Genomic DNA, 72,089 nt, shown 5'->3' with positions numbered 1-72,089 from the left:
ACTTTATCTCACTGTCTTTTCCAAGTAACAACTAAAACGGTGTGACTTTGTAAACCGCTCACTTCCCGCACCAAAGTAAGAGAGAAAATCCGTGAAATGTGTTACTTTGTGACTTTGGTGTTTGAAATCCTTCCTTTGCATTTAGTTTCACAAACTTATACAGGTCAGCAGTAGACCAGGAGCTCCTGAAAACACTGCTTTTCTCTGTGGACTTTAGTGTGTTAGAGTAAGGTTATCAAACTTCAAAGTTCCCTCCATAAAAGGCTTCATAATGGCACAATATAAAGGCATAACATCACACTTTAAGAGGCCAAAAACAGGTTTGTGAGACTATAGTCTGACCAGAGTGCTTAATCTGTGAGTCCAAGTGAACTCGCACAAATTCAAAGACCAGAATCCATCGTGATGAAATGGAAAAAGACACAAAATTTAGGCGCAAATGAAGAAATAAAAATATTCTTTACATAATGCATTGAAAAGGCTAAAAGTTGTTTAGTTTGTGCCACATTTTAGGCGTTATCTCATGACAGTCTTAAGTCCCAACAGTCGCACAATCTGAATACAAAGTGCCTTCTGAGTGTTTCATAATACAATGTGTATTTTATATTTACAAATACTACATTTAATTTCATTTAATTTCATTTCATTTTAGTGTTTAAAGATGAAGGACTCACAACTTCTTGGCATTAAGACATGGTCTCAGTTTCAGTGCCTTGACTTTGACTCGTCCTCAGTCGGCGCAGTGTTGGCCTCACACTCGATTACACACTGACTCCACATCTATATGTGTGTGTGTGTGTGTGTGGGTTGATAGAGAGAGACAGTCTAACCACATATGTTAAAACCACACAAGATGGATTCTTTTTTTCATATACATATATATACATATAGTGTGATGCTGCTCTGTGACTTCAGCTCCTCCTGAGGGAGCAGAAGCTGTGAAAACAGCGCCGCGTCCCCAGGAGGGCTGTTAGAGCGCGGTTTCAATTAAAGACAAAAGCGGAGCTGGAGAGACTCGGGGCCGGGTAAAGAGTCTGAGCTGATTATGAGCATCCTCTTCTTAATGAGACGCAGGAGCTCTTATTTACAGCAGAGGTCTCAGAGAGAGAGAGAGCAGGGACAGTTTGAGATGATTATTATCAGACAGACAATAATGTGGATGGAGTACTATCAGCCCTGTTTTATAGCTACTGTCATTTCATTTTATTCACTCTTAATTACATTTATTTTTCGCAAGATTGTGTTGGCCTTTGCTGGTTGTATCGTCATTAATTTAGAAAGCACACATATTTATTATTGTGTTGAGACTGTAATTGGATAATAGCGTCAGGATGAAGCCAAACATTGTGTAAAATTAAGTCCAAGACATCAGTTTGTAATTTGTATTTACAGCGTGAGACAAGTGAGACGAGTGAGTGAGTGAGTGAGTGAGTGAGTGCACATTGAGGTATGAGAGCGTTGTGTTTAAAGTGCAGAATCCCTGCATATGATGGGATGTTATTTGGTTGAATTAAATGAATGTAACACTGAATTTGTTTTAGTTTCAGAGAAGGTGGGGCCTGTAACTCACTTCTAACTATCTTCAACACTGCGCTGCATAGGTTTAGGTGTTTTTTGTGGTTGGTGATGTTTTTATAGGGTCACACGGTGACACAGTGGCTATAATTTTTGCCTCACAGCAAGAATGTCACCAGTTCGGATCCCAGTTTTTGCATGTTCTCCTCATATGCACGTGGTTTGACTCAACAGTTACCGTTTTATTAAAATTACGATATATGAAGTGCACTTATTTTTTCATGTTTCACCCAAAACACCGAGAATATTAGTCGTGCATACATGTGGTGTTGTCCAAATGTTCCTATTGCAAATCGAAAAGTTGCTGCATTTATAAAACACGTGTTTTTAGCACATGAACAACATTGCCGATTGGTCTTTAAAATGTGTCCCTGGGCAAGACACCTAATATGAAAAGATGTCCTCATGAGTTACCTGTCAGGTCTGCCCACACCTGAACTGAAGCCCTGAATCACAATAATTATTATAAATAAGTGAAACTGGAGCTAGGTCCAAAAGTATACTAGTCATGATCAATTTTGTATCATAAGGGACCCAGAGTTTAATCTAACTGGATTGTGTGACTTCTTTTTGCGTGTATGATGAGTAAGGAACAGTGCATATCGTTCTCTTGACTCTTTTCTTTTACAATCGTTCCCTTTCTTCTTGTTCCAAACTCTATCTCTTTAGGGTCTGGAAATCCAAACAAACCAAGGCAAGAAAAGAGTTCAGCAACCACCACCTCATAATCGCTCAAAATCATGAGTATAATGTAAAAAAATGAAGGCCCAAAAGTAGATCTGGCACAGCGTGTCTCTGTCACTAACTTGGAAAACCAGGCTGGAATGTAAAGCAAAGCAAGTCCTGAAACTGATGAACCTGAGGTGACCCATTCTCTGCTTCCCCAGCATGAAACAGCCCCTCCTCCCCCCCTCTCTCTCTGGCCGTGGCGACATTCCCAGGAGGCAGTTTTCTGGACGGTTCTCCGCGATCGGGCTGGGATGAACTCCACATCTCTCACCCGTAAAGAGATGGAGCACAAAAGCTGCTGTCTCAGCACCTGCCGTCCCCCCAGTGAAAATCAAAATATCAATAAGCTCTTATAGCATTAAGGAAAATGCCTAAATCTGACACTTTCTCTGCCTCCGTTCCCTCCCCTCTCCCTTTGCCAATATCACTCAACCACTTACACTTGGCATGGACCCACTGGAGAGTTTTACATGTACATTAAGAGAGGCTTTCTGCCTCTATTTGTCCTCCTGCGCCTCCTCCTCCGCTCCACTATATCTATTAAAGTAAATATACACTGGCTGGACGGTGACACATAGTCCATCCTCATTCATTTTTGAGCAGGTGATTGACAGGACTTGAGTTATTGCTGTGGTTGGAGACGACTGCAGAGCACAGCGGCCCCAACAATAATGTTAATGTGTACTGAGATATTGTACTCAAGTAAAAGTACCACTGTCTTGATAACATTTTACTGAAGTGCAAGTATAATTACTGGTTTAAAAATGTACTCACGTTAACGTTAAGAAGTAGCTTGTTTAAAATGCACTCAGAGTAAAAGTTACTACTGGGTTGGGGTTCTTTCTTGTATTCGTGCAAAAGGGACACACGGACACAAATCTCACATTAATTGTTTTTTAATTAAAGGCAAACCTTTACAAATGAAAGTGCTGACAAAATAAAATATGTACACACATAATGTGTCAGTCAAAATGGGTCAAAGGTCGCAAATGTTTTAACTTTCTTACTCACTCAGGGACCATAGTTAAAGACCAATTCACCTGTCCTCATTCACCTGTCCTCGTCATTCACCTGTCCTTGTCATTTACCAGTCCTCATCATTCACCAGTCCTCATCATACACCTGTCCTCATCATTCATCTGTCCTCGTCATTAACCTGTCCTCAACATTCACCTGTCCTCATCATACACCTGTCCTCAACATTCACCTGTCCTCACCAATTACCTGTCCTCATCATTCACCTGACCTCGACATTCACCTGTCTTCACCATTTACCTGTCCTCTGCATTCACCTGTCCTCGACATTTACCTGCCCTCGTCATCCACCTGTCCTCAACATTCACCTGTCCTCATCATTCACCTGTCCTTGTCATTAACCTGTCCTCAACCTTCACCTGTCCTTGTCATTCACCTGTCCTCGTCATTAACCTGTCCTCAACATTCACCTGTCCTCATCATTTACCAGTCCTCATCATACACCTGTCCTCATCATTCACCTGTCCTCATCATTCACCTGTCCTCAACATTCACCTGTCCTCAACATTCACCTGTCCTCATCATTTACCAGTCCTCATCATACACCTGTCCTCATCATTCCCCTGTCCTCATCATTAACCTGTCCTCAACATTTACCTGTCCTCGACATTCACCTGTCCTCATCATTTACTGCCAAATTTTTGTTTAATTCAGGCCAACATTTTTTTGACTCAGTAACGGATGAGATTTCAAATGTAGCAAAGTACAGAACTTCCAAAAAAACATACTTATGTAAAAGTAAAATGACAAAAAAGTGGCACCATTGTTTGATTCCATACGAACGAGGCTGGGATCCGTCATGTTTAGATAATCCATCACTGTGAAAGCACAAACACTGACCCCATGAAAAAGGGCCTTTCCGAGGGAAAAGAGGATCAAGATATTTCACATAAAAAAAAGGGCAGGGGAATTGGGCCAGATAAGCAAAAGGAGAAATCACGCAGAGAGACACAGACACGTGTTTAAGTCAGGAATAAGGTATGGAACGGGAAGAATGGCCTGAGGCAAGGGAGAGGATAAAGGGAGGAAGACGGGGATGAGGGACAGGGAGAGAGAGAGAGAGAGAGGGTGGTGGTAAAGCTGAATGATTGCTCTGTGAGAATTATTATTGATGATTCAGGCAGTGTGAATTATTAATGGGAAGCGAAAAGCATCTTTGAACGTGTCTCTGACATTCGATACTGACAGAGATCAATGAGCTGGCGTGGACGCGGGGAGCAGAGATGAAGGGAGGGAGGGAAGGAGAGTTTGGCAGAGCAGACAGAGGAAAATATGGAGGAAAGGAAGGTGCCGCTGTGTGTTTTTGGCCGAGCGGAGTCCTTCAGACAAGCGCTTGTCACAAGGGTTCATGAGAGAGAGGTCGGAGGACGAGACGGGCCAACTGCGAGGGGTCATGTGACCGTGCTGAAGGTGATTGGCTGTGACATTGTCTTGGGTCTAATGCTCCTCCTCAGACGCAGGAAACAGCAGAGCAGCTCCTTCCTCCCCCCCCCATGTCTTGTCTCTTCATCCTGGCTGTGTGTGTGTGTGTGTGTGTGTGTGTGTCTGTGTGTCTGTGTGTAAGAGAGAGAGAGAGAGACATTGTGACAGTCATGCTCTCTCTCTCGTAACGCCACACAGTTAAAGGTGAGTTCAGTACTCACTTACCCTCTGTGTGTGTTTGACGATGCTGATCTTTTCCAACTTGACGTACAAGTGTCCACAGAATCCAGACTCACTGCTCCTCACTGCAACCACGTACACTACGTAATAAAAGGAAATCATAGACGCAAGAAGCAGACTCTTCTTATAAATGTTTTCAAGATTCACCTCCTTCTGTGATAAAACAGGATTACGCCACCTTCAGGACATTTCACGTGTCATTTTATACCTTTTGGGGCGAGGGTTAGGGTTAGAATTGGATTTAAGTTAGGATGAGGTTTGGAGCTGCGGACATCAGTATGTCTATGAGTGTCCTTTCTGAGAATGCTGTATGAGAAAGTGTGTGTGTGTGTGTGTGTGTGTGTGTGGATTTGAGAGAGTGTGTAGGGGTCAGCAGGTCACACAGGAAAGGCTGATCCCAAGGGACAGACTGCCACTGCCACTCAGCTGCTTCTTTAAAACACAAACAAACACACACACACACACACACACACACACACACACACACACACTTTCACTCACTCATGTTGTTCGTTCAGACTGACGTGACATAGACGTCGCCGCGCCTGACACTAAAAGGGGGGACAGGGCTCGGCTCCTATCGTCACGGTAACAGGGTGATGGGTGAGACAGACCTGCTCCAGACGCCACACCTGATCATGTAGCATGCAGGACAGCCGGTGTTTTATCTGAAACAGTCAGAAGTGTGCTGTCTCCTGCTGTGACACACATGTGCAAACACACACACACACACACACAAACACACACACACACACACACACACGACCATATTCAGCCGTTTCTGAGGTCGGATCAGATCCTGTAAGTAAAGAAGTTGGACGTACAGAAAAATGTGCACACATACTGTAAACACAGGCAGCGAGGCAGGTAAAGAAGAGCTCACATTACATCCCAGCAAATCCTTTAAAATAGTCCATAAAGTGGTTCAGGTACTTTTGTGAAGAGCAGGTGTTAAGAGGTAAGAGGAACCCGTGAGGAGAAAAGAAAGATATATGAACGCTACTCTTCTTTAGTGTTTTTGAATACGGTATAACAGAGTTCTGTTGTGCATCTCAGTAGCCAAAGCAATAACAGTGAAAACCAAGGTGGATAGATAGCTAGATGGATAGCTCGCTCGCTATATAAACATGTGTTTTTATTACATTCAAACCAATTAATTAAGTCTATAAACTCAACATGACTCTGTTTCTCTCAGTGTAGCAGTGTTTTGTTTTCATGCTTTTTACATTGCGACTGATGGAGGGAAAGCAGAGCTAAACAGCTATGCTGGTAAAACGAGACCAACTATAGGTTAAAGAGTTATCCCTGTCTCTGTGAAACATGAGTGAGTAAGTGAGACATGGAAAAACGGAAAAAAAAAAGAAAAAAAGGGAAGAAATGTGGACCTGGTGGGCAGGTGCAGATACTGTATGTGCTTCTGCGCTGTGTAAAAAGGTTGGGTTAACTGCAGAGGCCGAATTCACTGTCACTTATTCATGTGTGTGCAAACAGAACAACTTCTACAGTTGTACTTTTACTGTAGAAGGTTCTGCAGTCTCACCTTGACAGTTGTTTAGTAACAAACAGGACTGGACCCAGATGCAGGACGGAGAGGAGCGCTCAAAAAGGAAGTGTAGATTAGGTGACAAACGACGACAAAGGAAGAGGGTGTGGTTAAATATCAGGGATGAACAGCGGTGACTAACAAGACACAGGTGAAACAGGTTGGAGTAATCACAGAGGGGAACGGTAACGTGTACGCAGACAGGGGACAAGAAAACTTCAAAATAAGAGGGATTTTCACAATAAAATGACATGGACAAACGGAGCATGACAAGTGGTGGCTGTGGTGGTACTTGGAGGAAATTCAAAAAATACTGTTCTGCTTCATATGTGACCGGAGTAGAGCTGGGGAATTTTGACCAGAGAGTGTAGAAAATGAAACGAAAAAAATAATAAATGAAATGGAGGAATGAGGAAGTGGAGGATGATGAGAGAGCAAATGATCCGTCTGGGAATAAATCTACCTCCTGTGAAAAGTCTGCAGCTGACTTTGCTCGGCCTATTTACACCACTGTATTTTAACGTTGCTGATAATGGGATTACTCAGGTGGTACTTGGTATAAAACGTTTGCTTTATTATTAGCTATTTGCTAAATTGATTTCATACGAGCGACTAAATTAATGGCGTCATGTCACATGGACACGTCTTTTTTGGCTCCTGAATTGGCAATGATATGACACGATGATGTCCTGTATATGTGCAGTACGTGAAACCAGATGCTGTCTCTACATCAGCACGATTTCCCAGATATGTGCTATAAGTTCATGTCACTGAGTTTTCGTGCTGTTGTGCATTTATCTGAATCCGTTCCTGCAGTAGTTTCTCGGCCTGGACTGCTTCCAGGTTATGCCACAGTTCCCATCACGGGGCGATGCTGAACGCTGACAAATCTGTTTTTTTTTTTTTTTTTTTTATGATCTGAGAGCAATGTGAGTAAAATCCAATTTTTTTTGCATCCAGATACAGTATATGTCACTTAATGCATTCTGGTATGATAAAAAGTGCACTGAGATGGCAACAGTACCTGTAACCAGAGAGTGTAAGCTATACAGAAGTATCTATTTGTAGTTGTTGAGTCAGAAGAAATGTGTTTTTTTTTATGTGTAGTTGTTTGCAGTTCATAACAAATGTGAGTGTTTGGGAGTTTTGACACTGAAACTTTTCACTTCTGATGCACTGAATTATGATATTTGAACAATGTGCCTGCTGTGATGGACCACAGCTGCTGCTATTATCATTATTGTTGATGCACAGATGTGTATGGTTTTACTAACACAGGGAAAATTCAGAATAATGATTATTGTGTGGCACATGAATGCATCTCCTATAAATGACTAATTTGCGAACGAAAATTGAGAAAAAAGAGACTTTTAGTCGTAAGAAATGAAAAAGAAAGAATCCACTTTATCCTGAATGGTTGAATTTGAACTTAATGTTATTGTAACTATGAATTTTCGATTGACAAAAATGTTCATGTGAAGGTTTTACACTGATAATAGTCTATAATAATTCTAATTACAAACTAGGAAAAAAACATGATCTTATTGTAATATTATCTCCTTTAGACACTTACCATTGTACTTTTACTATATTGTTACTAGAGCTGCAACTCTATTTTCATAATGGATTCATTTGTCTAATATTTTCTCGATTGGTCCATAAAATGTCAGAAAATGTTGATCAGTGTTTAGCAAACCTGGAAATGATGACGTTCTCAAAGGTCTTGTTTTGTCCGCAAACCAAAATGATCCTCTTTTAATGATTTCTTGGAAAAAATATTCACTTTTAAGAAGCTGAAACATCAGAAAACCTCAAACTGATAACTTAGTCATGGTTAATAATCAAGTAATTGTTTCAGCACTGCTGTATAGTAATGTAAAGTCTATGTGACAGACTGTACTAATCAAACCAGTGACTATGATATATACTGGGAACATGGTTGTTTTCTCTCCTCCGTTTATCATAAAGCAGAACTACGTTTGTTCCTCTGACTGAAAACTGTAATCACTCCCTCCTCCTCCTCCTCCTCCTCCTCCTCCTCCTCCTCCTCCTCAGCACCACGTCACCCTGCTCCTCCTGCTATCTGTCACCTCCGAGCTTTAACACAAAGGGACATGTACGATTGACCTGGCACTAAAGCACTAACAGACTGTCTGGGCCCTTTATGGTCGGTAAAGAGAGACGGACTATTAACCTCCATCACCTCCACCTCCCTCACCCTCACGTGCCTGTCACTCTCCCCTCTGTCGCACCACCGTCACTAACCTGGAAGCTGGCTAGTGTGGGGGGGTGGCTGAGAGGGTCGGCGGGGGGCAAAAGAGAGGGATTAAGAGCGAGGTCGTTGGCTTTAGGTGACATGTCACCCTGTTGGTTTTATAGGCATTTACAGCAGCGATGATCACTCTCTCTCTCTCTCTCTCAGTGTAGCCAGTTATTGGATTGATGCAGTCACTGATACACGGGTGCAATCATGTTGTCGCCAGATACGCCACATGTTCACTGATGAAAACCACTAATACACTTTATTGTTTGGGGTGTGTTGTGGTGAGAGAAGTGTGTGTAATGGGCTGATATGGGAACGGTGCTGTAGGTTGTGTCTGAAAGCGTCTCCTATTGAAACTATAAACTGTATTTACTGTGCAACAAAACGAGGCAGAGGTGAGGTGAGTTCGAACATCTGGTTTGTTCGTTTGTTGAAGACAGGGGTGTCAAACGTACGGCACGCGGGCCAGAGCAGGACAACCGGAGGGTCCAGTCCGGCCCACAGGAGGATTTGTTTCTAATATTATTTCATAAAATACTATATTTTTCAGTTGATCCACTGTGATCTGTACACTGTAATGCACATGTGTGAACGGCAGTGTTGTAATCTAACAAAGTACAAATACTTAGTTACTGTTACTTAAGTAGAAAATTCACGTATCTGTACTTTATTTATATTTCTAGCAACTTTTTACTTTCAGTCCACTACATTTCCTCTAACTATTGCTGTTACTCGTTACTAACAAATAAAACCAGAAGAAGAAGAGTTAGTATTATGGTCTGTATTTATATAGAGCTTTTCTAGTCTTGATGAGCTGCTTTACACTACAGTTGTCGCCCATTCACACGACACATGGGGTTAAGTGTCTTTGCTCAAGGACACATATAGACTATCAGAGCCAGGAATTGAACCCACAACCTTCCAGTTGAAATACAACTAGCCCTACCTAAAAATTAAGTACATTTTATATAGTACAGTAAATGTCATAAAGTTTAAGACTTTTACTTAAGTAATCTTGTAAAAAAAAAAAGTGACTTCAACTTCTACCAAAGTAATTTTCTGGTAATATACTTGTACTTTACACGTATCTCCTTTACTTACTTTATAAAAGACTGGCAAACGGTAATAATGCTGAGATTACACACATTTTTCTCAAGAAATTTGAGGTTTGTTCATCATTTGTTTTGTAAAAAGACACTTCATTAATCTAAAAATGTTATTAATGTTATATTTGATTAGGTTATTATGCTATTATTTCACTGGTCCAGTCCACTTGAGATCAAATTGTGCCGTTTGTGGCCCCCAGATTAAAATTAGTTTGACACGCCTGGGTTAAGATATCGACCTTTGCCTTTAGGTGCAGCTAATCCACCTTAAATACATATATATTAAACATTTTGTACCTTTGAATCCATGCGTTACTAATGTTAAATGAATAAAAATAGAAACTAGAGAGAGGCCACCGATAATTTGTTATGTCAGAGTTAAGCAAATGTAGACCACACCCTGAAAGCTTCACGTCAATGAAACAACATGTAGTTGTGTAACTGAAGGCGTACTTCCTGTTGCCAGTAGGTGGCGTAATGACTGGCTTTGCAGGTTATCATTGTGGATAGTTTGGCCCTGGAAAAGAAGATGAAAAAGAATAGAGAAGGGACAAAAGTCGTGGTGTAGACACGCACACGTTTTTGTGCGTTTTATGCATGGACTCAAGAGAGTAAGTGAAAGAAAAAGAATAATCACAGAATATACAATATTGCCTTATATACCAGTTGATGCTTGGGCCCTTATAAAAATCATTATATACCAAAAAAAGTAATAATAATAAAAAGCAGAAAAACTGCAAATCTCTTCAGTAATTCTCAATATGCATCATTTGCCCCTGTCATAGGGCACAGTCGCACAGAGGTCTCCACACACACACACACACACACACACACACTGCATTGACACATTTGTTTGGATAGCCTAACCAAAGCCCTATTCCTAATTTTACCATAATCAGTTCACGTCTAACCCACAATTCACATCTTAATCCACTGTCACCAGAGCCCCAAATATGGGTTTGCCTTATTATGACATGATTTTAACCTCTGTGACGACTACTGGTCCTGAAAGAGTGTTTATACCAGAAAATGTTTGTAGCACTTACAGAAGGATCAGTGGAACAGATTCACAGAGGCAAACAGGGATCTCTGACAGCAGTGGAGAGTGGCAGCGGAGTCCCCCATAAAGCCAAGGTTAATTCCTCTGCCTCTCCATCCATCACTGAGCAGCTGAGAGAGGGGCTGAGGGGGTGAGGGGGGTGATGGACCACTTTCAGCCAGATATATTTGTGTGTGTGTGTGTGTGAGGAAAGAAGGGGGGGCGGGGGGGGTTTGAAGAGAAATACAGTTGAGAGGAAACCAATGGAGGAGGAGCAGAGTCTGCATCGCCCCATTGTCTCCCCAAGCACCCATAAAGGGCGAAGGAGGCGAGGGATCATAAGCCTCGTTTGCCAGGAGTTATGGCTGCCAACACGAGGCGGAGTCAGAGAGAGCGGGCGGGCGGGCCGGACCAATAACTGCCCAGCACGGCGTTGTCAGGGTAACTGGCAGGTACTGATCTGATGCCTGTGTAGGGTTCAGGAGTGGACAGCGGGACACGGAGGTGTGTGTGAAGTTCAAAGGGTAAGAAACACACACACACACACACATTGTTAATCCTAACCCTAAAACTCAGTCGAGCGAAAAACAACGTGAATGTGGGCGAAATGTTGCTCTCTCTCGAAGTTGAGTTCTGCTCGTGTGGGTTTACATTCGACTTGGGGGAGGGCTCTATTGTGATTGGTCGATTTGACTTGACTTGATTGACAGGCCAACTTTCAGAGAACTCTCTTTTCCTCACGCGAGCAGTTTATTTCCTTTCGTGTACGTGTGATGTGCACACAGAGAGCATATCTACACGGGTGGAGTAATCAGCGTCTTTGTCACCCACAGCAATACATAGTTTCCATTTTTTTGCCCTGTTTTTTGGACATTGAGACAAAGACTCAAACAAATGTTATTTTTTAAACAAATGTTTTTTTAAATTGTTAATACACTGTTTTAACATGCAGTAAACTGTAAATAACTGCCAGATATTGAAAGATATAATGGAAAAAATGGGCAATAGCAACTTACTCACAGGACATTCTCTGGTTAAAATAAGCAAAAAAGTCCAGGCTCTGGTGTTAAAGGGTTAATCCCGCTCTCACACCACAACTGTCTATTGTAAACAAACTGCCTAAACTGACACTACCTGTTGATTCAGCAGCAACCACCACCCCAGCATCCCCCTGCAAGCTCCAGCACCGGCTTCAGATACATATATTATTTTATGTAAGTGGAAGTGATGACACCAAATATAATACATGTGCATTTATGCAAAAAAACATGGACATTACTGAAGGATTTACATCTTCAGAATGGAGCACAATCTTTAAAGTCACATCTAAATCCATAATACTGTATTATAACTTTGAATTAACGTTTAAATTATTACTGTAGTGTGAATGACATTTGTACGCATCCAAGATCGGACAAAATACACGCAGCTGGAAAAGTTATCCGTCTCATTTTTCCCTCCCGTGCAGACGTTGCTCCTGTCAGGCGGGGATTGGATGTTATTAAAACCATGCTATGCTCATTGCTGCCTCCCATTTTCCTCTCTGTCTCGCTCTCTCCCTCTCTCCCCCCCCTTTGCTCTGTGTCTCAGAGGGTCATTTGCCTGTTCAGATGAGATTATGAGCTATAATGGAGGAGGTGTGGAATGCTGAGACAAGGAGAAATGGCCCCAGCGTGCAGAGAGGAGATTTGATGGTTAGTCGATAGCTCCCCTCCTCCGTCAGAGAGAGAGAGAGAGAGAGGGAGAACAGCGAGATGGACGTGCATGGACCTTGATATTATATAGGAAATGCATTATTTTTAAAGATAACCTGAAACGGTCTGAGAAAATCATTTTCGAATGAACTAACCTTGAACAGTCCTATACTTATGTAAATGATCGCCATCACAGGTAATCAATGAGTGGAATAGCCTTGAGGGTCTTAGTTATAGAGAACATATTCGATTTAAACCACATTCGGTTGTCAGGTTGGTTATAACAGCCTTGTAAGACATGACAAGGGTCACATTGATACCGCAGACCTTCTTCTTTACTTGTATAATGGTCATTCAACAAGGGTTAATCGATAATATTGAAGCATTTGTGGCTTGACAATATATGTTTTATCTTTCAGGGTGATCCTGTCATGAAAAGTTAAATGTTCTAAACCTCAACTAATACTGAATTTTATGATTTAAAAAGATCTACAATGGCTTGCCAGGGCTTGACTGTGCGCCTCTGAATATTACGTGAATGTCACAACTGCAGCTGCTAACACTGATCTGAAGCTCGTAATACATTTTATTTCCAAAACCTTTTAAACTTTTCAGAAGCATTTTAATGAACCATTTTACCAGAGAATTAATAACATCGGGTCAGCTCTCGCAGGGGCCCCCAGACTTCTCTTTCCCTGTCCACATTGTCCAGCTCTGACTGGGGGATCCCCAGGTGCTCCCAGACCAGTGAGGAGATGTAATCCCTCCACCAGGTCCTTGGTCTGCCCCTAGGTCTCCTTCTAGTTGGACTTGCCCAGAACACCTCCTTAGGGAGGCGCCCTGGTAGCATCCTTACCAGGTCCCTGAGCCAGGTCCCTACTTCGAGTTCCTTCCGAGTGACTGAGCTTCTCACCCTCTCTTTCATGGAGACCCCAGCCAACCTTCTGTGAAAACCCATTTTGACCAGTTTTTACCTGCAGCCTCTTTCACTCATGAGCATACATGTAAGTTAAAACAAGTTCTTTCTGTCTCTTTTTTTATTTACACATTCATTTTGAGTCATTTTGATGATGAACTACTTATGGTTCCATATCAAAATTGAAATTGAATGAAATATTGTCACAAATATCTTTATTGTGATTTATTGTAATTACATTTTACGCTCACATGGCTCACCCCTACTGAATATTGTTTTTTTCACACTTCACCAGCCTCTCCTGACCAGACTAGACTCTCAGTGGCCCCGAGGTCATATGAGTTTAAGGCCCCGGGACTAAGAGATACAACTGTGGATGTTAGTGCCATTTCCTGAAGGGAAAGGGCACTTTGAAGGGACACAGGATTATTAGCTTGTTGCAATATGGATCTTCATCAATAGATGCCACTAATTCTTAACACTGAACCTTTAACTGAACATCTAAAATGCTGGAGGAAAAGAGGTGAAAGCTGTCCGTCTACATCAGGACTGGACTTGACTGTGTTGTGAAGTTTACCGCGTGTCCGTCCTGATGTGTGTGCCGTCTGAGTGGAAGAGGGAACACAGTGACATAAAACACCTGCAGCACCGGCTCGCCATCAAGCGCTGACAGGAAGCGTGAATGACACCTGACAGCTCAAGAGTGGGTCGCCTGCTGCTAACGGCTGCGCTGAGAGGACTCTGACTGACCGGACCTGACACAAACACAAGTGAACACAGATCACACACACACACAATGACACAGCCAAGGACAAAAGATCTGGGTGGCTCAACACATTCCATCACTTTTTTTAACACATTTAGGGCAAATATGCTTTGTTTCCATCATAGTACGGTTCGGTTTGGTACTTTTGGAACAGTAAAGCCCTGGATCAGGCTTGTGTTTCGACTGAAAACAGTGACAACAAGGAACGATGACATCAAATGCGACACAACTGCTCTGTTTGTGGCTGTTTGTCTCAACATCAAGCTCTGTATGAGAATAGACTGCGGTCGTTGAAGGAACAGCGGTCACCATGGAGTTACGTTTTTCTGTCGCCCAATCAGCCATTTGTCGTGACTGGAGCAGGTCTACGTAGCTCCACCCAGACCGTACCACGTACCCTAAGCAAAGGGTGCCAAAAATGGAACATTTGCAGACTGTTATTTTGGTTCTATCCCTAAAGGAAACACAAATGACACCTGACTACCTGTACCGTTCCAAAGCGCTCCAAACATGGCCATGCAGTAGTTCTCACAATGGTAACCGTTCACACGCAGCATCTAAAAACGCTTGAAAAGGAGTGTTCAACAAGCACACAATAATAGTTATACATTTTATTTGTAACACACTTTATCCAAGTGTGGTGACCGAGTCCTGGACTTAGTCCTGGGGGGAGTAGAAGTCTGTCACTGTTGGTGGAGCGAAGCGAGCCGTGCTGAGGTCTGGGGGTGAGAAGTTCTTTAAGGTACTGGGTGGGGGGGTGTTAGCATGGATGCAATGGAATGTGAGGAGGGAGACTTTATATTCGATCCAGGCAGAGATGGGAAGCCAGTGTAGTGAGTGAAGAATGGGTGTGACGTGTTGACAGCGGCACTGTTTTGAATGTGTTGTAGTTTTTGAAAGCTCTTGCTGGTAATCCCACTGAGAAGTGTGTTACAGAAGTCCAGTCCAGAGGAGACAAAGGCGTGGATGAGCTGCTCAGCATCTCTTAAGGTGAGAGTGGCACAAAGTCTGGCATGCACACTCCTTGCCACACACAAATGATCAGGGTAAAGGAAAAGAAGAATGGCTCACTCCCGTACCAAAGTCCCTTGGGTGAAACCAAAGTCACAAATGAACTCACCGATGGAGGCAGCAGTGGCTCAACAACAACACCTTTTGTGACGTAATGTTAAATTACTAAATCATTTTTTTGTAGGGAGCTAGAAAAACAGTGAACATAAGCAGTTATATGAATTATTAGTTGAGCCTTTTGTTAATTGGACCCCACTGGCAGCAGCCATGTCAGTGAGAGTCAGTGTCCCTGTCCCAGATATCAGTGCTGACAATGACTCAATACCTCAAACAAACACTGAGCAACTAGTGTTGTTGCATTATTTGTAGATACTTATTGCTGACATTGCAAATCACAATTTTTCCACAAACTAATGCTCTTTATTGTTCATGGGCCTCACGAACACGTCAACAAAACTCCTCAGCCGACCTCTAATTTGACCCCGTACCGCTCGCTCCTCGGACGCCCAGAGAGCCCGCTGGGCTGTGCGTGCAGAGCTATGAAGTAAAGTCCTGTGTGAGAATGGGTCGAAAAAAACGCGCTTGTGAACGTGTGCAATGAGCTGGGTGAACATGCATCAGCGCTCCCACTTTAAGGCACCAGGTCTGTCCTCTGCGCTCATTCATATTTATCTGCAGCACATGTAGGCGTCAGACACACACAGCTGTTCCGGTGCGTGTAATCACACGCGGGCCGGTTTGCAATGTGAAATGACCCAACGCTGCAGCAGCAGCAGCAGCAGCCGCCGCGTGCTCTGTTTACTGGGGTGTTATGAGTGTTTGCAAACAGTTTAAGCTTAACGTGACTCACTGTTGATGCTCTGTATGAAAGGAGCAGCAGCAGCGGATCTTTTCGGTTGTTTTTAGTGCGTGAAGTTCAAGTGGAATCCCGGGAGACAGAGGCAATAAGAAACTGTCAAAGCTTTCAGTGTTAAGGCCAGAGGAGACACACACACACACACACACACACACTCAGCCTGTCATTGAGAATATTGACTTGATGATCAAGTGGAATCAAGGATTTTCTTAACCTTTGCCCTTGTGCTCCTCAGACTCCACAAACACACAGGAAGCTGCACACAGTCCAAGACACAGAGGATCAAACTGGTCTTAAAGGTAAGTATTGTCTGTAAGACTAATGCAAGACTCAAGTAAATGAATACATACGTTTATAAAAAGTTAATACTAAAAACAGGGTATAACACTACAATCGAATCAATCATTATTTAGGGGAAATAAAAATAGAATCCCACATCACATAGAAATATAATTTATCTTGTCTTTTACAAGATTGCACTAATATTTTTGCTTGGTTTAGTTATTTAGTGTTGTCACAAAGTGAAAAAATGTGTGTTAAAGTATAAATTTGAGTTTTCTTCAACCTTTTAAACACTTTTTGTGTTTATAAGGATATGAATATGTAACTCATGATGTGAGTTATTGGTGTGTGCGAGGGCAAATGAGCCCATTTTGTATGAAAAGTGCCAAAAATACATTAAAATACATACAAAGATCTCTATCGTTTCATCACTCATCAAAAACTTTGCTTCTTTAAAGCAAGAAAAACTGTGCTTTGGCTAAGAATTGGCAAAAATGTTGTATGGTATTTTGCTTTTCAAATGTTATTGAGGAATGGTTTGTGTTTAAAATAACTTCCATATCATTGCCACTACTCTCGGTCGGTGATTGCTTTATTTGCGTTTCATGTTATTCTTCACGGTGACTGCCTGTACAAAACTTGAAATTTGAAAAATTCTGCTTAATACAATAATTCTATGTCCAATATAAAAAAAAAAACACATCAAACTTTCTATGATTACAGGAATAAAAGGACTGAGTGTCATGGATCCAAACTTTGGCATGAGGGAAAAAAAATACATGAAAGCACTCAGAGAGTGTAAACCTCCACCGAAGCGCCAACAGAGTCAGTACACTCCTTTATCTCACAGGGTTAAAAACTTGTAATCAGGTTTTCCTTGAGACCCAAAAAAATCTACCTTTTATTGTCTGTTCTTTAGTTCACTGTTGGACAGACGCAGGTAAAGTGAACATGATTCCAGGTGACGCCGTCTCACTCTGTCTCTCCAGTATCCCGTCTCTTTCTCTTTGTCTCACAGTAAGTCCTGTTACATTATGCCGTATACAGCCTCCCGTCATCTCCTCCTCTCCCACCACTGCCCCACCCCCTCCTCCCCCCTGTCTCACTCAGCCTCTGACACCCTGATCAATTCCCCATCAAACCCTAATGCTGCGGTTTAACTCAAGTGTGGCATCTTAATTAGAACGATAACTGCACACTGTCAGGGTCATCGACTGCGTCGGCCGCCAACCAATGCCTCTCATCGACAGGCTGCCAGCGCGCAGAGAGGCTCTGAAAGAAGGGGACAGAGAGACAGACTGGTGGGGGGGCAGGAAGGGATGGATGGACGAGGGAGGGGGGAGAAACAGGAGACAAGCATGTAAAGCGAGGGAGGGGTGGATAAAAAGAAAGATGTCATGTACATGTCCTTAGCTGCCTCTTCCTCGTCCGCGGTTCAACCTCTTCCTCTCACGTAACGCGTGTATTCGGGACTTTAAGTGCAGGATAGTAGAGAGGGTCAAGGAGGGAGGGAGAGAGTCTTGTCATACTGTGCAGAGAAAGATGGAAAAGAGAGGACATGAAATGATGAAGATCATTAGGTAGAAGAGAAGTTGAAGGAAATGAACAAGGTAAAAATTTGGAGGGGCCTTAAAGTGATGGGAACCAAGGAAAGGAAATAAGGAATGGAGAGGATAAAAAGGAAAGGAATGGACGAAGAAATGAGAGAAGGGAGGAAAGGAGTCTGGGGAAAGAAAATGAATAGCAGAATGAAGGAAAGACAGTCAAAAATGTATAAAAGAGAGTAAGGCATTAATTAAAAAAGAAGAAAATGGATGGTGCCACATGATGGAGTAGTGGTGAGTACTGTTGCTTCACAGCAAGAAGGTCACTGGTTCAACTGTGGGCACAGGTTATTTGTTCACTCTAAAATGACCCCACCTTTCGCTCTGTGTCAGCTGGGATTAACTCCAGAATATAGTTGTATAAAATGAATGATGAAGGGATTAAAAGTGAGGGGAAAAAAAAGAGAGGAAATAAATGAACACATATAAGTGTTTAACCCAGCTGTAAACGCTTGTCATCGGGTCTTAACTGTGATAAATAAAATATAGTTAAATGTTATTAAAGGAAATAAAAACACAGAACACGATGGTGTCAACTGAGGAGTCACAGGTACTCAGCAGACAGGGAATCCCCTCTGGTTCAATCTGTCAAGTGGCCATTTGCTCTCTCTCTCTGTGTGATGATGATGGTGATGATGATGAGGATGATGATGGGAAGAAGAGAGAGAGACATGAGGAGAGAGAGTTTCCCTTCTTTATGTGACAAATAAAGAAATCAATAAATCATTGTGGGCCTTTGACAGGTTGTGGGCGAGGAGGGGGCCGCTCGTTCTTCATGGACTATTTATGAAGCTGTCGCTGCCGTCCCTCGCTCTCTCTCATACACTGTGTGTGTGTGTGTGTGTGTGTGTGTGTGTGTGTGTGTGCGTGTGTGTGTGTGTGTGTGTGTGTGGACGGTCCGTTGGCTGGTTGGTGAGTGAAAGTATGATCTGAAATATTTAAATGTTTGCGTGCTTTTCACGCTGGACCTGTGGTCCTGCAGAGGGGACACAGTTCCTGTACATGAGGGGGGGAGAATGGCACAGATTGTGTGTGTGCGTGTGTGTGCGTGTGTGTGTGTGTGTGTGTGTGTGTGTCTGTGCACTGCTCTCAGCCTCACCTGTTTCAGCTCCTCAGTCAGATGATGTGATGTTTATGCTGCCTTTAATAGCACATAATCCAGACTATAATCATGTGTGAGAACCAACTGAACTGACTTCAAGTCAAACTGAGGATTTATAAATCTTGAGTGAATTTATTTTCATTTGGAAAAAATGTTAGGGTTTTATTTTACAGAAGCCCACACTGGACAAACATTGAGAAAAAAAATAAAGATCACTCTTCACAGCCTAAGATACTAAAATATTAACTATGGTACAATACAGTATACTAAGACATGTATATTAAACCAAAGAAAAAAGAACAAAGATTATTAAAACAATAAATAAACCAATATACATTGTATAAACAGTATTAGAAAGTAATTTAATCTAAATAAGTTGGAAGAGAGGGGGGAAGTGAGGGATTTTCAGCTGCCACTTCAACAATAAATCTCACTGTACCTTTACAGTGTGATGAAACATGTCTGCTGTGTTTCATCAGTCTGCACAGCTGCTACTGTGTGCCTTTATCCAAGATGGAATCATCTTTTTTATTTATTTTATCAGGTGTTGCACACTGATCAGCGGTCAGAGAGACGGAGGTTCAACATTGGCAGCAGAACGAGCTCCACAGCTGCACGTGAGTATATATCTGAGAGTATATCCATTTAAACTGGGATCTCAGGTTTTCTCTCAGGTCTACATGTTTCTCATAAAACTGTTAGATATTAATGACAAACTGTACAATGGCAGAGGCGTTTATTATTATTATTACAAAGGTTATGATAATGGATAACCCTTAAATTGTGTCTATAAACTGAAATTTAGGTCCTATTTAGTGTGGAAAGGTTTGGTTCGGTACAGTGCGGTACGCAGTTTTTTCTGTTAGGAAACAGGAATAGTACCAAAATAACCAGCCCCAACCGTTCCATTCTTTGGTACCCTTCTATGTGGGTACCAGAGTAAAATGTGAGGGTACTAAAACTGCTCAGATGTTTTAGGAACATTGAGGAAGATTTGTCTTTAACCAGCCGCCACAAATAATATTCATGAATCATAGAGCTCTGTGGGTTTTAATCACACCTTGTCTGTGTAAAGACAACACAGCAGTGGGTTGAAGCTCCATCCCTCCCTCTCTCTCTCTCTCTCTCTCTCTCTCTCCCTCTCTCTCTCTCTCTCTCTCAAAGCTCTGCTGAGTCCCTCTGTGTCTCTGTAAGCAGGCCCTTGAATGGGCATTAGTTGATTAATGAATTAGAGTTTAAACCCAGAGGATGACTCCCTAACCCGCTGTAATCCAGCTATTACATGTAGATTATCCTGATTAGTACACCAGCAGGCCCTCTGCAAATTATCAAGAGAGGTAGGTGGAAGTGTTTTTTCATTTTTACTTTGGGATAATCCCTAAATGAGCGAGCCATTACCTGAACTGGATGTACATTATAAAAACTGTTCTCACTGTGGTGCCACACTGTGATTTCCAGTTATATGAAGTAAGAGCTGAGATGAGGAGATTAAATGAGCTATTTTCACAAGTGCTTTGTGTAAAATCATCAACATTATTCTCTTGTTGCAGATCAGTTACGCCAACTTGATTACTTACTTGTCCCACGTTCATTCCTTTCACCTGTCTTCTACAGATCTCTGGAAGATGATGTCACACAATCCCATCATGCAACACACAGTGCCAAAACAACCCCATTTTGGCAGGAAGTGGTGCTGTTAACATCCATAGATTAACACCAGATTAGATTAGATATTGATATTGATTGGTGTTAAATTAAACTCTTTTAGTATTCACCTAATACTAAATGTGTTAAATACACTTTAAAATAGATTCAAAATTAACAATTTTAGTATTAAATTAACAACAAAAGAGTTCAATTTAACACTATTACACAGTGTTTGACTGTTACAACAACACTGAGAAGTGTAATTAAATTAGTTAAAAGTGGATCTGAAAATGGATTCTGTGCTTAAGTTTCCTTTAACTTCCCCCTTAACTTTCCCCTTAACCACCTATATTGTAAGGATCAGACAAAAATTCAGTTTGGTTCTGTGAGGTTCTGTGATATATTTTTGCTCCATCTCTGTGGATTTAAAGTGCACAGTGAACTCCTGGCGGCTTGAAACTGGTGCGAGAGCCGTTTCCTGCCGACATGGCTGCATGAGCAACCAGAGTCATGTGACGTCTGGAGCTCTACTAGCCACACCCACAGTACTTAGTCTTCCCTCATTAGTCAGTCACTGTCACCAGATAGCAATCCAGCATTCTTTCCTGTTTACTCTTCAGTGAATGAACGCTTGTGTCAAGTTTTACAAAATGTAGGACCCAAAATGCAGAATAGCAAAGTATCCCAAAAATATTTGTATTTAATAAAACAAAAAAAGGCACAAACAAGCTACAAGCTAGCTGGCTAACAAGCTAAAATCAAAGGGAGTAGACGCAAATGACTCAAAACCAAGGTTAAAGAAAACAGAAAGAACCAATATTATACAACAAAAATCACCTGGAGAACTTATGGTTCCAACGACTCATGTTTTCTTTGACTCTGACTTCAGCCTCGTGGTTTTTGTGTCTTCACTTTCTACAACCTGCGTCTCCGTGTCCTGCTTTTGAGTCCACTTCCTATACCTTTATTTGTCTGTTTGCACAAAACAGCTCCATTAATACACGTGTTTCACTTTTTAGAAAAAACCTTGACAGGTTTGCTAAGAACTCTGTGCTCAACCCCCTCTGACAAATGTATTAGTGTTGGACCCACAAGTGCAGCAAGAAACCAACGTGTTGTTGTTTAAAAATCAACGTTTTGTAACATGTTCCAATATCACATATGAGGTCGAGATACTTTTCTCTCTTTCTCTTACTTCTGTGTTTGTCTAATGTTCTGCTCACTTACAGCATTTATACGTGTGTGTGTGTGTGTGTGTGTGTGTGTGTGTACCTGTGAAGCGTACAGTGTGTGAGCAAGAGAAAAAAGAGAGAGAGAGCTATGAAGCAGAGTGAGAGCTTGGGGCGATGCTGAGATTTAAACTCATTCTGTCTACGGCTCCATCAGATAACAAGCTGAATCAGCACGCACTGTGGGTTTCCACAGAGTGGGACACACACACACACACACACACACACAGAGGAGAAAAGATGACAACTCGCTGTTATAATGAGCAGGAGTCCTTTAAGAGACACAATTGTCACTTTATCTCTCCGTCGGTTCTCGTTACACACTCGCTCTCTTCTCCCTGTCCCCTCTCTCATTTTACCTCCTCTCTCCCTCTCTAAGGTGGTGCTTCCAACCTCTGGTTCTGGACCCCACAAAGGGTCAAAAAACATGATTAATGTGCACCGTGTGTGGACTTTCTGGGTTCACACGTGTTTCTCACCATTGATTTTTTCAAATTTCACACTTTATCATTTATTTTATTGGTATCAATAGGTTGGATTTGCTTTTGTGTTTTTTGAGACTGTGGCATCTTTTAACAACCAACTTATACACACATGAAAGACATAATAATAATAATGATACGTAAAGCAATATAAACCATATAATACTGCGTAAAATGGAGGCAGATAAAAGTGCTCCAGGCTCCATTCATCAAGAGTTAAAATACATAATATTAAATAAATAAATAAATGGACCAATACTTGAATAAATGATAAATAAAGCAAGAATACAATCTAAATAAATAAATAAGTAATAATACCATATATCACAGCTACTTTTGAATCACTTAATTTTTCTTTGTAACTTTTAAAAAAAAAATAAAAAATTTTTTTTATTGTTTTTCACAGAGCGGTTATTTTAATGCTTTTCTCGTTCATGATCTTAAAGGTTAGGGGAGCCAGTGCTCATCACTGCTCCTTCTTCCCTTCTTTCTCAGCTCGACTTGTTTTCTGTCTCTCCCTTCAGCTGCTGGATCGCTTTCAGAGCACTGCTGTCGGTGCTAACCACACCGTGACCCCGGTGACCCCTCTTATATCCGCCGTCTTATCTCTCCAAACCCACCACGGCACCCTGCACCTCAGCTCAGCCTACTCCACAGAGGAGGAGGAGGTGGAGGTGGAGGAGGAGGAGGAGGGGGAGGAGGAGGAGGCAGTGGTCAGTGACTGAGCTCCAGGCCTGTCCCTGCTCATTTCAGGTTATCCCCTCTGCATTAGCACCAGCCAAAGTGACAGCTGTCAGCACCAGTGAGCTCGTTCCGGATGCTCCCCCTCCATCCGTCCTTGGAGCGTGGCCAGGACGGAGGAGATGAGAAAAGAGGAGGAGGAGGAGGAGGTGGAAGAAGCAGAAGCAGGAAAGAAGAGATTTGAGTAAAAAGACGGAGAAGAGGTGCACGGAGAGGGGAGAAGAGAAAAAGGGGAAACATAAGAGGAAAGAAAATGGGAGGGGGATCAAAAACAGAGGTGAGGGGAGCAAGGTGTAAAAGGAAAAGAAAGAAAGAAGAAACAGTGGGAAATAGGAGAGTAAAAAATGAGAGGGGAGGGGAGGAAGAGGAATCAGAGAGCAGCAAGGAAAGAAGGAAAAGGACAGAAGAGGAGAGGTCAGCGAAGGAAGGGAAGAAGGGACGATGAAATGAAAGAGTTTCAGAGAAGAAAAAAGAGGTTAGAGTAGGACAGAGTGAAGGAGGGGTAGAGAACATAAACAAGGAAAGGAAAGGTGAGAAGAATTAAGGAAAGGAGACAAGGAGACTAACTATGCACAACAAACTGAGAAAGGAAACAAACAAATGTGATAAATGTGTCTTTACATTTTTCTCCACGTGTTACTTTTCAATCATTATAGTTTTAAAAATAATCCAACACAAAGTCATGTGACCTGAGAGTAAGAGTGTGTTTGTTTTATTCACAGGGACAGTCCTGACCTCTCCTCTCTGCAGCCCATAGTTATTAGACCTGGACCTGCTGCTGAGCTTTGGCCTCTCTGTGGCCTCGGAGCTGCAGTCGCGGTTTGTGTGCGAGCAGCGCCGCCTGCTGCTCCGAGGAGGAACCGCAGCCCCGCAGCCTCGCAGCGGCAGCGGGGACAGAGTCCTGCCGCAGTGCCTCGCTCGCTGCCCCGGGTCTCAGCTGAACCTCACAGGTGAGAGACAACACTGTGTTTACCTTCATTACATTGAATTAGTTTGAGTTTGAGCAGTGAAATTAAAACTTGTATTAATGTTCAGTGCATTTGTCATTGATGTGGACACATGAGCAAGTCTGTGCTGGTAAAATTCAAACTGTTTAGCCTACATTATGAACACACATGTGTGCAGTAAATGCATGTATTTGTGCATTAGTCATATTAGTGTTTACTAATTGATTTATTACTCTATTTCCCTGCAACATTTCAATAATATTTAGTCAATAATTCAGGGTTTTTAAGCGGGACTTTAATCTCTTTTATTAACCTTTTTATTTTATACTGCTGCTATATAGGTGAATTATCTCCTCCAGTGAGACTTCAATTTCATTTTTATTTTTCTAGGTGTTTAAACCTTAGACTTTAACCTGCTCACTCACGCATGGGTGCAGGACAAAGCAGCATACATTAAATTTACTATTAAAACAAGTTTGGGTTTGCTTTATTATCACTCACTTAACTCCTGGGTCACCTGGGTTTAGAAATGAATATACAAATATTCACTTGACTTCAAAGATATGACCATGTTGGCAGAGTATAAGGTAAATGTTTAAATTAAAGATAATTAAGTTTGTGTTTCAGAGTATTCAACCACATTCATTTCTAGTCACTGTCAGTGTCCATGTGTTATAAATGCTAAAGTCCACGTCTAGGATCAGTTGCTGTTGGTGCCAAAAATAAAATAAAACACCACATGGAACATGCTGTCTGTGTGGTTTAGTTCCTGTATTTAAGTTTGACCTGGAAATAGTGTGTGTGCTTTTTTGCAGGACGGTCAGAAATCACATTTGGAACCAAAGCTGTAGATGAAGCTATAAGAAGTGAGAGTGATGCCTGTCACAGGATGCACTAATATTTCTGAGTATGAATAAATAACACACACACACACACACACATGCAGAGCTATCAGCTATAGGGCAGCAGAGGTGGTGTCTTTATTCCTAGACAGACACACTCATGCACTTTTAATGGGATCCTTCTCTAAAATGATAGGATTCCTCCACCAAAGCCCGACCCTCTTTCTCTGAGTGTGTGTGTGTGAGTGAGTGCTTAACCACGTGTGTGTGTGTGTGTGTGTGGGTGTATGTGTGGGTCATCCGCTGGCCCGGGGGTGCGATTTCAGTTTGCCAGAGGGAGAGAGTAAGTGAGTGGTCCCAAGATCCCCCGAAAACCCCAAGGCTTGAAATCAAACCTCGTGGCACACGTTATGCACTGAGAGCGACTGAGGCTGCACGTGAAGATGCACATGAGCAAACACTCATAAGCATTTAGTTACTCTCTCGTTTTTTTGTGCCATTTCAAATCTCACCATGTGTTGTTGTTTTTTTTGACATGTTCTGGGTCAGCCTGTTCCAACACTACAAACACACAAGTTCTGTGTCAGGTGTTGTGTTTGTGACCAATGCCTATGCTCCACATACATGAGCAGTATTTTTTTGGTACATATTTACATCTGAAATCCACAAATATGTATGTATTTTTACATTTTTAAGAAGATCCCTATACATTTCTAAGCATATTTTGTATGTCAGACCAAGTGGGGAAGCATTTAAAATCATCCCCATCCCCAAAAATAATCCCCTAATAATGTCACTCAGTATTTAAACAGGATGTCAATTCACCAAAGAGTTGCAACAAACAGAGCACATGCACACAATAAAGTGCCTTTTCTTTTTTTTTTTGCTATTCGTCATTTTAAACCATCCAAATATGTTTGAGTTGATTGAAATTTGACTTAAAAGATATGACAATGTTGGCATAGCATAAGGTAAATCTTTAAATCATGGTTATTTAAGTGTTAATTACTTGTTTCAGAAGACATGTTCTGATTTATTTTACCCATTCAACCACATAAATCTCAAAATACCCCCTTAAAATTGTATTATTCCTATCAACTCTCAATTTTTTGACATGAACATGAATATAATCACTCCTGACTGGTCATATGTTTGGTTTGTTGTTGTTAACTTGCTGCACTATTGGTTAAAGCTGAAAAGATCTTTTGGAATTCCTCTATTTGTTTTAGCCAAAAACCCATAAAATAAAATAAAAATTTGAATTGGTCCTAAGGGGAAAAAAACCCCTGTTTTACTCCCTTCCTGTAACTGAATTCTACAAAATTCTTAATATTACAGATGTGGTGACATTGGTGTCCTGATTAAAGATTTAAGAGGATAAAACATTGCAAAAAGAAGAAAAGAAAACAGTATATACTCACATTTTAGAAACTGGAACCAGATCATTTTATATTTTTGCTTGACTAAAGACACTAATATGTCATAATAAATGAGAAATGTTGACTAATTCTCCACGTAAATCATAAAAGGGTAAAATATGTCATGTTCTGCTCTGCATTTCATCAGCACCTAAATTTCAAAATCAAATATGTCTGCATTGTGTGTGTGTGTGTGTTTGATTTTGTGAAATAGTAATAGAAAATAATAATAGAAGTAGCAGATTGAATAAAAAATGAAACGATAGAGCAGCTGTTCCATATTTATTACACAGAAGGCACTAAAAGGCTGAACACGGAGGAAATGTGTGTGTGTGTGTGTGTGTCTGAGCATGCAGGAGCAGCGGACATCCCACTGTTTGTGGTTTTTGCTTTTGCTTTATTTATTTATTCATTTATTTATTTGTTCTCTGGTGAGCGGGATTACCTCTGAATTATGGAACAGTCCCCTTTCCCTCCTTAAGTAAAAAATAACATCTGTCCGGCAAATGGAGAGCTTAGTGTTTCTCTATAATTAATGGTAAAAGCCTCCAGAGCCGCACATAAAATATACATCCTCCATGCAGAAGACCCCCCCCCCCCCCCATAACAAAGAGAGCAAGAGACCACAGAGGGAGAGAGGGAGGAAGATGAGGAGGTCAGTGAGAGGAAGAAAAGAAGAAAAAAACAGAGGAGAGAGAGAGAGAGAGAGAGTGAAGTAAAGCGGTCAGTGTGTGACAGCTCAACACAGCTGATCCTGTTGTTTACATGACATAAATCAGTGAGAGAGTGATAACAGTACTGTCCAGTATGATCTGATTCATGTAAACATGTTCATGTATAGTAAACTGCTGTAGAGGAGATGAACACATTACTAGACTCAACACAGGGAGACAAAAAAAAAACAACATTACCTGCAAAAAGTTGATAAATGTCACAGAGGAAATCCTCCACTGTAACATGGGATGTTAGAACACACACACACAAACACACACACACACACACACACACGCTGGTTTCCATGACTTCAGAGGACATTTCATTGATTTACATTCATTTCCTGGAGACTCTTACTCTAACCTCAACCATAACCACTACTGGCCTAATCCTAACTCTAACTTTAACCTAACTTTAAAGCATGTTTTCACCTTAAAATGTTGTCATTTACATTATGGGGACTTGATTTTTTTCCCGATAAGGAAGACAGATCCAGGTCTTCACAATATAAGGAATACCAGGTAAGGACACACACGTTCCTAGTGAGGACACATCTTAGACATAATGTATTCCCTATAGCCCCTTACCCTAACCTTAACCATCACAACTATGTGCCTAACCTAAACCCTTAACCTAAACCCAATTCTAACACTAACCCTAAAACCAGGTCTTAACCCCAATAAAAAAGCCCTTTAAAGACAGGGGGACCAGCCAAAATGTCCTCACATTCCTTCTCAAAATGTCCTTCCTCACAAAGACACACATACAAGAACACACACCCACACACACACACAGGTTTGTGCAGCTACTCTTCTTAGGACACTGCACTAGCTTCCATTCATTTGGACCACCTAAAAAAAATGCAACCCTTAACCACAATTCCAATCTTAGCCCTAAACTTGACCAGTTTATTAAAAAAAATGAGGTTCTGCCTCATTAGGACCAGGTTTTAGTGGTCCTGACATGGTCAGTGTTTATGAGAGAATAGGTCCTAAAGAGACAACAAACACAAGTTAACACACACACATCTCCATGTCAACCTGTGCTATCCAGGTTTATTTTAGAGAACGGTTTACTGTGGTTGCCACGGCACCAGAAACTGATTACATTATTATTTGCAAGAGATGAGGAACTTCATGTCTTACTTTATTTTATATATATATATATATATATTTATTAAAAAAACTATAATTGTGGTTGTAAATACACGTTGACCTTATGTGTCTTTACATAATTTATAAGTAAAAAAAAATAACACTGTGAGTTTCTGAGACATGCACCTTAGATATGCCAAGAAAATCAATTAAAAAAAATGAAAAGGCTTATATACATACAGATGCACAGTGAAGAGACTCACAGCTGTTTGGTGTATTGATTAGTGGCTGGGAAATGATTTAGCAGTGAAAGGTAAACACAGAGGCACTCAGACACTCACAGAGGTAACACACACCCACAACTCAATATACACACACACACACACACACACACACACACACACACACACACTGAGCAGTTGTTGTTTTTTCTGTATTTATCTGCTCATTATTTATTTCTCCATCTGAGCTGTTTGTGGAGAGGTCGATAGCTGCAATCATCTGCACTGTTGAGATACCAGGGAAATAGTGCACTAAATGCTGCTGTTATCCATGTGCACTGGAGAATAGGCTCCTCAATCAGGTGTCAGTGAAAGTCTACAGTGACCTCTGCTGGTCACAGGTTGTCAACGCTGCTCTGAGTTGGAGATTCTAATCTTGAGGGGGTCCGTAAAATGTGTTGGAAATGATGATGTGCTCAAATGTCTGTTTTGCCCACACACTAAAAAAATGATTTAGTTTGTTTTTGTTATATGGAGCAAAATTACATTTAACAACCTGAAAAAACTGAAAAAGTGTTTTACTTGTTGAGAACAACAACAAATAATTGGCAATTCATCTACTAATGGATTAAAATTCGATCCTAATCTATTAACTGTTGCAGACTTCGTACACAGTAATCTGTGCCATTTTACATATATCACTATCACTTACAAATGTATATTTCATTTAGTTTCTGTAGCTATTGAAAGTAATATGTAAAACATGTATTTATTTGCCGAATAAAAAGGCAAACACACAAGAAAGATCAAGAGCAAAAAAGGGGGAAACAAAAATCAAAACACTAAATTAGTTGGTGTATCAGTCAACAGTCTTCTTGAATTAATGCAATGTATTTTTAAATATTAAAATAACATCTTAAAATCATCAATGACATACAAAAACAAGGAAAGGCACATTTTTTGTTAGTTTGGCAACAAACAATGTAATGTATTTTTTTAGACTTATACTATTATAAAAAAATACATATTCCTTTGTCATCATTTGATAATAATCAAAACTTTAACGACAATTTATTTTTACTTGACCTAGTGCGGAACCAATGTATAAAACATGCATCCGGTCGGAACGTTATAGATGTGGGACGGGAGCGATGGAAAGATGGCGGCTGCTATGGTACAAATGTCATGTATGTACCGGGGCATGTTAGCGGTCAGAGCCACCGGCATCAGGACGCTGATTCCCGGGCTCATTCCGGCGCAATTCCGGGCCTTCTCGCTGCGGAAGGAGCCGGAGCTGGAGGAGAATCCGTATTACAACCAATACCAGGACAAGATCCAGAAGCTACGCAGGTTAGCCGACTAGCTCAACGCCGACTCTGTGACATCCGAATCTACGTTAGAAAATAACACACTTTTAAAGTAATGCGCTCATTGTCAAGTGTTAATGTTATTTAGACGATTGTTGGTGGTTGATTTGTACTACTGACACAATAAACATATGTTCGGCTCACTTTTGTAACCACAAGCAATGTAATTGCTTAGAAATGTATGTAGAAAAGCTGACAAACCCGTGAATGGATGAAGATTTTCATTCAAAGAAAGGTTTGTAGAAACATTAGTAACATGCTGAATATAATATCACACACACAGTCAAGAAGTGGACAGACTTTAATTGTTTGAACATCACTTTATTAATACCTGTTAGACATGTGTTGTACAGGTGTGTAGGGAGATTATACTGTATATAATCTTATTGGAAAATCAACCTTGCCTTGTCCACAACAATTTCGTCTGTTGATTGTTGTGTGAAACTATAGCTTTCAGCAAATATATAGTAATAGCAAGATAACAGTATACTTATGCAAACACCATACAAAACATTAATTGAGGAACATGCAATGAAGGTTTCCTATAAAATGTATCCAAAATACAGTTTGTCTTTTTTTTTTTTTTCAGCTCCAAACCACAGGAGTACAAGGTTCGACTAGACCAGCGTCATGAGGCCAAGAAGGAAGTGCTCGGACACTCGAAGCAGGCGGAGTTCGTCCGGCTCATGGAGCAGGAGGTGAAGTATCTGACAAAATTAATTAAAGTCAGAAATTCAAACACAACCAAAGTTGCACACATTTAAAGCACATGTATGTGTTTTACGGTCAGGTTATCAATCTGAACCCATTTTACCGTTAAATGCTACCACTGAGTGTGTTAGTTTGGACCTAAACTAGTCCTCCTTTGAGCTCATACTGGGCATCAATATAATGCAAAAGTATTGGAGGATATGATTCTGTGGTATAGATGAATGTGTGAAATGACTCTTGTTGTAATCTTTGCAGCTGGAGCAAAGGGACAAGATGGCTGCCGATGACGGGACATCAGGAGGTTTTACAAAGAACAAGGTGAGACAAAAGTTTTTTTTTTATTAAAGCAAATCATTTTATTATTTCAAACTATTATAGGATAGATACATCCCAGTCATTCAAAATTCATCTCAACATATCTCATCAAGTCAGACACGGAGTCCTAAGACCGCAAAGACATTTTGGTGAAATTGACCAGCACTAGATTAACTGGTCAAGCTGAATTTAACTGCAGTGTCACAGATTAATTTTCTGTTCATTTAAAGAGTTGTTTTGTTGTAACATTTACAGATAAATATATCCACTCACAGAACAAAACAACAATTATAGGATCTGAAGAAACACAAAAAGTATCAAAACAAAGATTAAGGTATAATGAAAAATGCAATATATTATAGTATTATAGGTGTAAAAGTGGTAAAAGGCAAGGGACTTATTAAAAACAGTGCATATTAAAAGCCACTGTTAACAGAGAGAGAGACAGACGGCATAAAACCTTAACTTTCTTTCTGGAAATGATGAATAATGAAAAAATAAAATGATCTGATATAAAGACACCTTGAATTTGTTTTAAAGACATCCTCAGCTGTCTTTAGGGAGGCAGTTCTACAGAAAGACAAAGATACCTCATAGAAGACCTGAGGTTTCTCAAAGGTTCATAGGGTTAAATCATATTTGATTAAGAGCTTTATAAACCAACAAAAGAACTGTCTTCTTTCTTAGTCATTGGTATTTGTCGGCATATGAGCATCTGTGGTTGAGATAAACAGTATGTTCTTCATAGAGACCAGATGTTTTACATGAATCAGTCCTGTGGGTAAAACCAGTATCAGCTCATGGTTTCCTGTGTTAAACCCATTGTTCCTCAGACGCTGAGCTCCATCCTTAACATGGAGATGATCCAGGAAAAGACGGGCGAGGAGATCACAGAGGTGAGTGTGTGAGGGACGGACGTTCCATCAGTGAGAACCTCCGCTTCTGTACGTCCTTCTGCTAATGTGGTTTTACTGGAACTGCTTTTCTTGTGTTTACTTCTCAGCTTTGGATGAAATATTTTTCAGCCAAGGACACGATTAGCGCCGCCATCCCAGTGAGTTTTTAAACACCACAGATATTCACCACTTTGCTGTTTAGTTAGCAGCTGTTTAGTTAATCTACTTCTTATTTCAGTCAGATTATGTGGCTCTTCTTAAAATGTGACAAAAACCAAAAGTCTATTAATTTGTTTGCAGTATGCATTTGTAACTTAGATTTTGAGATATTTGCAAGAAGACAATGGTTTAATGGACTCAAAAACAGAGATTAATATTCACATAGGCACATGCCTCATGGTGACATAATAATCTGTCTTTTCTTACCCTACAGGCCCAGATCTATGAGACAATTATCAACAGGTCAAAGTCCTGCCCGATGGTGAGATTACTGCTGCTCAGTTTCAGTTCTTTTTACATGTTTTATTATAAAAACAAAACAAAAAACAAGCACTGAGGTTTTATTCTTTGAGAACTTCACAAGGTCAAAGCTGTGTCAAGTCAAATGCTGGCAGATAACAGTTGAATCCATTAAAAGCAAGTTATAGATTCATCGAAACATGTCCTCTTCCTGTGTGTGGTTTCCTTTCCTCCTCAGTTCCTCTACGCTTTGCCTCAGAAGGAAGGCTACGAGTTCTTTGTGGGTCAGTGGTCCGGTCACGAGCTCCACTTCACCTCCCTCATCAACGTCCAGGTAAAATGTGCACATGGACACGTGTACACACACACACACACACACACACACACACACACACACACACACACACACACGCACACACGCACGTGCTAGTGTTAGCACGACACCGTTGACATTATAATCGTGGCATTCATGTTTATTTACAGTGCAACAAAAAGTTCCATCACCTCGATGCTTATAAAGACTAAAGAATTACAGCTATATACTAAAATATACTGTTCTGTATTATTGTGTCATAACAGTTGGATTATAATTAATTTATGCTCAAATGTCAGATACATGGAAGTAAACCTTTGTGTTTGTGTTCTTTTCATCAATATCTGTGCACATCATCTGCATCATTTGATTATCTGTATGTAAAGTAAAGGCAGCATAAATAAACCTTAACTTAGGATCCGACTCTGGCTGAGGGCTTTTATTTGAGACACAGGGAGGAGCTGGTTCTAATGGACTGGAGACTTGATTAATAGTTCAAACAGGTTTATGAAAAGTCTGGGAAACAAATCTATTTTTATTATGTCCTTAAAAAACTGCACAAAGATCAAACAATGTACAGGAAAATGTACATGCACTTCTGAAGTAATGTTACATCATGTTTTATTGTTCCAAATACGCTGTTGCGAAAGTTTTAATGCTTTGGATTAAGGGGGAGGATTAGGGCCAAATGTGAACTAAATTTAGAAAACGGCCTGACTTCTGAGATTAAATTCAAAATTTGGACTTTTTCTCTCAAAATTCTGACACTTTTTTCTCAAAATTCTGAATTTTTACTCAGAATTGTGGCTTTTATTTTTTAAATTTTGTTTCCACTAAAAATTATGATGTGGCCCTAACCCTCTTCCATACTTTGCTCCCTGTCCACAGATAAAATCATGTTTAAATTATATAATGATCATGTGATATGAAGGAAATCATTTTTAAACACTTTAAAATTTAGTTTTGACTGTTTCTTCCTGTTTTTGTCCAGACGCAGGGTGAGAACGCTCCCAGTCAGCTGATCCTCTACCATTACACAGAGCTGAAGGAGGAGAAGGGCGTGGTCCTCATGACGGCTGAGATGGACGCCAGGTTTATTGTAAGTCCTTTACATGCAGGTTACAGGATGGCAGCTCTGGCAGCTCTGGCATCACCTGAAACTGTATTTAATCCACCCACAGCCTCCTCAACCGGTTATTTTCATCAATTTAGAGACTGATTATTTCACCACACTTCCAGCACTCCATTATGTAAACGCTGATGATTATTGTCCTTAATAATTTCACATTTAAGAAAGGTGTTCGCCTACTTGTGTCATCAATCTGGCCTGGACTTTAAAATCAAGCTAAAGTCCGCCCTGCACTAGAGGATATTTGGCCATAAAGGTCGGCGGCTTCTGATTTGAACAGATTATCAGGCCAAATTATCCTTTAGTGGGAGGGGTTAACCGATGGGTTTTTAACGGTACCTGTCTGTCATCCTGGTGTGGGGCAGACTTAAAGTATCTTCTGTGCTCCTCCTCCTTCACAGACCGTCCACCAGGCCCAGTGCTTGGCCAACCAGGTGCAGCTGTTCTACGGCACACAGAGGCAGGAGACGTACCGACTGGTGGAGCTGTTCAACCACCAACCTGCAGACTTCAGACACATGTTGGTGATCGCAGAGCTGGAGCAGAGCGGCTTGGGTCCTGCAGTCTCTCTTGAGAGCTCGTAGGGAAGTCGTGGATGGACTGAGGTCGCCATCAGATCATCTGCGTGCCTGATTTACCAGAAACTGTTGCTCTTCAATTTACAGCTTCTCTGCTGAGGGTCGCTCCACTGAGTGTGAAGTTTGCAGCAGCAGCAGCAGCGGCTGTGATTCAGGCTCAAAGGAGCACAGGCTGCTTCTTGTGAACCATGAACTGTCTGGGTTCTCCTTAACCTGTGTCACACATTATTTCTTTGTGCAGAAATATGGAACTACAGGAGGTTTAATGTGGTTATTATTCAGTAAAATAACGTAAAAACATATGAAGAACATAGTGTCACTGTATTCTTCTTTTCAAAAGTATCTATTCTCAGAAAACTTGTACATTTAATGCTGAAATAAATACATTAGTGTCTCCACCCTTTTGCCCTGTAAACTAACTGTTAAGACATTAAGTTAAGGAAAGTGTCATGGACATGGACCAGGTGGTATTGTCAATAAAAACATAAAATATTCTGTGTTGTGTGAAAGGGAGTTGCTGTGAACTGATACAATAAAATCCAACAAGACGATGATACACAATTTGAAACCGTGATGACCGTAAGTGAGGAAAATCCGTTTCTTAATACTTGGAAATGTCACACCACAAATGTACACTCCTAGTGATTTATTTTAAGTGCCAAAAGGGAGGAGCCTGCATTTTTCCAGTTTTTTGTCTCATTTTAGACAAAATACTAAACTGACTTTTTTGTCACCTTTTAGACAACATACTAAACTATGACTTTTTGGTCTCATTTTGGACGACATACTTCAGTATGACTTTTTTTGTTACAACATCAAAGTAAAGTGACTTTTTGTCACATTTTGGACAACAAACTAACTTTTTTGTCACTTTTAGGACGACATACTAAAATATGACAATTTTATCACATTTTAGACGAAATGCTAAACTATGACTGTGTCCAAAATGAGACAAAAAGGTCACCATTTGGTATGTCGTCCAAAATGAGACAAAGTCACACTTTAGTATGTCGCCCTAAAAGTGACAAAAAAGTCGTACTTTAGCATGTCGACCAAAATGAGACAAAAAGTCATACTTTAGAATGTTGTCCAAAATCAGACAAAGTCATAGTTTAGTATGTTGTCCAAAATGTGACCAAAAAGTGATAGTTTAGTATGTCGTCCAAAATGAGACAAAAAAGTCATACTTTAGAATGTTGTCCAAAATCAGACAAAGTCATAGTTTAGTATGTTGTCCAAAATGTGACCAAAAAGTGATAGTTTAGTATGTCGTCCTTAAAGTGACAAAAAAGTCATACTATAGTATGTCGTCCAAAATGAGACAAAAAAGTCATACTTTAGTATGTTGTCCAAAATCATACAAAGTCATAGTTTAGTATGTCGTCCAAAATGTGACCAAAAAGTCATATTTTAGTATGTCGCCCTAAAAGTGACAAAAAAGTCGTACTTTAGCATGTTGTCCAAAATGAGACAAAAAGTCATACTTTAGTATGTTGTCCAAAATGAGACAAAAAAGTCATATTTTAGTATGTCGTCCTAAAAGTGACAAAAAAGTCATACATTAGTATGTCGTCCAAAATGTGACAAAAAAATCATACTTTAGTATGTTGTCCAAAATGAGACAAAAAGGTCACCATTTGGTATGTCGTCCAAAATGAAACAAAAAAGTCAGTTTAGTATGTCTTACAAAATGTGACAAAAAAGTCGTACTTTAGCATGTCGTCCTAAAAGTGACAAAAGTGACAGTCATAGGTTAGTATGTCGTCCAAAATGAGACAAAACAGTCATATTTTAGTATGTCGTCCAAAATTAGACAAAAAGTCATACTTTATTATGTCGTCCAAAATGAGACAAAAAAAGACATAGGTTCGTATGTCGTCCAAAATTAGACGAAAAAGTAATACTTTAGAATGTCGTCCAAAATGTGACCAAAAATGTCATACTTTAGTATGTCGCCCTAAAAGTGACAAAAAAGTCGTACTTTAGCATGTTGTCCAAAATGAGACAAAAAGTCATACTTTAGTATGTTGTCCAAAATGAGACAAAAAAGTCATATTTTAGTATGTCGTCCAAAATGTGACAAAAAAGTCACACTTTAGTATGTCGCCCTAAAAGTGACAAAAAAGTCGTACTTTAGCATGTTGTCCAAAATGAGACAAAAAAATCATACTTTAGTATGTCGTCCAAAATGAGACAAAAAGGTCACCATTTGGTATGTCGTCCAAAATGTGACAAAAAAGTCGTACTTTAGCATGTCGTCCTAAAAGTGACAAAAGTGACAGTCATAGGTTAGTATGTCGTCCAAAATGAGACAAAACAGTCATATTTTAGTATGTCGTCCAAAATTAGACAAAAAGTCATACTTTATTATGTCGTCCAAAATGAGACAAAAAAAGACATAGGTTCGTATGTCGTCCAAAATTATACGAAAAAGTAATACTTTAGAATGTCGTCCAAAATGTGACCAAAAATGTCATACTTTAGTATGTCGTCCTCAAAGTGACAAAAAAGTCATACTTTAGTATGTCGTCCTAAAAGTGACAAAAAAGTCATATTTTAGTATGTCGTCCAAAATGAGACAAAAAAGTCATACTTTAGTATGTCGTCCAAAATGAGACAAAAAAGTCATAGGTTAGTATGTCTTCCAAGCATGTCGTCCAAAATGAGACAAAAAAAGTCATAGGTTCGTATGTCGTCCAAAATTAGACGAAAAAGTAATACTTTAGAATGTCGTCCAAAATGTGACCAAAAATGTCATACTTTAGTATGTCTTCCAAAATGAGACAAAAAATTCATACTTTAGTATGTCGTCCAAAATCAGACAAAAAGTCATATTTTAGTATGTCGTCCAAAATGAGACAAAAACGTCATACTTTAGTATGTCGTCCAAAATGAGACAAAAAGTCATATTTTAGTAAGTTGTCCAAAATGAGAAAAAAACTTAATAGGTTAGTATGTCAACCTAAAAGTGACAAAAAGGTCATATTTTAGTATGTCGTCCAAAATGAGACAAAAAAGTCATAGGTTAGTATGTCTTCCAAAATGAGACAAAAAAGTCATAGTTTAGTAAGTCGTTACAATTTTGATAAAAAAGTCATCCTTTAGTATGTCGTCCAAAATGATACAAAAAAGTCATAGTTTAGTATGTTGTTAAAATTTTGACAAAAAAGTCATATTTAAGTATGTTGTCCAAAATGAGAATGCTGCTGAAAGCCTCTCTCTCTTAAAATAGTGTGAATATGGGACTTTTATTGTGAAACTTCTCAAAAACTGTACAGTAAAAATAGCATTCGTAGATGTTATAAACACAAGCTAGCCAGATCTGGTCAGAACTTAAGCAAAATGTATTTTTTATTACATCTCAAAATAGATAATTTTGTTCATTAAAATGTTGTGTATATGGGACTTTAAATTGAAATTTCTCTAACACTGTACAGTAAAAATGCCTGATTTACAATATGGTAGTAGTCATAGATGTTTTTTTTTCCTCAAAGTTGAATTTTTTTGGACTAAAATTTTACAATTCTAGTTCTCACCTAAAATATCTATTATGTATATGAAATGTATCCCTAAACAATACAAGGTCAAGTGATTCCAGAGACTTCACAAATGTTTTAAGCATATATTTCTTTTTACAATAAGCACAATCCTACTACAAATCACAGTCCTTGTGGTCTGGATTATCACGATATGATTTTCTGGTAAAAGGATAATTCAATGTACGATGCTCATTATTTAGTCCACAGACTCTCTGCTGGTGCCAGGAGAATCGAGAGGAGCTGAAGGAGGAGATGGTGTTAGTGTCTGGGACTCCAGAGGCTCGAGTCATGACATGAGGTCAATGCGACTTTTGCAGTCTCTCAGCATTCCTCTTATGTTTTTGCTGCTTCATTCAGTTCTGCTCTGTCCACGAGCTCCACACACACACACACACACAGGAAAAGATGAAAGATTAGACAGTTTCACAGGAGTTTCGGAGGGGAAAAAAAGCACACTGTCAGTGCCAATGTTTGCCCATGCCCTTTTCTGGGCCACTTAGCAAAAATGCACTTTGGTAAAAACAAATCTAATGTGGTAACATCTGTAGCGCTCATGGCAATCTTCTTCTTTTTATGAACACTAACTAACTAACGTTACGATTAATTGAGTAATCGTTTGGGCCATAAAATATCAGAAAACATTAATAAAAATGTTTATCAAACCTGGAAGGGATGATGTTCTCAAATGTCTTGTTTTTGTCCACAAACCAAAAATGGTTTGAGTTTTAATGATTTCTTTGTTGTATGGAGCAAAGAAACGAAGACAATATTCACATTTAAGAAGCTGAAACAATCAGAAATCTTGTTCTAATCAAATAGTTGACGATTCATTTAGTAATCGATTAACTCATCATTCAGTCATTGTTTCAGCTCTGACTGTGACTGTGTAATCTAACAGAACTCACAACACAGAAAATGTAACGTCAGCAAAACAAAGTTATTCAATTTTCACTTTTATTGTGTTCAAATATGAAAAGAAATACTGTGCAAATCCCCATTAGGGATGGTCAGTGAAAAAACTCCTACTCACAACAGCCTTATCAAACATTTACTCTCTCTCACACACACACACACACACACACACACACACAGTAGTAGTACAGAAAGCCAGAGGAGAGGAGAGCATTTAAGAAAGTGTGTCGTTTCTATCTTGAGTTCCTTCAAATCAGTGATTAACTTCACGATTAGTAACATAGTTCACATCACATCTGGCTTCCTGTACTTTTTTTAACTATGGACGTCCATGGCACAAAGCATTGTACAGACAAAACAGGAAAATACACCAAACAACAACGTGCTACACGTCTATCTGTATCAAAAATCACACAAACATATTCAAACAACACTATGAATAAAACTAACCTCCTCATTCCTAGAATTGGCTGACTGTAACATACTGTACATGTACAGTGGCTGGACTTGAACAACACTCACTCATTATTTCAATTAAACAGACAGATTATTGATCACTGTGTGGCTGATTTAGGCAGTAAAAACAACACAACTACCAAACCAGTCTGACATGCTTCTTCTAATCCAGAAAAAAAAAATACTTATACTTACAAATCTTTCTGTAATTATTTCACAGTAAGACACAATAAATGTGCTACTTTGTCGTTACCTTGGCCACAGAGGTAATGTTCTCATGAGTGGAAAAGAAATACTGAAACAATCTCCACGTTGTTTTGTGGAGGTCCAGATAAACGAGTGGATCCATGAGTTTTGTTTTCACTTGAGCCTTGACTTCTGAAAGCATCTCTCTAGTAACATTCTGCCTTACCTTCATTTCCTGTATTAATGCTACATACTTTACTGTAAAGGTGCTTTCACTAAAATGTTCCTGTTCAAGCAAGGGAACATTGACAACACTTCCCTGGTAAAATACTGTACATTTTTGTTTTCTAAGTCAATGTCACTGGGTTAGAAAAATAGCGTATGTTTTCATCATACAACATAACGATGGTCTGTTTTTTTCCTTAAACAATTGGGCTTAAAAACATAATTCAGATCAGATGTACATCTAAAAAACAATTGACAATTGTGTTTTCTAGTTAGAATCTGGTTAACACTGTTAAAGGCAACAAAGTGTTTGTAAACCAGACAGATCACAGTGCCCACTGTGCAGCTCAGACTACACTCCAGGCTCTTAGTGTTGAATCAGCTCATCGTAGACTCAGAACTTGTTCAGTTCAATTCCTGCAGTTTTCTTCTCAAGCTCAGTTTTTGTCTCAAAATGACTGAGCAGTAATAGAATCAGGGGGCACCAGCATGACTGTGATACACATAGACTCAGTTTGTGATACACCGGGATACACTTGCATCCATTTACAGTTGTTTGGGTTTTTTCTGTATTTAAAAAAATGCTACCTGGTACAGATGCTTGCGTTAATCTGATTGACCAACAGACTGAGGTACCATGAGTCTGTGCACAGCCTCCACTGTACCTGTGCTCCACCGCTGTGGTTCCCTGAGGGCATCCTCTGTTCTTGTGTATCAGTACATGGCCTCAGTGTCTCTGATGCTTCCAAACGACAAACTGAAAGTGCTCCCTAATCTCTTGGTAACCGCGCTGCCTTCCCTCTTCTTCTTCCTGTGCCAGTTCAGCAGGGAGGCGGAGCTCTGTCCCTTTGCGCCGCCCAACAGATGCTGGCGAGAGTTTTCTTTATCGCTGCAGTGGGAAAGCATAATGGCTCTCCTCTCCACCTGCTAACAGACACAGGTCATGTGAGCATGCATGTATTTATTTAAATAGATGCTCCAAAAACACACACACACACACACACACACACACACACATAGCCTTCTCTCAAGTGTATACCTGTGTGTCATGTGAGTGTAAAGTGACCACACTCAGCTCCGCTCCTCCGTCGCCGCAGCTCTTCAGCATGTGGACGACCTCACTGTGTTTGGCCCACTTACAGTCCTGTGCGTCCACTGCTACGATGTAGTCTCCTTCCCTCAGTCCTGCCTCCTGCACAGCACATGTAGCAGTGAGACGCGAGATCGTCTAATCATCACAAACATCGTTGTTTTTTTTAAAAATCATTTTCTCATCAGCTCTTGCTTAAAAACAAAGCTCTGGAAAAGTCTATTACTATTTATGTTTTTAAATAATTTTTTTATGAGTATTACACTTTAATTCTTCCTATGTTCCCTTGTCTAAACCTGTTGTTTTTGTAAAGCTTATAACTTTGGCTCAACTCCTGTTGTTTTCAATGTACAAATTAAATACTGTAAACATGACTTGACAGGGTTTGTGTTGTACAGAGTTGTTTTCGGAATGATTTAGTTGACGCCCCTTTTTTTCATGACGACAACGAGACGATGACGAGATAAACATGGATCTTTGATGGCGAAAACGTGACGAGACGTGTGTGAGACTAGAATGTTAGTGGGTGGTCTGTCTGACGTTGAAAATGCATGACATTTCTGCTTATTGTGCGTGTAATACGTCAACTAAAAACAAAAAATTCCTTGGTCCGTGTTTCAAGACGGCTCGAGTGGGATGACAGTGGCACTGAGGACAGTTACAACAACACTGGTGTCGTACCGCTGCACAGCCTCCGGGCACCACTCCTGCCACCAAGACGGGGGAGTCTCCTCTCAGTGTGAGGCCCAGGCTGCCCTCTCTTCTCTGCAGGCAGATCACTCTCTCCGGGCCCCAGCGAGCCCGTGCACAGAAAACGGACAGAGGCCCCTGCAGCACAGAGAAGATCCTCCTCAGCTTGAGAAACAGAAGTTGTGTGAACATTTTTTTTTTTAAAAATCATACTTTTGTGAGTTGCTTACCAGTCTTTGGAAGATGTCAGAGACTTGGATTTTAGAGAAATCGGGTGGAGTGATGTCTGGTTTCTGGTCCGTTTGAGCTGCTGACGGCAGGACCCAAAAGTCAGTGACCGTCAAATCACCGCAGATTGAAGATTATTCATTGTGATATGAGCTGACGTCTTACACTGTATCTCCGGAGGCTCGGCGGTCTCATCGAAGTCGTCCTCTCGGTCCAGCTCCGAGTACTTGTCCAAAGAGCGTTTGTGTGTGAGAGACAGCACGTCCTGCAGGATGTCCATCTTCCTCAGGATCTTACACAGGCTGTGCACACGCATGGCTTCCTCGTGTGTGATCACTGCGCGCCGCAGGTGAGCTTTACCTGTACACATGGAAGCAGAAATGTCAGTCAGTCAGTCATCATCTACCGCTTTATCCTCAACCAGAGGGTCGCGGGGGGTGCTGTGCCAATCTCAGCTACATCGGGCGATAGGCGGGGTACACCCTGGACAGTTCGCCAGTCCATCGCAGGGCCACACACAGATAGAGACAAACAACCATTCACTCTCACACTCACTCCTATGGTCAATTTGGAGTGTCCAATTTACCTAATCCCCACATTGCATGTTTTTGGACTGTGGGAGGAAGCCGGAGTACCCGGAGAGAACCCACGCACACACGGGGAGAACATGCAAACTCCATGCAGAAAGGCCCTTGTTCCAACCGGGGCTCGAACCCGGGTCTTCTCGCTGGCCCGGAAGCAGAAATGTAACAAACTAAATTCAACCTAATTGAAAGCTACTTTTCTTAATGCTGCTGTGAGAAAATGAGTTGATTGTTGAGTCTCATGCCAGTGTAACTCTAATGTCTCAGGTCACAGCGCTCAGTCCTGAGGCCCTCTCATTACGTGAGGCAATCCCAGGCAATCTCTTAATCTCTGAAACACATTTTTTTCTTCTTCCGTTGTGTTTTCAGCTGCGTTTATCCATTTGTCCATTCACCTCTGAGCAGCATAACTCAATTTCTATTTTGAGTAAATCTGTGAGTTATGGTACAAGGAAGGAATCACTCGATTTTGGTGTTGAACCAGACACAGATCCAGGATTAAGGATTTATTTTACTGTTTATCTTGCAAGATCGGGGGAGTATATTGACACTGGAGAAAACTGAGCAGTCAAACAGCTTGACTGATTTCTCAAGCTGTGTTTACTCCCGACTCTCTTTCAGTTCTTCAGGAAAAACAGCCAGCAGTGTGTCCTATCTCTCTCTTTCTCCCAGTCTTGTGATTTGTCAAAATCTCCCATAAATTTAGAAAAAGTCTAAAAATAAAGCAGTGTAACAGCAACTTGTATTGTATAATGTTTGGACTAGATAACACATCCCAGTTTAAAATGAACTCACCAAGTTTTTGTCTCTTTTCAGGGTCTTGTAGAACTTGGCTGAGTGAGGGTGCTGCAGGAGTGCTGACATACAACTGGAGGAAAGCCTTCTCTGCCTCTTCCTCGTGCTGCTGCTGATGTTCGTCCCCTTCCTGCTCCTCCTCCTCCTCCTCCTCCTCCTCCTCCTCCTTCTCAGCAGATGCTACACAACAGAATATACCAGGTCCTTGGTTCATTTGCATAGATGGAGACATGGGAGACTTTCTAAGGGTGTTGTGTCAACTTGCAATGAATCCTTAAGCCCTTCCTTCCTTCCATCCATCTATCTACAGTGATTTTATCTTCCTCATAACAACCTTTTGTTTATCAGAATACTGCTCAGAGTGTAATAGTGAAAAATCTATAATGATCTATAATGTCGGTGCAAATCTTTCTCATAATTAGATTTATTTAAAGATAGGACTCATGTCCCAACTGCACATTTATATAATGTAAGTGTTTTGGTGTACAAAACTCATTGCTTTATTCTTTAAGATTCAAAGCCGTTACTTACACATGTAGTCACAAAGCGCGACAGCGGTGTAGTAGTGCGAGAGTGCGCGGAAGTGTTCCGACTTGACCTGAACCATGGACGCCCATGAAAACGGCACATAGTCCTTCATCAGAGGCTGCGTCATGGTCTGCTGCACTAAAAGGTAAACGTCCGACACCTGCAGAAGACACAGAGTGTGCAACACTATTATTACAGCACATAGCAGTGTAGTAAGGACACAGACAGACAGACAGACCCGGAGATGTGTGCGCACTCACCCGTGCAGCCTCTTGTGCCAAGTGAAGTTGGGAAGTGAAGTTCGTGGTGTCCTGCGTCGTGAGAGTGACGCGCTCAAAGACGCACTCCTGCACCTGGGCAATCATGAGCCGCACCAGCATGCAGAGCGATGGACTGCTCATATCCAGACTCGGGGCATTGGAGAAATTCTCCTTAAGGTAATTAAATGCACCTAAACACACAGAGGAAAATAGTTTCACATGTAGGAGAACATAGATAGAATTCTAATTTAAATACATTGTGTATCTATAAGTATATGATAATAAAGGAACCTTGATTTCTTTTTTCTAGCAAGCATAATTAAAGTTGCAAGGACATTTATAGACACACACAATATTGAAAGATGTCCTGTTCTGAATTAACAGATGTTAAAGTTATATTAAAAAGCATAAGTACAATATATAAAAGGTTGACTATCTCATTTAATAATAGGTTGTAGCAAAAAAAAAGAAACTCTTAAGCACTGACAGTTGCAGAAGACCTATAATCATCTTTGTTTTTGTTTGTTCCAGATTCACCTGTCAGCCATTTTGGCTCATCTGTAGCCAGATTAATGTCCATAAATTGAAAAAGTAATGCAATAATTATTATGTAGTTTCAGTTATTCTCCATATCTTTATGACTTGAAGTGATCAGATCTTCCACAACATTAAAACCTCTTACAGAAACCTCTCGTTAACTTCAGAGTCTAAAGACAGAAATGGTTTGGACTGGAAATGTATTATAGCATAAATCATTTTGTGCTTTTTATAAACAAACCTAGTGTTTTTAACGGAACTGGACTGATATGATACCCTCGTTTTTGGCGTTTGTGAGAGCTCTGTCACCAATATTCTGAATCAGCTGCAACTGTGTGACAGATGTTTTGAAGAGACCTGTAAACATGCTAAAAACATGCCATTACAGTTGTCACTTAGACTAAATTAAATATGAGCAAACAGAGGTATGATTAAGCACAGAGGTTTTGTCCACAAAACAAGTGGACAAAGTTAGTGGAGCATTTGTTTGTTTGTGTGTGTGTGTGTGTGAGCCTCGGTACCTGCCGCTCGCTGAAAGGCATCGATAGCTCGGTCAATGCCGGCAGCTTCAGAGCGATCTTGCCGCGCTCCGATCTGTGTGTACAGAGCACCAATGTTGAACAAGACGCTTCCTTTCTCAAAAGCCAACGCGCGCTGACTCGACGGGACACCCGTGAGAGAGTCGTACCTGTGAGGGACACAAGAGAGACCGTTTAGATCAAAGTCCTTACATCACGACATGACTGAAAGCTCCTTCACTAGTACACCGCTGCCTTAGATCACCTACCAGTGGAACTGAACACCGAGGTTCTTGTGTGGAGAAAAGAAGCGCTGGTCCAGGTAGTACAGCTGGTTGTAGTACTCCATCAGCAGCTCAAGGCCGGCCTGGTTACGACTGGGTGTACGCATAGCCTGATCCAAAGACAACATAAAGGTGCTTCAAACTGTTTCCCACATGTACATAAAAAAATGTGCTGTCAAGTGCAGTTGATTCTCTCTCATATGAGCTCATTTAGACTTGGATTATACAAGGGAGGTGAATCTCTGGAATGACAGCTGCCCAATTCTGCATTTACATATACAGTTTGTAAAGGGACTCTTTCCTCAGTCAGTTTTAACCACTGCCAGGGGGGTACACTGATTCTCCACAGCTACTTTAATAAAACCTGTTGAACGAGACAAATGTTTGTTTTGTATTACGACGTATGAGTGAATTTATTAACCTGTCTGAGCTCCATAAGCTCTTTGATCTCCTTGTCGTACAGAGAGCTGTCCTCTCCGTAGTGCTCACAGATGAAGTCCTAAGAGAGGAGGCAGACAGTTTCAGAGTCACATACTGTATACACATTTTACAGATTATGATATCAAGCTGCATATGACTTTATTATTTTAAACTGTGTCACTCAGTAACAGAGACATTAGACAAACAAATAAAGACACATTTTAAAACTTCAAAGACGTTTGGGCAACGTGATACAAAACATGATTAAAACTAAAATGTTGATTTTGATGTCATTGGGGACTTTAAAGAGCAGAGTATTTGTTGCATCGCAGTCACCTTACGTTACAATATTTCCCTCAGCGACAATGAAAACTTGTCTCTGATTGTTGTGTAAAAAATCTATATCTTACAGAAAATATTGTGCACATAAATTGATAAAAACTCATCAGATGAGCAGCTTGTGATCATTTTTACTGGGTAAATGAGACAAAATCAAAATGAAGGAAATTGTGAGCCAATGGATGGCTTTGGACCTCACCTGGACAGAAAGTGTAAAGTCCACGTCTTTGGTTTCTTTTAAGCCGAGCGGGATCATTGGAACATTCACAGCCTCACTGTAATGGAGACATACATGTGGTTTGTGTGTAAACCTGTCAACACCAACATGTACACACACTTCATGTTTCAACAAAGCCAGAGTCAGCAGTGCCATCTGCTTATTTTGAAACTCTCCTTGAGAGCTTCATCCTGCTAATGAGCAAAGCTAAAGCCAAGTATTAACTCTTCCAGCTTTGACCACAGAGCCCCACAACCCCGTAGTAACCTCTGCTCACCCGCACGCTCACACTCTCTCCCACACACACACACACATACACTCTACCTGTCTGTCTGGTAGGCCTCCATGTTGCTGTTGAGCTCCTCCAGTTCTTCTTTCAGCAGCTGCAAGTTGGAATTGACAAAGCTCAACTCCAGAGCAACTGTCTCCTTCACCTTGTTGTTGGTTGTCGCCCTGCAGGATTTAAAAAAAAAAGAAGGAAAAAATAAGCACAATTCTTCAATAACTGTATGTTTCTACTGCACTTTTTGTTGTATATGCAGAACAGTAAAATGTAGTAAAAATGAAGCCAAACAAATAAACAAATGAGCAAACAGGTTACAGTCTCCTACTCTGTGTCTACTGTAGGTGGATGTATGCATTATTTTTCTTCCGTACTCAAAGCTTTAGATCTTTGACGGGAAGCCCGTTTAATTTATGCATCTATCTCTACAACCTCTCCTCCACCACACTCATTCAGCCCATGACAATCCACTCCTCCATCAAACACAAGGAGGCGGGGCGGGGGTCAACAACACACAACGTTCCTGGAAATCTTTAGCATAATGGTGTTACCATGGTGACTACTAATGCCATACACGTTGATAAAAAAGTGGCCAAGAAAATCACCCTAACAATTCTGCATTCATTCAGTTGCACCTGTTCAATGATGAAGCACAAACAAGAGGGCTGTGAGACACAACTGATTCACAACAGTACACACACATAATCCTGATTTGTTCTGAGCAGCACACATAAGGGCATGATGCAGTAAACTGGAAGAGCCTTCAATCTTTATAAAAGTTCCAAGGATATATTAAAAGCTGCTGGTACTGAGCGAGTCATCAGATGTGTCAACAGGTGGGAGATCCAGGGAGGGAAAGAAAGTGTCAAAGGCAAACTCTGACTCATATGAAACAGGCTAAGCACTGTTTTAGGTAATAGATACACAAAAAGTAGCACTTCACTGAGCAAACAGGCTGACACAGAGGTCACAGAGTACAATCAAAGTCAACAGTGTGGAATCATTAAAGAAATATATGGCATGAAAACAAATTGTGAATATAGAGAATCATTATTACTTTCCTGATTTTTATTATTAATGTATAACAACTAAATTCTTTGAAAACACTACCACTTCACACACAGGGTATACCCAAGGATCAAGCCAAGGACAATCTGATTAGTCAGCTTTAAAAAGGCTGTCAAATATCCCCTCACACACACACACACACACACACACATGTCCAACATACTACAGCTTTTGAGGGGAAAAAACAAGTATTTTTTGGAATAAAGCAGGAAATCTGAATCTGAGAACAAGTTGTCACCATTTAACTGGCAAGACAAGATAAAAATAGTTACTGCCCCCCCCCGAGCTGATTTTTCACAGAACAACAGAACCTGTAGCACACACTGTGACATCGTCACAAGCCAATCACAAACCCTGATGAGTTACAAACTCATCATGACCCAATTCAGATGAGTTTCAGGTGAGTGAACCCAAAAAGGGATTGTTGTGTTAGTGGGAAATTAGTTTGTGTGTGTGTGTGTGTGTGTGTGTGTGTGTGTGTGTTGACTATTCCAGTTGACCGGAAAAGGGGAAGGACAGAAAAAAAAAACGACAGGTCTGATGGTGCCAGACAAATAAGTGGGGGGATGAGTCTGTCAGCGCTGCAATGGAAAACTGTGCATGGGAACAGGGCAGGAGGCGGACACAAAGCCAGCTGATTACAGGCTGACAGACTGTGTGGGGGGCCTCTTTGTCTCTGTGACCCACCGTCCTACAGAAAGAGCAGGAGCACTTGTTTTATTTCCCCTAAACTGAGTCATCACGTTTTAGTAACCAGTCAAAAACAGACCTGGGGAGAGGGATTTAAAAACCAAACCAAAAACTTATTCCAATCTACTGTCTATTGATGATATTATTGATTAAAAAAAAGTAGTATTTGATGTTTTTCTCCATGTTCTTAATTCACATTGAACTAAAACTATTGAATATTGTTGATTTTCTTTTCTTGAGTAAATCACATGGATATTGGTGAAATGAAGATTTCATGAGCACATGTTTCTAATTATCTTTTTTGTCTGATTTGAATCCAAGGATATTCTGTTTAGCATCACATCGGAGAAGAAAGAAATCAACCAATTCTTCCTAACTACAATAATAAATTATCAACTCCATCTGTTAACTGACAACTCTTAGTTTTATATACTTATTAGGGTCTCCTAATAAGTTCACCTGGTGTACAATGATCCTATTTTAAGGACTTATTATTGACTATTATCTTTTGATTTGGGACCATGTGTTAGTCAAGAAAAGCAATGTACAGTAATGTCATATGTTGTTCATTTATAAATACATACGGAATTAAAAAAACATTATAAGGTCTGCTGTCTGAGAAAGTTCTTTAAATTGCAGTGCTGAGATAATAGAGACGAGTGAAGCTGCCTTTCCTTTTGATACTTTTGTTGTTTTCTGTGTTAATCTTATTAGATTCCGACACTGCGCTGCTAAGGAGGCAGAAAGTAGCTGCTTGTTTTAATTAAGTGGCTCCTCCTCCTCCTCCTCCTCCTCCTCCTCCTTCCTTCCTCCTCGGGTCTTAATGAGTAACAGTTTACTCCACAACCAGTATGTTCTCAGACTTCTGCAAGGAAAGGCTATTCTTGTTGTAAATGTTCTCCAAGCCGCAACAAAAGGTGCAGACCAAATGTATGCACATACATTAAAACCTATAGATTTCTATATCTGGCTGACAAACAGGCACAGTCTAAGAAAGAAAGAAAGAAACAAGAGACAAGGCACAGTGAGCTGGAGAGGATCAAGATGATGTTAATGTTCTCAGGGAGAACACTTTGATGTTCTGCCACCATTTCTTTTTTGGTTTCCCTCATTTCTTCACCAATAAAACTCTTGCACGCAGTGTGAATGACAGCCTGCTGCTTAAAGAGTACATAGCCAGCACAGTTCACTCGGTTGATTTGGCTGCAAAAGAATGCAGGGTTCATTATTGTTGAGTATTTAAAAAAAAAACATTACTATTATTATTATTATTATTATAAAAGATTAAAGGAAGATGAGACACAAACATACACAACACAAAAGCCGAAAAGCCACATCAGCATGCATTTTTTTACACACAGAGAACACAAACAGAGCCATAAAACTGGGCGGTTCTGGTGTTTGTCTGCGTGTGTGTGTTTGAGGGGAGTGATCTCTGACCTTTTCCCAAAAGCAGACAGCACCACAAAAGTGACAGAGCAAAACAAAGAGTAACCAAACACACATAGAGAGAAGACCTAAAGAGCATGTATCACTCCATCTTAGAGGGAAGACGGCTTGGCCCTTTCAAAATAAAAGAGTGACAGATTATCCACTGGTCTACCCTCATATTAGCAATGGAACAAGGAAGTCTAAAGTGAAAGGTAAACAGAAGAAGGTGGCCGTACAAGTACTGTACAAGTGCAGCAACAAGTTGTCTCTCTACAACAAGAGTCCCATCGGGAAAATGCAAGCACAACCCACAACAAGTACAACCCACACTAACATTGTTAGTGGGAATTTCAACCCTTATGAGGACTGACCTGAAACTTATCTCAACAGCTCTGTTCACAGGATTCATGAGGGAGTTTAAATAGTTGGACAGTGGCAAGCGACCTTACCAACTCTATTTGAGCTGCAGCTCAAGTACAGTGGTGCCAAGTCACCAAGAGCATAGAAAATAAACAGTTACAGTTGCAGTTAATTTCTCCTCCTTATTATAAATCATGTGTTTTTGTTCTAAGAAATTTTACACTTATATATTTTACTGAAGTTGCAAAGTCAAGTTTATTTATTTTGTTTTTTGATTGCCTGCTTTATTCACTCACTCACTCATTTTCTACCACTTTATCCTCCACATGAGGATCGCAGGGGGCTGGAGCCAATCTCAGCTGACAAAGGGTGAAAAGGTGGGTTACACCCTGAACAGATGACCTGTTTCATGAATTTAATATTGAGTTTATACATAATTGTTGTTGACAATACCACATTGCAGAGCAAACATTAAATGTAGATTGGAGATACAGACCATTAGTGTTTCATATTTGGTCACTGATGTTAAGAAATTTTAAAATTGAAAATGTACGGCCTTTATTGTCATTGTACAGGCCCCTGACTTCTAAAAATGGGTATCAGCCATAGAAAAACCCAAGTCTGTTGACCTAATTGTCTCCACCGTAGGTCTGGAATACAGAAAGACAACCATTTGGCACATCCCAGCACCTCACCTGAACAGGTTTTCTGCTCCAGCTCTCATACGCATCTCCTTGTTGATCTGCTGGTTGATGCGAGCTCGCCTGTGCTGCAGTTTACTGCGCTGAGTCTGAGCGAGAGGATCACATCCCTGCAGAGGTGATAAAAGAAAAGGAGAAAGGAAGACATTAGAGAGAGAGTAGTGACAACTAATTGAGTTACAGAATCTTACAAAAGTAATAATTCCATAACAAACGAGAGACATAAATTCATGCATGGTTCTCAACCACTTAAGAGATGTTAATTATGTCATTGCCTGCCTAAGTCTGGATAATATCCAGAGAATTGGGTCCAGACATTCTCCAGTGTTTGTAGGAGAGAGAACACTCACCCATTCAATTTCCATGAGTTTCACCTCCTGCGTTCTCACGGGAGTTCACTCGGGAGTTCACTCGGACATTATCTGAAGATTTGACTAGGGAGCTGACAGGAGCGGTTCACTCACACAACCCCTCCAAAGAACTGACTAGACCTCAGTGCAAGAGTCAAGATTCATACTCCATATGCTATGAGTGTTCTTCAGAGCTGTAAACTATAAAATACATTTTTTTAAGCCATAGAATAACATAATAGATCAAATAAAGTAGTTTTTTGGCCAGCATCGAAAGATCTTGAGAGACAGCCCCAACTTACGCTTACCTGATATGATGTGAAATGCAATTTGCTTGGTATTATTTTCTAGTTCTATAATGCAAGAACACCTTATTTTTATGCAATTAATAAAATTAATAAAAACAACACCACTGTCTCATATACAGTATGATCAAATAAACAAGGTCTGCTCAGAGAATAACAGAGGAACACAGCTTTTTCCATTCATCTTCAAAAAGGCAATACATTTTACTGTTTGTCCAGCATGTAATCCTTATCCGTGAAAATCATAAGGGAACAATTTTTTGCTCAAAGTCCAGTCAGCTTCACGTGGCTATTTTAAACGTCATTGGTATTATTGGTACAGGCTGAATAGAAACGGACCAGAGACCCAGCAAAACAACATGTCTGAGGAACTCATGGAAGAGATGAGTCTGTCGGAGAGGTGGGGTAACTGGAGGCTCAAGAAAGGAAAAACCTAGTTGAAGAATTAAATAATCTAACATGGTGCAGCAAGAGGAGAAACTCCCAAACCCAGCAGGATCCTATCATGTTTATAATGGTGATATATCAGAGCTGTGTATCTGCCTGAAGATTTAAGGGCCTCTTAAATCTCACTTTAACAGGCATTTTGCCAACAACACCCAAACAGATTCCCCAAAGATGACTGTAACTCTGCTGCTCACAGAAATCAACAACTGATCATAACAGTGCTCCACTGTTCACGATAAAAAAAAACCCAAACAGATGTACAGTAACATGACAGATGGAGCAGCTCCACTCTAAACATGCGGAATACTCCCCTTTCCTTATCCTTGTGGCTCCCTACTTTGCATTCTCTCTCCCTCCTTATTACATACGTTTATCATTTTCTCACAGTCTTTCTGCCTCCATCTTTCTCATTCCCTCTCACCCAGTTAAGGTGTTTATTTAGCATGCACACATCCAGTAATCCTCGGAGTGCCTGTGTGGATTAGGCCTGTGGCCAAGCTCCCACCTCTGCACCACCATCGGGACAGCAGGAAGAGGGAAGCAGCTCGACATCTGTGCAATCAAAGACGAAGCACATTCATCTTGTTCATCAGTAGCACTGGTACAAACATGTAAACCACTATAACAATCAATTACAAAAACAGATATTTTCCCCACTTGTATTTAGTGGTTTCTTGCCACAGTTTAGATTTTATTCGCAGATAGCTACCTCTGAAGTGCTGCCGCTCCCCAAATACAACAAAGATGAATTGATTTCACTGTGTGGTGCTCACAGCATTGAAAAATAAAACAGAGCACAACAAATCTGATTAGAGTTGGAATTACTTTTTGTCTTTTTATGGGTGGTGGTGGTGATGATGTACAAACCTCCCACATGTCAACACACTGTGGATTCCATGAGCAATAACACACACTTTTACACAAATAAAAACAACATACTTCATACATATCCCTTTGCACATTAAGCTACTTTCAGTTGATAGAGGGATATTTCGGCTTCATCCAGTTGAAACATAATACCGCTGAGTAATCCCCACAGGGAAATTAAATAAAAACATGCGTTGGCCGGGAATCGAACCCGGGTCAACTGCTTGGAAGGCAGCTATGCTAACCACTATACCACCAACGCTGCCACGACAGAATAGCTGACTGCAGTAGGAAAAATGACCTGCAATACCTCTCCTCGACACACTGAGGGTGTGCAGTTTTTCACTGAGTAAACCACATGTGACGACCACAAAACCATATGCAAGTGAATAAACTGAAATCAAAGCTAATCTTTGTTGACAGACACATAAACTTGAGTCTTTGCAAATGAGCTTCATACAGATTCACATTCAAGAAGCTGAAAAATCTGAGTACTTGTTTTAATCATTAAAAAACACTCAAACCAATTAATCGATTATTAAAATAGTAGAACTTGATTAATAATCAATTAATAAAATAATCATTGTAGCCCTATTTGAAATATAAATAGAACTATACAATCAAATCACGATAGTTTAGAACAGAGACCAAAAGGTGCTCCTAATGAGGCAGAACCTATATTCTAAAGGAACTGGTTATGTTAAGTGCTAAGATTTGTGATTAGGTTAAGGTGAAGGTAACGCTTTGGCAAGGCTGTCAAATTGAATGGAATTCAATGCAGGGTCCTTGAAAGGATAGCTGTGCAGAAATTGAAATTTTTTCAAACAATGTCCTTTCCAAGACCAGTTTTCCACATGTGGACCAAAGTTTGGTCCTAATGAGGCAGAACCTAATTTCTGGGTAAGTTTAAGAGAGGCATGTGCATTGTTGTTTTGGTAAAGGTTAGGGTTATACATAAACAACTTATGATAAGAGTTAGGAATATCACTTTATTTATTGTAATCAACAGGTATTTAGTATCATGACAACAAATAATCAGATGACACGTCTTCAACTGATAAGTGACATACAGTTGACTGTAGATTATAAGATGGTCTACAGATTCTAACCCTAACCCTATATAAAAGTGCCTGTTTTCTATAAATACTACTTTTGCAGTGTTATTAACCTTCATTTAACTGCTTCTCTGTAGATTATGTCACTTACCAGTCGAAAGTCAACTATCCTGTCGTTGACGATCAACAGACTATTAGTAGGGAAACTACACGTGCATCTGTAAACGTGTGACAGGGCAATCTAATTCAGTGGTTCTCAAACTTTTTGATACCAAGTTTTTACCAAGAAAATATTGAGCTCTTGAAGTAACAACGGTAAAATACAGTGGTGCAAATAGGCCGAGCAAAGTCAGCTACGGACTTTTCATAGGAGGCAGATTTATTCCCAATAAGATAATTTGCTCTCTCATCATCCTCCTCTTCCTAGTATAGTGAAATTAGATTAAGATTGAGCAAGAGATGAGGTGATTTTCCTCCAGGTACCACAGGGAAAACTTGCATACCACTGGTGGTACACGTACAACAGTTTAAGATCCATGGGTCAAAGTCAAGTGGAAAACACTTGAGACCAGTAGATATGAATCAGTGTCAATTTATTAATGTATTATTTGTTGACATGATACTAGTAGAGAGTCAACGGTGGACTTTCAAAATAAAGTGAAACCTTACGTTTTGGTTATTACACTTATACAAAACCATATTCTACTGCATATATTTATCCTGCAAGTACACTTATTTATACTACTCTTATAATGTTAATGTTTCAGCACTACAATGGTAGTGTTACCTCACTGCACATAGCTGTACATACTGTACACATCTGTCCATATGGTTCATACTGTATCTATTAACCATATGTATTCTATCTTATAATATATTCTATTAATACACTGCATATATCTATATTATTCTTAATACTATTATAATGTTACTGCTACTACATTGCGCCTATCTGTACATGTTTATTCCTACATTGTTCGTATTACATGGCCATATTTATTATAAGGTAACCACTAATACACTGTAAAATACTTATATTTTTAATTTATAGTACCACCTTCTGTACCAATTGTCGATACTTGTATACCAAATTGCACTTTTCTGCTTTTTCGTTGTCTTTGTACTTGTACACAATGACAATAAAGTTTAATCTAATCTAATCTACAACTGCCCGAAAAACGTGTGTGTCTAAAAAACGTACAAACCTATCTTTGTGGGGACATTTTGCCTGAAACCCACAACTTTAAAGGGCTTTTTCAGGGTTGAATTATGTCGTTAAGTTTGTGTGTACCTGGTATTGCTTAAGTTTGGGGATCTAAAATTGTATACACACTCACATTATGGGGAATGGTCTTCCTTATGGGGACAAAAATAAAATCACCCGTGTGTGTGTGTGTGTGTGTGTGTGTGTGTGCAGGTGCTTCACCTTTCGGATGCTCCCACCGTGACCGCCCTCTATGGGTACCGTCAGGGACATATCGTCGTCCGAGGCACCGCCGTCAGACAGCGACATTTCAGACTCTCTGCGAAAAGTAAATTCATGTACGTTATTTTTTCAAAAGAAGCGTCACACACTCACAACACACTAGTCTGTATTTTACACACGCGTATTACAAAAGTTAACTCATCAAAAGTACGGTAAATTAGCTAACGAGTCGCGGTTTACGCCACTTGCCTGGTCACAGGTTCCTCCATAATGAAGCAACGACACCGGCGAGTAAAAGGTCCCTACATTTCTCCAGCGTGGTACCGTTTCAGTAAAGTCAGCCAACGGCAGAGCGTAAGGAACAACTTTTCACAGTGGAAAACAAGCCCAGCTTCTCCTCGTTACATCGTGAAATCTCCTCCACCTCCTCCTCCGCTTACTTATTTTTTCTCTCATTTGTGTTCAGCTTATTCACCGAGGCGGGTCATGAAGGGGAGACACTGGCCAATGACGTTGCAATCTGACAGAGTGACAGCCACAGTGACCAATCACAGGAAGGATTAGGGGCCGGACGATTGCTGATGCTGACCAATGGCAAGGCGCTCATAGCGTCTCCTTCTCTTTGGGTCGTTGCCTTGACGACGTCAGGGTTGAGGCTTGTGTGCGTGTGTGTGTGTGTGTGTGTGTGGCTCCACCTCCACAGGTCTGAAAACATGAATATACAGTGTATTATATGGGTGGACGGGGAATCGATGCATTGAATCGCGATATTTTTCAAATGTATTGATTTTTTGTAGCACAATATTTTTTAACTAATCAACTAGTATTAGGGCCAAACTGAAGAGAAAAAAAATATTTAAATCTTCCAGAATAAAGTTGTAATATTGTGAGAATAAAGCCATAATATTGTGAGAATAGTCATAATATTACGAGAATAAAGTCATAATATTGTGAGAATAAAGTTGTAATATTACGAGGATAATAATTACGATAATACTCCTAATACTACTTACAAATTAACATTAAACTTTTTGTGGATTAGCATTAAAAAAAACAACTGACACTTTAGTCCACTAGATGGGGCCAAAGTGCTCACTCTCACTGTGAGCTGTAATGTAATGTAATGTATATGTAATATATGATTTTACAACATCACAATAATATTGTATCATGACTTAAACATCGAGATAAAATAATAATAGAAATTCTTAAAAAACAAAAAAAAACTTTATCAAATCAAATGATCTTACATTTTATGTAGCACATTTTAAACATGTTATACCAGGTGTTGATGGTGATGTTACTTGATTAATTTCGTACAATTCATGGTACATACTGGTAAATCTTACAATGCATCCATTTTGTACTCCTTATTTAAATAATGATGGGTGAATATTGAGTATAATATGATTGGAACTCGTTATTGTAATGACCACAAATGTATGCATTTGATATATAATTCAAGGTTGTCTCACCCAGTCCCATTTTTTGAGATGTCTTTCATACTTGATATGCACACAAATACTCTTCTTTATGACCTTGAATTTGCTTTGCTTTTGTTTTGAAAATGTGTCTGGTCTTTTATGTAATCCTTCAGCTGAATGATCACGATCATATCATTCTTAACACTTTTCTTTACTTCAGCAGCACGGGAGTTGTCACTAACGCATCCTGATCCAAATGTATTTATTTATTTATCTGTGTATGATTATTGTAGCTGTCAGAGGTTGCTGCTCATCCCCACTGCTTCTCAGTTTGTCAGGTCACATCTGCACATGGCAGATCCTCCTGTCTCTGGTCTCCAGCCAACCAGTTAATTACTGTTTGGTTTTGCTCACATTGTCAGAGCAGAGCAGAAGCCTTTAACTATTAAACCATTCAACTCTGAACTATGAGACCACTCACCTACATGAAAGAAGGTCCTCGTTTATGGGCAGATGAATTAGCACTGAGTTATGGTTTGATTTGCTGAAGATTACATTACTGTTTTATACTGACAGGTTATCTTTATCTTTATTGTATTCAATTATTACTTATATTAACTTGTCTATTGCAACTGATGTCTCACAGTAATATTAACAGTGGATTATATGCAATGGTGCACAATGAATATAAGTGGAGTTTTTATTTGCGCTGTGAAGTAAATAAAAATGTAGTTAAGGGGAATAAAATGACAACAAATAGCTACAAAGAAAAATAACCATAATGTTAATCTGATCTCTTGGTCTTAAAGGTGATGGTCAGAGGTTGAATGTAAACCTATTTATACTCAAATACTGCATTTAAGTATAAATATACATTTTAATTTTCCTTTCACACCACTTTATAAGGTTACTTGCCTGTTACTCCATGGTATGACCTAATAAAATCTAAACATTTATTAGTAAATCAACATTTTGTAGACCCAGCTCACTCATTTCTGAAGATCTCTTCTTTTCTGTTTCATACTGTATATACTGTAGTGTTCAATATGCTCCTGACGTCCTTGTACTAATTTAACAAACTGAAAAAAAACAACCTCTCTATGTATTTTGTTTTTTGGCCACTTGAGGGCACTTACACACAGTAAATATGGCAGTGTGTTTCTACAGAATGTGAAAATTATGTTTTTTAATAATAATTTATTTTCAAAATGTGAAAAAAAAGAAGAATATTTGACTATTTCATTTAAAAAAACCAAAAACTTTTATTCCAGCTTTACAATGACTATCAAAGGCATCTTTGTTTGTTTTCTTTTGTATTCATTTGAATTGGGAAAGTTTTTGGACTTCTTTGGCTGCTATCTCTTTCTCTCTCTTTCTCTCTCTCTCTCTCTCTCTGTCTCTCTCTCTCTCTCTCTCTCTCTCTCGCTGTTTCTCTCAGAACAAACAATCTTTAGGATTTGCTGTTCACTGTGAGAAATGTCTCTGTTTCATTAAAGTTCTTCTCAAAAGTGGCCACAGTGAAAATTTTGTACTAGGCTGTGAGGACACATTTCAACTCAAACCTCTCTTTGTGACGACAGGATAAAGATCTGGTTTTAGGGTTAGGGTCAGACTTAGAGTTTCTGTTCTGGTTAAGTTAAGTATCAGGGCTGGGCATTTAGTATTTATGGTTAAGGTTAGGGAAGGTAAATGCATTGTGTCTAGAAGTGTCTTTACTCGGGATGATGTGCAAGAATGTGTGTTTATATTTCTGTGAGGTCCAAAGAAATGTACAAACCTATCTTTGTGCAGACAATTTGTCTGGGCCCCACAACTTTAAAGTTATTTTTGAGGGTGGTTTTAGGGTTTTAGGTTTTAGACCTGGTTTTAGGGTAAGGGCCTAGTAAGGGCCTTATGTATAGGGTGTATCCTCAGTAAGATATAAAAACTAGTTTGTTTTTTGTGTGTGTTTGACCTAATAATACACTGGATCAGAGTGATTTAGTTGTCTCTATATTGGCCCAGATTTTCTCTTCATCCTTGGTGTTTCTACATTAAATTTGGAACAAAAAAAAAACGATGTTTGAGTCATTCACCCAACACAGCGTCAGTGACCTCAGAAATAAAGCTACTGTACGTGTCTTTCATTAGCTGAAGTCCAACCATTTTCCCTGCACCAAAGTCCACTTACAGTACGTCACAGCACACCTGAGTTGTCGACTCGCTCCTGCCTCTGTCAGCTAGTTCAGATGTGTTTTGTTGTGACTTTAATGTTGGAAATCCGTAAAACAGTAAACTTAGCGCAAAGGCTGCAGCAGTAGATCAGCAGCTCCTGTGTCGCTGTGAGCTAAAATGTCTCATTTTATTTTTACGAACTTTGGTGTAAGAGAGAAAGAAACTTACATAATTCAGCTTCAGAAAAGAAGAAAAGATTTTATTAGGTGAGCCGTTTGTTGTTGTGCTGGCAGTCATGTTCATGTATGGGCGTCCATGTCTCAGGTGGGTTCCCAGCAACAGCGGGACGCTCACTTTAATTAGCTTTATTGTGTGTGACTTGAAGTTAGAGGAGGTGAAGTTGTGGACATTTCATTGATGTATGATTTGCATTTGAAGGAGTAGAGTTTTTTGTGTCGTTTGGTAGACGTATGTTGTATTCTTGGTTTTGTTTGTGCAGCTGTGGGTTAACAATTTTGTTGCTATGTGTTGTGTATATTGTATAGATAAAAAAAATAAGAATAAACCAATTTTATAAGTTAGTAGGTGACAGGAGGTCTCAGTGAGTGTGAGCATGAGCAAGGGTTCTGGAGCAGATGGTGTCCGTGTTGCAGGTTTGCTGGCCCATTCATTAGCTCCTGTGTCATGCACTCATTTACCAGGAGGGGCAGCTGACAGGCAACAGCTCCACTCAACAGTGTGGTGTAACGTGCTGCTGGAGTTTGTCCTCGGCGGACATGAAGGCAGAGATGTTACAGGAGGAGACAGGTGCCTTAAAATGATGATGATGATCATGAAAAATGTAGTTGGTGCTGGCAAATTATTTACACCCTGTGTCAGACAAGAGAACTTCTGAATCTGACGCAGTGATGTTTGATAAATAAATTATTTTCACAACGTTAAGGGTTTGTTTGAGCAGCTGTTTCATTCACCTGCCACTTTATTAGGTCCAGAGGATTTCTGCTGCTGTTGCATCTGCTTTGAGGTTTGACATATAAATGTTCAGACTTCTTCTTCGTCTTCTTATTCTAATTATTATTATATCTTTTTTTCATTTCAAACCAGTCTGATCATTCTCCACTGACCTCTGGCATCAACATCCCCCATTTGAATAGAAGTCTATCGGACATTTTTAATTGTCTCAATCTCTAGTTGTAATTAACATCTGGTTGCCAAAAAACGAGGGATCAGATTCTTGTAGGTGACATCACAGCTGGTTGCCACTTTCTTTTGCAAGAGTTTGACCAAGTTTCTCTGGAGGCACATGTTAAAATTCACGACACAGACTTCTGCTTTCAACCCCTGGCATGTTATTAAACATGTGAGCCATGTGCCGTGTGTTTGTCAGCTCATTAGATCCTCACAGCAGTTGGTCACCGCATTGAAGAACCTCTGAGACTGTGAAGTCGCTGAGGGAGGGAGGGTGGGAGTACAGGAGGGAAAACATACTGCAGCATGCATCCTCAAGGTCATGTTACACCACTTCACTTCCACTGCTGGATTTGGTTGGGTTTATAATAATAATTAAAAAAAAACGGAGAATTTGAGCATCGGTGGCTTTTTTCTCTCCTTGGTCGTGTGATGTAAGGAAATGTAACCTTCGTGTTTTATTGCTTCAAGAAGACACCACTCCATCAACATTTGTATTCTGTTGCCTCTTTGACCTTACTTTGACTTTTTCTTACACTGCCTGTCACTGTGAATTTTAACTCTGAGTCAGGTCTAAAAGTTGAATTTTGTGTACATTTGAAATATTTTAGAGGTTTTTTTGGGGATGAGATGCTTTTGCCTGTGCATAGACGAATGTGTGAGAAATGGTTATGAGTCATACATCAGTACAGGCCGAAGATAGGAATTGTGTCATACTCCATATTCCTTTAATCCAGTGGTTCTCTATTATTTTCTGTTATATTAATATGGACGACCTCGCAAACGTGAAAGCCAAAGTATTTGGTTTGCTTCTTGGAGTCTGGCAGCAGAATAGGTCACAAACCTCGCTCTACTTATTTCAGGAGATGGGACATGAACCAATATAAAAACTAAAGTTCGACGTTTGGTTATTACCTCCACCGTGAAGGTCATGTGTTTGTCTGCCTGTTTGCGAGCAGCGAAATCCCAAAAAAGTGAAAGCCCCTTGAAAATGAGATGTCAAGGGACTTTGCATCATTTTTCAAGGATGGATTTTGATGAAATCTTCTGGGGGATAAAGGTTATGACCCACGAAAGATATAGATCCAAAACAAACAAACAAACAAATGTTAATCTTATGAGATAATGGCCTTTTTTGACAAAACTAAAACAAAATTTCAGTATTGCTTTGAAACAGAGCATGTAATTGTACCTCATATAGGTCTGTGTTACTGTTCAGTTAGGTCCAGATCTGGGATTTTAATCTCTATTGACACTGTGGGAAACTGAGCAACCTTGGCTGAGGTTGGCATTCTCCAAAAGTGCCGTCTCCTGTAATCTCCCGTAATCAGTTACTTGACACAATCAAATCATGACGAGACGTCACGACTGTTAGCGGAGACTGTGATTGGTCAGGCTGGCGGCGAGACCTCGATACCACGGCTCCACTCCCCGGATCAATATTGTGCAGTATCTGTCTACAAATGACGTCGCCGGCACAGGATATATGGAAGATACCGAAACTTAGAGACTATGTGAATTATTTCACCTGTGGAAATAGTCTCTGTGGCTCAAGTGTATATGATGAAAATGGATTTAAAAGTATTATAGATTATATTTTATGTTTATGTTGAGGTCAAAAGAGGAAGATTCTAGGAGAAAAAATCATTTCAGATAAGTGTACGAGGTGAAAGTGTAGAATTCTCTTGACAACAATGATAAGTGTTACTCAAATATTACTAAGTTTTAAAAAAAAAATACATAGAAAAAGTAATGAACTGACTTCATTGATTAAGATGATGGATAAGTACATTCACATTCTTGTTATAAAATAAACGAGGCAGGCATTATAAGATTGTTCTTCTTTTTGCAGTTTTGAAGTGAAAACCTGTTAAAAGACATGAGCAAAAAAGATAATAAACAAGATAAACAAATACAAGTTAACTCTCACATTTTTGCCCGTGATTATTTATTAATGATGGAAGTGATTGACAGCAGCAATGTCCAGGAACAAACTTTTAAACTCATTATTCCCCTGTCTCATTTTGCTCCTCCCACACACACACACACAGTTTTCAGTAACCATGGGTGTATCTTTTAAATCCCAGCATGCAAAGAAAATAAATAATAAAAGCCTCATTGGTCGTAGCATTCGACTGGTGTTACAGACTCAGCAGCAGCTTCACGTAGCCCTTAACAGTGAGGTAATAAAGGTAAACAAAAAGGCTTAAACCAGTGGTTCTCAAACTTTTCATACCATCTACCACCTGAGGAAATATCAAGCTCTTGAAGTAACAACGTTAAAATACAGTCATGTAAATAGGTCGAGCAAAGTCAGCGGACTTTTCAGGCAGATTTATTCCCAATAAGATATTTTGCTCTCTCATCATCCTCCTCTTCCTCATATACTTCACACTCTAGTGTGAAGTATATATGTATATTTCTCTAGAGACTCTAGTTAGGGCCTGAGTTGAATGTTGGCAATTTGCACCCTACGTAAATGCCAATTTGTACTAGTTATTATAATGTAATTTATTATTATTATTATTTACTTATTTGTTTCATTTTTTTCTCACTCTGGTCACAAACCCTGGTATATACAATAGAACAGATACACGAGCATTCTCTGGTGGTACATGTACCACAGTTTGAGAACCATGGCCTTCGATGAAAAGCTGTTTTCACAATAAACCACAACGTGCAGCTTTAACACCTAAAAATCATAAACTTCTAATATCAATGACTCAGTTTGGGGAAGTTTTTGTTTTCTCTCTCTCTCCATGGCTTTTTGCGGTCAGGTGATTTAGCACTTGCTCACGTCAAGCTAATAATATGAAACTACAAAACACTTATTGTGAATTTTTATTCATTTTTTTGCTTTTGTTTCAATACACACACAAACAAGACAAAAAAGTGTTTATATGTCCTGTGTCGTCCGAGGTGCTTGATACTGACGTTTATCATATAATTGTGCATTTGTGAACGTGAGGTGTGTTTTACAGTAAGTGTAGATCGACGTGTGCTGTACACAGGGTTAGATGATGTAGGGATTACCTAATCAGATTACAAATAAGAAGTAACCATATAGATCATACTTACATTGCCAAGGAATACATTATTTATAATTATTTTGAATATGTGACAGTTATTTAAAGTGTAGAGCTGCACGATATAGTCCAAAAGATCAGATGGTGATTATTTTTGACCGATTTTGCAATTGTGATATCATTCCTTATTCTAATTTTTGCATCTTAACTGTCAAGAACATCAGGTTTAGTTCTTTTTTTGGAGTCAGTCAACAAACAAAAACATATTTTATTATCTAAAAAGCACATTTTAGGGGGCAGAATTTCATCCTATTGCCGTTTTGACATAAACTGAACTCTGTATTTAGATATTGCACTTGGTCATAGTGCGGTTTTGATTATTTTGGTGAGTAATTATGCAGCCACAGTATTAGACCATGGCTGATAATGGAAGCGTTGACTCAGCTCATTGGCTAACGCACAAATGCTTAGTCTGCAAAAATGCCTTTTTAGTGAAAATGTTATGAGGTACTTCAAAAGAGAAAATTAATGGTAATCCAAAAGCAATTATATTCGATTATCTTATTAATAAGACATAACGTCATGTAAATTAGATTCAGTCACTGATGACATCTCATCAGTCCCAACCCTGATTGTATAAACAGTGATTAAGTGTACTAAGTGACCTGCATGTGTTTCATTAACAGAGAGCTATTTTCACATTTAAATTCAGTGTGTGTGGAAAAAAAGGATCAATGTAATGAGGACAAAAAATAAAATCAAAAACACTTAAACTAATTTGTCCAATTTCTGACTTTTCCCTCCAGGAAAGCTACAATTTTCCTTTACAGTCATTACAGTGGAAACAGGTCCAGTTTTCCAGCACAGGTTCACAGTTTAAAGTCCCTTCAGGCCCAACACCTGCAGCTGATGAAACAGTGGACAGAGCTTCGGTCCGTGACAGACTTTTAAATCCACTTGAAATGCAAGCCAATATGCTGCGTTGTTTTTACCTCTCGTGCGATGGGCAAAGTGGTCACAGTTACGTCCCAGAGTGAGTGTCTGGCGGTCGCTGTGGCAAAGTCTCGTCTATGGTCACCACTATGTCCTCCGCTCTCTTGGCGCTCAGACAGTTAGCGTGGTTCAGGGAAATGAAGCTCATCTCCACCAGCCGCGGCCTCTCGCCCAGCTCGCTCCTGCTGTTGGCGACGCAGTTGAGCTCGGACTTGTTGAGGTTGGTAAATCGACGAGAGCCACGTAGCCAGTCTGAAGAGAAGAAAAGAGAGTTTAGTGAACTGATGTTGTTTGAGGGCCACACGGTTGGTGTAGCGCAGTGTCCTGGTCCTCGGGACCTACTGTCCTGCATGTATTCCGGGTTTCCTTACTCCAACGCACCAGATTCAAATGAATGGGTCGTTATCAGGCTACTGCAGAGTTTGGTTGACAAGCTAACCATTTGAATCAGGTGTGCTGGAGCAAGGAAACCTTACATGCAGGACAGTGGGTCCCGAGGACCAGGGTTGAGAAGCCCTGGTGTAGAGGTTAGCAAGAAGACCCGGGTTCGCGACCCGGTCGGAACAAGTGCCTTCCTGCATTGAGTTTCCATGTTCTCTACATGTGTGAGTGGGTTTTCTCCGGGTTCTCCGGTTTCCTCCCACAGTGCAAAAACATGCAATATGGGGATTAGGTAAATTGGACACTAAATTGACCGTAAGAGTGGATGGCTGTTTGTCTCTATATGTGTCCCCAGGCTTTTAGCTAGGATTTTTTTAGAGGGTGTCCATTTTTGTTTGTTAACACCTTCACACGACGTGCAGCGAAAATTCATAACTCTCTGAAACACGATTTCCTGCATTTTGAGGTGCAAATTTTGTGAAACACATCCAAGTTTTTGTCTTTGTTACAACATTATTTTTGTCTTGAGGCTGGGGGGAGGTATGTTGTTGTTTTTCCCACGGTTCACCAACAGTTATTGCTACCAAAGAAGCCAAAATACTCTTGTAGTTATTAGGCTTTCTGTATTATTTTGTAAACATTGTTAAAAGTTACAAAGCTTACCTGCGCTTTCTTCCCACAAAAAAGTTACAGAGACGTCAGATATTCCATCAACAACAACCCCGTCCATGCCGTGTCATGGAAAATCGACCAATGTAATGCGAGATGTGAGCTAAGCGCGATTACGCGAGATTACATCAGAAAACAAGCATGGAAGCGACTGCTCAGAAGGCTTGTGTTGGGGATCAGCTCATTCAAGATGGAGTCACATGCATCTTGGATGGAGAACACATGGCCCCTTGCTCAGAGACAAAGAGTGTCATAAAACTCAGTCAATAAAGATCCCTTATCTTCCACACATCAGTGGGAAACCCACCTCAGTGGTCACTTTGGGACATGTGACCCCCATGAAACAGGCAATACAAAAGCCAGGTTTCCCCTCCTTTCTCTTTTTTTTCTTCGCTCTTCTCCATCTCACCGGAGGACACAGGCTCCTCTGCTCTCCCCTGCCCTTCTGGGTGCAGGAAGGACACAGACGTCAGCTCTTCGACTGAAGACCCTTCAGCACAGAGCTTAACAAGCTTCCAGCAGCAAGAGAACCCTCTCTGCTGATCTTCGAGCAGGCCCGCTCACAGCAGCCTGCTATCCTCCCATCAGAGGCAGCGACACCAGAGCCTGCCTAAGGATCAACCAAGGATCCAGAGCCAGGTTAGCTCCAACTAGCTAACTTTGTGAGGAGGAACCTGAGCCACAGACACCAGAAACACAGTCAACCATCTACTGTTCCTGGACCAACAGACAGCACCTCAAAAGGACACTTTGGCATCTTTTAAGGACTTGGTAACGTAACTGGGCCTAGCATAGCATTACACTGCTTGGCTAAGCATAGATGAAATGTTGTACTGAGCTTACTTGCTCACATAAAGTGTTGTTGTAATGTCTAGATTTAGGTTAATATGATGTTAGTGATGTCCATGCTTCTTAGCTCTCAGCTCTAGATGTGCATGCTTCTAACCACTCAACTAACCTGACATCTCACTTTACAAAGGTAGTTAACCAAGAAACACAGCAGCCATGCGGTCAAGAAGCCATCTTTGATTCCGCCATCTTGTAGTTTCTTTGTCAACCGCCATCTTGTAGTTTCTTTGTCAACCGCCATCTTGATTTGTATTCTACCTCTATCTGACTTGACCATTTGACCTGCACACACACAGACTCCCTCTTTCTCTCTCTTTCACACACATACACTGTATATAGTTACATTTAGTAAATATTCTTGTTTATATCTTTGATGTCTTTTTAATAAATGTTTTATAAAATATACAGTCTGGTCTGATTAATATTGCACAAGTGTGTATATTGCCAACCTCTTCCCTGTAGAACTCCAATCCTTCAATTCACCTAACTATTGATGTAGTATTGTGATTGATCAATTATTAAGTTAATTATTAATCATAATACAAATTGGTAGTCGGCTTAATTTATGAGACTGTTTTTGGAGGTTATGAATTAATGGTTCATTCAGAACCGATTGTTCTCCTCTGTTTAAGAGGAGTGGTGCCCCAATTTGAGTTTGACTCAACTTTTTATAAGAAATGAATTATTCCATAATTAATCAATTATTAATATTCTAAATTCATAACCAATCACGCCCCTAATCCCAACACTTGAATCTGTGAATTTTGATCACATTCAGTGAAGTTACCAGGGATAATGGGGGGGGAAAAAGTAGGGCGCCCAGACGCCCTGCTAGCTAAAAGTCTGTTTATCCCTGTGATGGACTGGCAAACTGTCCAGGGTGTTACACCTCCAATCCCAGCCCTATGTCAGCCTGGATTGGCACAGCACTCCCCGCAACTCTCATGTGGAGGATGAAGCGCTCAGTGGTAGAGCGAGTTGTCTCTCAAATGGAAGGTTGTGGGTTAAATTCCCAGCTCTGCTAAACTACATGCTGATGTGTCCTTGGACAAGATACATAACCCCACGTTGCTCCTGAAGCTTGTGCGGTGTGAATGGGTACGAAAGATGTGTGATTGAAAATGTGCCGCACATAATGTGCACTGTGTGAATGAATGGGTGAATGGCAAAAAAATTGCAGTGTAACTCTGGTTTGAGTGGTCATCAAATCCACAAATACACTTTTAGGGTTAGGTTTGGGTCAATCAAACAGATTGGGTATTTAGAACAAGACTGCAAACCTTCCCTGACAGGCAGACATGATGGATTTAGTCTGTGTAATTCCATTGGAAGCAAAGCACCATAAAATTGTTTCTGGGGAAGAGGCCTGTCACATGGGCAGCCCCCATGCGTGTGGTGGAGCCCTTTTTTTTTTTTGAAGTGGGACACATCAATCATCATTCTGTCAGATGAGGAGCTGAGATTAAGGCGCACAGTGTGAAGAACGGTCATGGAAAAACAGAGCAAAATCTCACAGACTCACAGAGCTGCTTGCATGTCCAGCCTGCAGTCACTGGTTAAATCCTCACTACAGGGCTGTTAGTGCAAACCATATTTCTGTAGAAGGTTTATTATTCTGATTACACTTATCCATTGGTGCAGTCTAAGTACAGGTTTTGGATGCAGCCATGTGATAAAAGTTCAGATTTTTGACATGTATACACAACATTGTCTGCTACAAAACATAGTGAGAACAGAGCTGCAAGACTAAAAACCCTCCACATTTACACCTCCGAGTCCAAACACTGAGTCACCTGTGAGTCCGTGTAAACGTGCGTGTGTGTGTGTGTGTTGTTCACATGAAGGTGGGAAGGTCAGGTGAGGCGATGGTAGACAGACAGCTCAGCTCTCAGAGCTAGGAGAGGCTGCAAGTGCTGCAGACTGTGACCTGTGTGAGCTTTGTTTTCCCTCTTACCTGGTTCACTGGTTTCACCGCCGTCGCCCTCTGCAACGATCGACCTGCCTCCACCTGCACAAATTGAGCAGGAGAAAAGCCGTGTTTGAAATGGGACACAGACTCTCAGTGTGCCTGGTAAAACCTGGGAAAAATAAATAAAAATAACTGCTCTGTTTAATATACTATACAGTGCTCACCAATGATATTGTGCTAAAGTGTGTGTCTCAAATCGTCCATTTGTGCATCAGTTGTGGTGGTTAACTTGTGCCCAATTACTGCTTTTTAACAGCTTAACTGTCAATATGACATTAGTATTGAAGCATTTACCAAGCTATAATTAGGGATGAGCCAAGTCATGTTGTGGGGATTTTTATTCTTTCTTTATGGCAGAAAAATGTTTGTTACATAGTGGGAGAATTATGTTTTTCAAATAGCTTGAAATGACACAAACAGTGCTGTTAACAGTTTCATAGTGTATAAGGTCTAAAATGACGAAAAATATGGTTATGATTATTATCCCTAAATATAATAACCAGCCATGTCAAAAACATAGTGCTCCATCTGTGTGGCAGACATTTGTGTCCTCGTCACATAATGGAGATGGTGGAATATCGTCTTTACAGCATGTTGCCTGTGTTTAGTAAAGCAATTATGTCATTTTATGGTTTATAAATTGCATTTTCTTTTTACCTACTTCTAATATAAAGTACGATTCAGTGATTTTGTCCAGTATGGGACCCATACCAGTACTCGTACTGGCCTCATCACTAGACTAAACTGGTTTTAAATGGTTTAAATAAACTATATTTCACTATTATATAAATAGTGATAACAGCCATCTACTAATAAATAAAATTCAATTTTTACAAAAAAGGCAACTCTACATTGCTGATTTAATCTTTGACTTCTTATCTCAATCGTTTGGGGAAATTATTCTCAGAATGATCAGGCTGCCAATCATTTTTGCACAAACCCATTTCAGAAAATGTGTTTTTCTTCCCTTAAAATGTTTTCACTTTGTATCCAGAAGGTTGCAATTACAAAATGTGTTGCACTGCTGTTTAGTATTCAAGTGTCAGAAATAGTCATGGGACAATGTAGACATTTTCATTGAAAAACTAATTAAGTAATATGTAATATGTAATATGTAATATTTGTGCAGATCTGTGTGAAACAAAGATGTTTTCTTCAGATTATGTCATGTAGGTCAGGACAACACTTAATCTAAAATGGTATTTTTTGATACACACATAGCAATTTGGATAAAATTTTGACTAATTGTTCAGTCCTAGTCATCATTATCCTAAATTAAATAATTGCAATTCCCGATTACTTTGCGATACATGAAAAAAAATCATCTCTAATCATGTGCCACTTCAGAATAAATCAAATTCAACGACTGCTTCTTTAAATACTAATACAAAAACAAAATGCAATCATGTGAGTGTGTTTTCCATTTCTTTGGAGGGCAAGTGTTTCACCTTACACTGTCCTCATCTGCCCCTGCACAAGAGGAAGTGAGTGAAGAAAGTCTGACTCGAAACCACCTGATGTAAGATGACAATCGGGTCAAGTCAGCTCTATGAGACCACACTCTGCCCTAAAAATAAACCCATTGTATCAGTCATTCATTCATAATGCATCGCTCATAGGAAGCTGTTCAAACACAGGAAAAAAGACCTCTGATTCTCTCACTGAGAAACTTGCTGAGAGTGAAGCTCATCTCCCTCACAAGGTCATCGGCTGATGGGAGAGAAACTCCTGCACATCTGCATTCAAATTACTCAGAATTATTTTTCTTGACTGTTTACTTTTCACTTTTTTCCAATTAATCGTGATTGCACATGTTCAATTATTAAACATATAGAGTGAACCTAAATGGGCTTCATGTGGGTTTCAAAGATCTCTTATAGTTTTGAGGACACTTGAGTTTTCCTTTAAAATCCAAACCCAAACCTAATAGCCTTCTATCTATCTATCTTTCTATACGCCACCAAAACCTAACCTAAATTTACCCCAACCCTAAAGCCAAGTATTAATCCTCAAAACATACTTGTCCCTCCCTCCCTCTCTCTCTCTCCATCATACACACACAAAGGTTGGTACAATTGTACTTGTCGGGACACTGCATTGACATAGTTTTCATTTGGACAGTCTAACCAAAGCTTTATCACAACCCTTAATCCCAGCCAGTTAATCCCTAAACCGAAATGTAACTATAACCTACTCTAACCCCAAATAATCACAGCTCAATCCCAATTTAAATCAGGGCCTCAGAAATATGTAAATCTTCCTCATTAGGAGCAGGTTTCCATGGGCTCCATGTGGACTGCTGGTCCTGAGAAGGTCTGTGTTTATACATGGTCCTAAGGAGGCTACGAGAATGACCACACAAACACACACAAACAACTTGTTTTTATAGTAGTGACGACACATAATAGATATAATGCATTCCCTAGCCACTTAACCTTACCTTAACCCTGGAAAAGCCCTTTAAAGTTGTGGGTCCCAGATAAAATGTCCCCACAAGGTCAAAGTGTTATCACTAACCATAACTATAATGCGTATTGTTAACATTAGCCTATAACCATGATACAGATCTCAGTCCAAAACTTAACCAGTTCCTCAGAAATGAGGTTCTACATTCATTCAGACCAGGTCTTGGTCTCCATGAGGACCACGGGTCCTGACAAGGTCAATGTTTATGCCAGGAAAGGTCCTAAGGAGATAAGAAATACAAGTACACATACGTTTGCTCAGTGTCGAAGTGAGGACCCTCATTGATATAATGTATTCCCTCGCCACTTAACCTTACCTTAACCATCACAACTAAATGAGTAGACCCTAACCAACCGCCCCCAAACGCCCTGTAAAGATATGAGGACCAGCCAAAATGTCCTCACTTCCCCAAAATGACCTCACTCTGTATGGTTTATACGATTTTTGGTCCTCACAACTCTACAAATACAAGAACGCGCACAAACACACACCGTGAGGGGTTCACATACCGACAACAAAGTCATTAACCACATCTTTGACCAGGTGTCCAACTATCGCATACGCCACCGCCACCACCACCAGCGCCGCCATGACCAGGTAGAGAACGGCTTTGGGCAGCGGCATAGAGTCCCGCTCCGGTGTCCGGTAGTCGGTGAACAGCAGGTCACTCTCGGAGTAAGAGTACTGGAAGACGTGCTCCATGCCCGAGGTATGGTTGGAGTTGAGCGGCGGGTTACTGGAGCTCAAGGCGCTGTCCGGCTGCAGAGCTGTGACCATCGTGGTCGTCACCGCCTCCGCGTTGTCGATGCTGACCAAGCCCGTTGTTTTATTCATCAGAGGCAAAATCTGAGACAGAAAATAGCTCCAGTCCTTTATGGCACTGGTGTTGCATGAAAACATTTTTTGTTTTGGCCGCGGAATCACTGCAGAGGGGAGCGAATCTGCAATCACAGGAGCGCAACACATCCACCCAAAGACGCACCTGCTTCGAACACAGCAGACTCTCCAAACTCCCGTTCCGTGATAAACATTCGACGTGTTTTCCGTTTGTAATCCAACAGGTTTCCCGGGAAGCCACAGCCTGTGTCCGACAGAAGATCATTAATGCCTCCGCGAAGTTACATCGCCTCCTCCAAGCGTACGTACACAGCGAGATGCGCGGCTTTTACGCACGAGTAAAGGAGAAATCCCGTGCGTCCAGTCATCTCCAAAAGTGAAATAAACACACACAGTGTCAGAGTGTAAGATCGTATAGTGTCATAAAGGAAAGAAACGCAGCAGAGAGCGGATCAGCTTTATCCTCCCCGACCTTAAAAACGGGTTAATCTGAATGTTGGATGAAGGAGCGAATAATCTGTGACTCTATAGAAGTGGGGTCCTCACAAGCTGCCACCTGCGGCGATGGTGAAAATGACACACCTGCTCCGTCCTGTCCCTGGTGAAGACATCATTCATAAAGAGGATGGTCCGGTGAGCTCAGATATAAGAGTCAGGATACAACATCTTCTTCCTCCTCCTCCTCCTCCCCCACCGCTGCTGATGGTCCTCAGGTCCTCTGTGTTGGTGGAAACTACTTTTTTGTGATTTCGAGTTTCTTCTCGACATCGACAAATGCAGCCTGAGGTAAGTTCACGTCTTTCACCAAGTCTGGTTTAGACAAACCCAACTGGACTGTTGAGGGGACCTCATTAATTCCCTCACAGTTAAAGAAATGGAAGAGATGTCCCTTTTTTGGCGGAACAGTAGCCATTTGCTTGAGCCAATTAGTTTGAGAACTTTCACAAAGATTTCATGTACATAAGAAAATATATAAAAACTGAAACAAGCAAAACGTAAGAAGAAAGAGGTTGATAAAAGTATTATATGCAAATAAAAGGTGAGACAATAATCAGG

The 72,089-nt window shown here is 40.2% G+C and overlaps 3 protein-coding genes and 1 non-coding gene across 6 annotated transcripts; 1 reads left to right on the top strand and 3 right to left on the bottom strand.

Annotated features, from left to right (window-relative positions):
- Positions 1 to 29,653: 29,653 nt before the first annotated feature.
- atpaf1 (ATP synthase mitochondrial F1 complex assembly factor 1) lies at positions 29,654 to 34,781 on the top strand. Its single transcript, XM_058638553.1, has 9 exons — positions 29,654 to 29,868; positions 30,475 to 30,583; positions 30,852 to 30,914; positions 31,745 to 31,807; positions 31,915 to 31,965; positions 32,241 to 32,288; positions 32,505 to 32,600; positions 33,571 to 33,678; positions 34,110 to 34,781. The coding sequence occupies exons 1-9, from the start codon at positions 29,654 to 29,656 to the stop codon at positions 34,290 to 34,292; spliced, it is 936 nt and encodes a 311-aa protein (XP_058494536.1). The 3' UTR covers positions 34,293 to 34,781.
- Positions 34,782 to 38,762: 3,981 nt separating this feature from the next.
- On the bottom strand, positions 38,763 to 55,208 carry rhpn1 (rhophilin, Rho GTPase binding protein 1). Of its 3 annotated transcripts, none has more exons than XM_058639348.1 (15): positions 55,078 to 55,208; positions 50,622 to 50,737; positions 46,419 to 46,547; positions 46,077 to 46,152; positions 45,540 to 45,617; positions 45,104 to 45,228; positions 44,838 to 45,004; positions 43,780 to 43,970; positions 43,523 to 43,679; positions 42,992 to 43,171; positions 41,778 to 41,972; positions 41,615 to 41,694; positions 41,376 to 41,522; positions 40,644 to 40,796; positions 38,763 to 40,531 (listed from the first exon to the last, which is right to left on the bottom strand). In XM_058639348.1, exons 1-15 carry the CDS (start codon positions 55,162 to 55,164, stop codon positions 40,319 to 40,321), a joined length of 2,094 nt encoding a protein of 697 aa, XP_058495331.1. In that variant the 5' UTR covers positions 55,165 to 55,208; the 3' UTR covers positions 38,763 to 40,318. The 3 variants fall into 3 exon arrangements, with proteins under 3 accessions (XP_058495331.1, XP_058495333.1, XP_058495332.1); XM_058639350.1 differs by having other exon boundaries at positions 38,763 to 40,528; positions 41,615 to 41,691; XM_058639349.1 differs by having other exon boundaries at positions 41,615 to 41,691; positions 55,078 to 55,207.
- On the bottom strand, positions 52,787 to 52,858 carry trnag-ucc (transfer RNA glycine (anticodon UCC)). Its single transcript has one exon. It is a non-coding gene; the product is annotated as a tRNA-Gly (tRNA).
- Positions 55,209 to 61,823: 6,615 nt separating the features above from the next.
- LOC131465826 (uncharacterized) lies at positions 61,824 to 71,619 on the bottom strand. The gene is made up of 3 exons (XM_058638761.1): positions 70,706 to 71,619; positions 67,716 to 67,769; positions 61,824 to 64,114 (listed from the first exon to the last, which is right to left on the bottom strand). The coding sequence occupies exons 1-3, from the start codon at positions 71,160 to 71,162 to the stop codon at positions 63,891 to 63,893; spliced, it is 735 nt and encodes a 244-aa protein (XP_058494744.1). The 5' UTR covers positions 71,163 to 71,619; the 3' UTR covers positions 61,824 to 63,890.
- Positions 71,620 to 72,089: the final 470 nt, after the last annotated feature.

This window comes from Solea solea, chromosome 9 (genome assembly GCF_958295425.1).
Source record: "Solea solea chromosome 9, fSolSol10.1, whole genome shotgun sequence".
Classification (NCBI taxonomy): Eukaryota; Metazoa; Chordata; class Actinopteri; order Pleuronectiformes; family Soleidae; genus Solea; species Solea solea.
Note: the sequence above shows the minus strand (reverse complement) of the source record. Positions and strands in the feature narration are given on the sequence as shown.

Coding starts and splice junctions, on each gene's coding strand:
- atpaf1 (XM_058638553.1), top strand. CDS start 29,654: ATGTGGGACGGGAGCGATGGAAAGATGGCGGCTGCTATGGTACAAATG. Junction 30,915..31,744: donor GAGGTTTTACAAAGAACAAG/GTGAGACAAAAG, acceptor ATTGTTCCTCAG/ACGCTGAGCTCCATCCTTAA. Junction 32,289..32,504: donor GGTCAAAGTCCTGCCCGATG/GTGAGATTACTG, acceptor TTTCCTCCTCAG/TTCCTCTACGCTTTGCCTCA.
- rhpn1 (XM_058639348.1), bottom strand. CDS start 55,164: ATGTCGCTGTCTGACGGCGGTGCCTCGGACGACGATATGTCCCTGACG. Junction 45,618..46,076: donor ACTTTACACTTTCTGTCCAG/GTGAGGTCCAAA, acceptor CTCCTCTCTTAG/GACTTCATCTGTGAGCACTA. Junction 41,523..41,614: donor CTGACATCTTCCAAAGACTG/GTAAGCAACTCA, acceptor TCTGTGCTGCAG/GGGCCTCTGTCCGTTTTCTG.
- LOC131465826 (XM_058638761.1), bottom strand. CDS start 71,162: ATGTGTTGCGCTCCTGTGATTGCAGATTCGCTCCCCTCTGCAGTGATT. Junction 67,770..70,705: donor GGTTAATGACTTTGTTGTCG/GTATGTGAACCC, acceptor CAATTTGTGCAG/GTGGAGGCAGGTCGATCGTT. Junction 64,115..67,715: donor CGGTGAAACCAGTGAACCAG/GTAAGAGGGAAA, acceptor TCTTCTCTTCAG/ACTGGCTACGTGGCTCTCGT.